This window comes from Anguilla anguilla, chromosome 3, assembly GCF_013347855.1.
Source record: "Anguilla anguilla isolate fAngAng1 chromosome 3, fAngAng1.pri, whole genome shotgun sequence".
NCBI classification, from domain to species: domain Eukaryota; kingdom Metazoa; phylum Chordata; class Actinopteri; order Anguilliformes; family Anguillidae; genus Anguilla; species Anguilla anguilla.
This window is the reverse complement of record NC_049203.1, coordinates 13,055,035-13,113,333: the sequence shown is the minus strand read 5'-3', so window position 1 is coordinate 13,113,333 and position 58,299 is coordinate 13,055,035. Positions and strand designations below refer to the sequence as shown.

At 40.9% G+C, this 58,299-nt stretch overlaps 7 protein-coding genes across 10 annotated transcripts; 2 read left to right on the top strand and 5 right to left on the bottom strand.

The window, feature by feature from the left end:
- Positions 1-2,670: 2,670 nt before the first annotated feature.
- LOC118222668 (gap junction alpha-3 protein-like) lies at positions 2,671-5,830 on the top strand. Its single transcript, XM_035408431.1, has 2 exons — positions 2,671-2,900; positions 4,280-5,830. Exon 2 carries the CDS (start codon positions 4,313-4,315, stop codon positions 5,432-5,434), a length of 1,122 nt encoding a protein of 373 aa, XP_035264322.1. The 5' UTR covers positions 2,671-2,900; positions 4,280-4,312; the 3' UTR covers positions 5,435-5,830.
- Positions 5,831-11,695: 5,865 nt separating this feature from the next.
- On the bottom strand, positions 11,696-17,645 carry LOC118223048 (voltage-dependent anion-selective channel protein 1-like). The gene is made up of 9 exons (XM_035409108.1): positions 17,502-17,645; positions 15,780-15,849; positions 15,245-15,294; positions 14,703-14,855; positions 14,519-14,571; positions 13,652-13,879; positions 13,141-13,291; positions 12,480-12,537; positions 11,696-12,350 (listed from the first exon to the last, which is right to left on the bottom strand). Exons 2-9 carry the CDS (start codon positions 15,844-15,846, stop codon positions 12,259-12,261), a joined length of 852 nt encoding a protein of 283 aa, XP_035264999.1. The 5' UTR covers positions 15,847-15,849; positions 17,502-17,645; the 3' UTR covers positions 11,696-12,258.
- Positions 17,646-18,777: 1,132 nt separating this feature from the next.
- On the bottom strand, positions 18,778-21,754 carry LOC118223049 (S-phase kinase-associated protein 1). Of its 2 annotated transcripts, none has more exons than XM_035409109.1 (6): positions 21,608-21,754; positions 20,953-21,065; positions 20,561-20,634; positions 19,921-20,064; positions 19,634-19,774; positions 18,778-19,497 (listed from the first exon to the last, which is right to left on the bottom strand). In XM_035409109.1, exons 2-6 carry the CDS (start codon positions 21,047-21,049, stop codon positions 19,462-19,464), a joined length of 492 nt encoding a protein of 163 aa, XP_035265000.1. In that variant the 5' UTR covers positions 21,050-21,065; positions 21,608-21,754; the 3' UTR covers positions 18,778-19,461. The 2 variants fall into 2 exon arrangements, with proteins under 2 accessions (XP_035265000.1, XP_035265001.1); XM_035409110.1 differs by having other exon boundaries at positions 21,640-21,719.
- A 1,172-nt stretch (positions 21,755-22,926) lies between these two features.
- LOC118223047 (serine/threonine-protein phosphatase 2A catalytic subunit alpha isoform-like) lies at positions 22,927-29,669 on the bottom strand. Its single transcript, XM_035409107.1, has 7 exons — positions 29,245-29,669; positions 26,984-27,193; positions 26,085-26,258; positions 25,845-25,934; positions 25,378-25,539; positions 24,794-24,912; positions 22,927-23,746 (listed from the first exon to the last, which is right to left on the bottom strand). Exons 1-7 carry the CDS (start codon positions 29,344-29,346, stop codon positions 23,674-23,676), a joined length of 930 nt encoding a protein of 309 aa, XP_035264998.1. The 5' UTR covers positions 29,347-29,669; the 3' UTR covers positions 22,927-23,673.
- An 834-nt stretch (positions 29,670-30,503) lies between these two features.
- LOC118223560 (ubiquitin-conjugating enzyme E2 B-like) lies at positions 30,504-36,413 on the top strand. Of its 2 annotated transcripts, none has more exons than XM_035410261.1 (6): positions 30,504-30,509; positions 33,255-33,335; positions 34,334-34,359; positions 34,649-34,738; positions 35,393-35,481; positions 35,928-36,413. In XM_035410261.1, exons 2-6 carry the CDS (start codon positions 33,310-33,312, stop codon positions 36,054-36,056), a joined length of 360 nt encoding a protein of 119 aa, XP_035266152.1. In that variant the 5' UTR covers positions 30,504-30,509; positions 33,255-33,309; the 3' UTR covers positions 36,057-36,413. The 2 variants fall into 2 exon arrangements, with proteins under 2 accessions (XP_035266152.1, XP_035266151.1); XM_035410260.1 differs by lacking the exon at positions 30,504-30,509 and adding an exon at positions 31,284-31,597.
- A 2,419-nt stretch (positions 36,414-38,832) lies between these two features.
- Positions 38,833-44,674, bottom strand: LOC118223559 (GTP-binding protein SAR1b-like). 2 transcript variants are annotated; one of them, XM_035410258.1, is made up of 7 exons: positions 44,496-44,674; positions 41,551-41,626; positions 41,201-41,320; positions 40,733-40,798; positions 40,524-40,627; positions 39,926-40,057; positions 38,833-39,503 (listed from the first exon to the last, which is right to left on the bottom strand). In XM_035410258.1, exons 2-7 carry the CDS (start codon positions 41,606-41,608, stop codon positions 39,387-39,389), a joined length of 597 nt encoding a protein of 198 aa, XP_035266149.1. In that variant the 5' UTR covers positions 41,609-41,626; positions 44,496-44,674; the 3' UTR covers positions 38,833-39,386. The 2 variants fall into 2 exon arrangements, with proteins under 2 accessions (XP_035266149.1, XP_035266150.1); XM_035410259.1 differs by lacking the exon at positions 44,496-44,674 and adding an exon at positions 44,304-44,374.
- Positions 44,675-47,484: 2,810 nt separating this feature from the next.
- si:dkey-171c9.3 lies at positions 47,485-54,384 on the bottom strand. The gene is made up of 4 exons (XM_035407894.1): positions 54,304-54,384; positions 50,920-51,015; positions 48,306-50,288; positions 47,485-48,037 (listed from the first exon to the last, which is right to left on the bottom strand). The coding sequence occupies exons 1-4, from the start codon at positions 54,304-54,306 to the stop codon at positions 47,861-47,863; spliced, it is 2,259 nt and encodes a 752-aa protein (XP_035263785.1). The 5' UTR covers positions 54,307-54,384; the 3' UTR covers positions 47,485-47,860.
- Positions 54,385-58,299: the final 3,915 nt, after the last annotated feature.

The window sequence follows — 58,299 nt, the reverse complement described above, 5'->3', positions numbered from 1 at the left end:
ATTGCACTGGGCTATCGTGAGCACAATGGTTTGTGATTGTGTGTATTTATGTTTCATTTGAGATTCATCCTTGTCCTCCTGATTGCTTTGCTACCCACACCCATGTGATCAAAGCCTGCACTGTGACTGCACTACTTGAGACATTGTCTTTTTTACGTGGCTGTTTTATGATTTTTTTAGTTATTTATTCTCATTATTATTTGTTTAGTTTTTGGATGAACTCTTTGATTTTAAACAGTGTTTACACAGTGTCCAGCACAGCCCAGACCCAGTTCATATGTTATCTCTGATATAAATTGAACCATTTACATTTACAATTAACTATATTATTATTATTATTATTATTATTATTATTAGTAGTAGTAGTAGTAGTAGTAGTACTAGTAGTAGCAGTAGCAGCAGTAGTAGCAGTTGTAGTAGTAGTAGTAGTAGTAGTAGTATTAGTAGCAGCAGTAATATTAGGCCTAGTAGTTCATTCATCAATAAGACCACAGTAACACATTTCACACGTGGACAGAAAACAGAAACAGTCATCAATCATTTATGAGCTTGTCAAGAAATGTTGATGAAATGTCAGATCACGTAAGTGATTGGGCCAAATGCATAATAAATGAAATCCAGAAACAGATAAGGCTCTCTTTGTCCACCTCTGCAGTAGATTCTCAGGCCCAGAGGAGTCTGGGCTACCCTGCTTCATGTGGAAGTCATGAGTCATGTGGAAGAATGTCGGGTTGCTTGCCCATCGCCGTGCGCTGGCTTGACAGCCTGGTGGCCACAATTTCCACCCCTGACCCCTGAGGGTCACGGGGTCGATGGCCGATCAAGTCCTGCCATAAATGTTTAAAACTGTAGCTGCCTACTGCCTCTCTGCTCATTGCATCGAAGGAGATTAATTGCGAGGGGCTGTTGGGTGGCTAGTTATATAAGTCAGTACAGTCACAGTGTTACCTTGGGCCTGCACGGTACAGCAGTTCACATATTATTAGTTGCTTATCTTTAGGAAGTGATCTCAGGCCTTGTGAGTTAATGGGTGGCTCCATTGTATTTTAACTGTATGTCTCTGTCTCCAGCCGACTGTTAAATTGTATGTCATTACACTGTACATCTCGCACCCTAGTGTATTATCAGGGTTTGTATTGGGGGTTGGCATATGTGTGGGAGGGTTGCATCAGTGACAAAGTCCCTCAGGCAATGTTCAAATGAAACCTACTGTACACCGTAGAGGTCTGCCATGAAAAATCCCGCTGTCGTCATGGTGCTGGCATTAACCGTTTGTTACTGGTTACTCCGGCTCCAAAATGCTGCCAGGACACCTGTGCGGTGCTGTCATCAGGGACCACAGGTGTGAAGTGGTGCCAGCTATCCTCCTCCACACTGCCCTGCATCAGAGACAGCCAGGTTATCAGCGAGCTGTCATTCGGACCCTTCGACCTCTTTTCACCCGAAATACTCATCAGTGAGTCAGCTGCACCCTGACCGGGCACCATGGGGGGCAAGGAGGGGACGGGAGGGGACTGGGGTCATTCACCTTTTTCAGACGGGGACAAGGTTCCCGTAGCCCATGTCACCAAGATGGACAAAAGGCATTCTGGGTAGTTAAATCAGTCACAGGACCATGAGATGCTACTTTAATTTTGGCAGTCTGGCATAAGGGGACTTGGATTTCATTTCATGCTGTTGAGTTTTGAATATCAGCATTGGGAATGGAGACGGACGGAGTGTAGCACAGTGGGTAAGGAACTGGGCTTGTAACCGAAAGGTCGCAGGTTTGATTCCCGGGTAAGGACACTGCCGTTGTACCCTTGAGCAAGGTACTTAACCGGAATTGCTTCAGTATATATCCAGCTGTATAAATGGATACAATGTAAAATGCTATGTAAAAGTTGTGTAAGTCGCTCTGGATAAGAGCGTCTGCTAAATGCCTGTAATGTAATGTAATGAATGGCAGCCCTAAGTGAATTGAGGTTGGCTTTCCCGGTAAATTAGTCGGGAACCCAGTCCCAATTAACCAATCGAACAAACAGCTCTTGCGAGAGGGAATCTCCGGTTATTTGCCGAATAATTTTAAATATATTTCTTATTTGTTTAACATGGACCCTTATCTGTTTTTTTAAAAATTTATTTTCATACAGCTGTATATTTGCTAAAGTTTATTGGGTGTTGTGCTTAATGGTACAATGACCGTGCCCTTCCATGGATTTGAATGGCCAGTGCCTGAGTCACAATCTCAGCTTCCCAACCTTTATAGCAGCTGTCATCTAGATTAATGATGTAGTTTAAACCATCTGTGTAAGGATGCAGTTTTGTGTCTTAGAGTAGACCTGGAGGCCACTAGTCCCAGTTCGTGGGCCCCACTGCCTGTAATCGACAGATTTTACAAGTTACATCCAAGCAGTACTACCACTTCCAGTCAGACATTCTCCATGTCACTAACCCCCCCCCCCCCCCCCCCCCCCAAACTCCAGCCATTCCTTTATGTGACAGTAGAAACCGTCCCCTCCATGAGCTTATATTTAGAACCTAACTCCCCCCTGCAAGACCAAGGGCCCCCATTGGACGAAACAGCTGCCACTCAGTCAGCCTGCAGCGGTCTTCATAGCTCACATTGGACGATGAGAGTGTGCGTCCGCAGCCAAATTTAACTCCCGCACTAGGAGGGGGAGAGGGGAAAGGGTAACAGGGCGAGACGGGTGTCAACACAAGTCTCCCCAACAAGTCTCTGCAGCCTCACTGGACCTTCAGGCTGTTTCTGGACAGACAGAAGGTTTTAAAAGAACAAACAAATCGGCAACTGAAAAGTTGAATTTGTTGCAGAGGAGAGAGGCTGTTTGGGGGAAATCTGAGGGTTCCAGGCCCTCTGTGAGTGGAGTCCTGGCACTGGAGATGAGATCAGCGATCAGGTGGGTCTCTCCCTTTCGTCATTAACCCCCCCTTTACTGAGTGCAGAGGGGACAGGAAGGTTGGGTGAGAACCAACTGCCTGTTTACTGATCTGAGTTTATATTATTATTATTATTATTATTATTATTAATTTAATTAATTCCAGGAATTGCAGACAAAATTTATTTAGCTAATAATAATAATAACAATAATAATAATAATAATGATAATAATAATAATAATTCATACTGTCACAGTCCATTTTCATGTGCAGGAGTCACAGGTGATGAAGTCTGCACACAAAAGGGTGTCAGGGAATTGAATAACCTACCAGGATTTCGTGTATTTTATGCCACACATTTCCAGTGTTTATTTTTATCACTCGATAAGAGCATTTACAAAGTGATTGAAACATAATGTAATGATTCCACTGACATTCACACCAGTGAAATGAAACACTGCACTTACATGCGGTAGTTATGTGGGTGCACAATACATAGTAGCAAAATACAATACAATTGCACGATCTTACAATATTGAACAACAGTCGCCTTGGGAAAGTGAATTGACCTATAAAAAAGTGCAGTATTAAGGAAAAGGGCCAAGGCACTCTGTCACCTAGTGAAAAAATGGATAAAAACAAATGGGCTAGAACAAGACAATGAAACAGACCAACGTGTATTGACACTAGGTCTTCATCAAGGCTATAAAAACAATAGATGGCACACAACATATATAAGCCACACCTAATACATTCCACAGGTGTATAATTGGTAAATGCACACAATATACAATAGAATACAATAGATGGAACTATATGAAGCCCAAAATATGTACATAAGAGGGGATATCACAGTCCAATAATCACACCAAAGATTAGAAATACACTAAACATGAATAGAAATACATGATAGAGTTCAGTGTCCCATTGTCAAATTATCATATATGCTATGCAGAGCGATGTCTCTTATAGACTACCAACATCCAGGCATCCTGCATCCTGTAATGTGTACTGTACTAGTGGTTATGAGAGAGAAAGAGAGGAAGAGAGAGAGAGAGACAGAGAGAGACAGAGAGAGAGAGAAAATACACACATGCCCTTCACCTGATGCACTCAGGCTCAAATCTGACCTGTGAGGTTAGCTCAGGTATGTACAGCTGACAGTCATAGTGGGTCAGTGGTAACGCCTCAGGCATATCTGACCTACATGTAAGATGGGTGGGTGACACTTAAGATATATATTTATGAATATCATTGAAACATGATTATATATATAAGTTTGGGGATATAAGTTTGTTACTTAATTTAACTTAAGATTGTTTTATGGAGCAAAAAGTCTGCCGTTGGTATTTTCATTGTTTATTTTCTGGGCTATTAAATGAACTGTGTCTCCCCATAGGGACGAACACAGAAACAGTGCTGAGCAGGAACGATGGCCGACTGGAACTTGCTGGCGAAGCTTCTGGAAAAGGCCCAGGAGCACTCGACAGTGGTGGGGAAGGTCTGGCTGACAGTCCTCTTCATTTTTCGCATCATGATTCTGGGCGCGGCTGCGGAGAAGGTGTGGGGCGACGAGATGTCTGGCTTCACCTGCGACACCAAGCAGCCCGGTTGCCAGAACGTGTGCTACGACAAGACCTTCCCCATCTCGCACATCCGCTTCTGGGTGCTGCAGATCATCTTCGTCTCCACGCCTACGCTGATCTACCTCGGCCACATCCTCCACCTCGTGCGCATGGAGGAGAAGGCGAAGCAGAAGGAGAAGGAGCAGGCTCAGCATGGGAACGGCCACGCCCACCCGCTGCTGCCCAACGGCAAGCCCAAGAAGCCGTCGGTCCGGGACGACCAGGGCCAGATCCGCCTGCAGGGGGTGCTGCTGCGCACCTACGTCTTCAACATCATCTTCAAGACCCTGTTCGAGGTGGCCTTCATCGTGGGCCAGTACTTCCTCTACGGCTTCCAGCTGAAGCCGCTCTACACCTGCGACCGCTGGCCTTGCCCCAACATGGTCAACTGCTACATCTCGCGGCCCACGGAGAAGACCATCTTCATCATCTTCATGCTGACGGTGGCCTGCGTCTCGCTGCTGCTCAACCTCATCGAGATGTACCACCTGGGCTTCAAGAGGTGCCAGCAGGGCATCCAGTACAGGCGCTCGAAGCTGGCCTACGAGGAGGGCTTCAAGCCGCCCAGCGAGGCCGCGGTGCCCTACGCGCCCGGCTACAACTTCTTCACCCAGCACCCCACCGGCCCGTTCCCGCACGACATGCCTGCCCTGGGGGAGTCCGAAGTCCCGATCAACCCGTACAGCACCAAGTCCGCGTACAAGCAGAACCGCGACAACTTTGCCGTGGAGCGGGGCGACAGGACCGAGGAGGTTTGCAACTCCAGGCCCGCCAGGGACTCGGGTTCGACCGGGGGCTCCGGCGAGGACTCTGCCGCTGGCTCCGCTCCTGGCTCCGTCCCCGGGTCTCCGGCGGAGAAGACGAGGAGGTACAGCCGATCCAGCAGGCGCAGCAACAACAGGAGTAGAGAGGACGACCTGCGGGTCTGAGGATGGACAGAATGGGAGATCTTTCCTTCATTCCTTTCTTCCTGCCTGCCACTCGTTGGCTTTTTTCTGTGACAGACCCATATCGTGTGCTCTGGGCAGAGGGCGCTGTATTGCTTATGGCAGTTGCGACGGTAGTGCAGTGTTGGCCGAGGTTCTTCATTACTGACGATGTGGTCAGAGAGCACTGGTAGGCAGGGAACTTAACAGGCGTTTGGTTTCCATGTGAACCTGTCAGTCTTTACTTTTGTGACGGGCTCTGTCTGACATGTCGCCCACAGTGTTGTGCGACAATGTGGTGGGCTTGTAGCTTGTGGAGGGTTGTACTTTTAGCGACACATGTAAGAGTTACCTAGCCCATGCTCTTGCGAGACAGAGCCACAGTAGAAACGTGTGAGATGCACAGACAGCTGCTGGCCTAGGAAGCTCCTCTCTGTGGTGTTCCACACCTAGCTGGTATTTTTACAGCCAGAGATTCTATGTCAGTCGTCACATGTCACTCAAATGATGTTTTACTTTGAAAATGCTGTTCTTGTCATCGTAAATACCTTAAATTACATCACCAAAATACCTTAAGGTGTATATATCTATTGTGTGCAATTGTATTGCGTTTATAAAATGTACTGTGCATTGTCTAATTATAGACAGAGCTGTGGAGGTCTGGGGCTTACTTTTACTTTTACTGTTTCACTTTTCACAATTAAACTATTTCTCACATACTTCTCAGCCATAAAGTACCATCCATTTAGTCATTATCATGAAAATACCTGCAATCAAAAATTATTTTGTCTTACACAGTCATTACTATCCCCAGTCCTATTCCTATTTGTATTAATACTATTGTTTACTATTTGCGTCATCTATCTGAAAAGTCTTAGTTTGTTTTTCTCTGAAATACTTCTAGTGTACCTTCCTTTTTAAATCAAATAATATAATGAAGTCACTATTTACTGGCTGTGATTAGTTCATTGTAATTATGCAAATCTTTAAAAAATGATCAATGATCATTAGCATTTAATGCCATAAATTATACATGCATCTCACAAAATATTATTATTATTATTATTATTATTATTATTATTATTATTATTATTAAAAGGTTCTGTGGTGCCACAGCATTATTCAAATGGAAAACACTATCGATGGGTTTATTTTGTCTGAACTGGCAACCTTAGAAACCATGAAGAATGAGAAACAGTTTTAAGGGAAGATCCCTTACGGCTCTGCCTTAAGCTTGTGAGTGCTCTGCCGCAAAGACACTGATCCCCCCCCCAGGACGAGGATCCATTCTGCCCCCCACGCTGTGTGGAGTCCTCACTCTCACCCACAGACTAGTGACCTAGCATGGAAGAAGCCTTCTAGTTCTCACGGTGATCCGCACATCGCCAACACTCTCAAAGTGCTGGGCAGGATTTCAGCAACAGATACCTCTGGAATGTATTTCTGGATTTAAACACTGAAATAGACAGCAAAGCTTCAAAGCAGACTGGCTCCAAGAGATGTACAAAACTGCCACCAAAAAGATGCAGCAGTTCACTGGCATGCAAGCCCCAAGTGCTGAATACATGTACGGCCCAGTTCGCTGTGCAATTTCCCAGACTGGAAATGGACTTTTCTGAATTCCGTTTTCTTAACTGTGCGTATGGCTCTGTTAAGCCTCTCTTAAGTGTGATGTCCTTGTACAGTATGAGGTTGACGCTGTGATGTACTTGAAGTAAATTAAAAAAAGATTGGTTTCCTTTTTTCTTATTCTTCTTCTTGTTCTTTGTCTTCTTCAGTGATGTCTTTTTAAAATGTGATCTGTGACATAATGAAAATGATTTGTTTATAAATAACTATGGTTATTTGATTTTTTTTATGTATAGTGCTAAAATACAGGAAGAGTAAAATACAGGAAGACAGAAAAAATATGAAACGGGCTTACAGGCTCAGTTTTCACCGAACACCAAGTATTTCAAATGCCGGCAACAATTTTTGAGCGACCATACTAGCTAATGACTGTTTTGCTGCCCCAACATACTTAATACTCTATCTATACTACTTGCCCTCATTTCTTAAGAACGGAGCTGGAGCCAGGTTTGTTAATTGAATAGATTTCAGTCAAATAGATTTTCTCTAATGATGGTGATTAAATAACTGATAACTTAAATAACTTTGACTAAATAACTGTAATTGATCCAACATCATTTAAATCCTCAGAAAAGCCACCATGGTGACAGTTAAATTTGGTTCCTGATTGGTTGCCCTATATATCTCCCTCCTCCCACTTGGCGTGTTTAGAACACCAGAACCTCCATACATTAAAGGCTATTTTTGCATGGCCCTTTGAGCGATAGTGCTGATGAACTAAAACAAAGTCTCAGAATAAAAATCAGCAACATCTGTTTATCTAAACACCATATTAATGATTTTGTTCATAACGCTTTCACTCTTGATTACAGTAAAGTGTACAATGTTTTGAAAATTGTAATTTAAATTGTTCAGATCAATGATATGGCTATTCTTAGAAAAAAGAGTTTTCTTGTTCTCCTATTTCATCTTATCACTCCTGCATTCAACATTACAGCACATTTACACCTGGCCCCCTGACCAAGCGGAGACAGGCACTGGTGCCTGAGAAACATGGCAGAAACCTCACCTAGAAATTAATGAATTTCCTCCTCCATGCAAGTTTTTATTCACTTGACATTTCATCAGCTGTTTAATGGCCTCTAATGACAGTAATCACTTGGATGTCTGAGGTGTTCTTCTAACAAATTGTGTGCAATGGATACTGCATTTGTCGCAGCTGCAAGTGAGAAAGCGTTCTGGGATATTGCGAAAGACTTGTCGGGAGCTTTGCTTACGGCTAAATGTTCAGTGACAAATTGAGTTCAGTAACTTCCATTTTGGACTTGTGAGGGCTCCTGTTACTGACTGGGAGAGCATATTTGCGATGATTTTAACATAAATGACTTGATTTGAAAGGGGACAAGGAGCTTTTGCAAAAATAGTTTTAAAACTTTATGGACGTGACATAATTTTTCCAGCTAGCTAGAAGATAGGGGTAAAATCCAAGGCGCTTGTTTATTTTGGGGTTGTGTGACCCCTGGTGTCTTGTTGCGAAGCTCTTTTTAGACAGTGTGCCCAAGCATACGCTTCGCTTAGAAGTCAGTCAGTGATCCAAAAGGGTTAAAATTAGACACCTCTACATCCATTCCTGAGTCACATACCACCGTACACCTCCAAAGCTGAGCCACACTTCAAAAATCCCCACTCTTGGATACAGATCTGCCCCAAAAAGCCTCACGTCTGTGTGAGCTAGTGGCGGAGGGAGTTGGGGTGGGCACGGGGTTTACTGGGAATATCGTTTTTTTTTTTCCTTCATCAAATCCACTTTCATATCAAAATGAGATCAAAAAGAGAAGACTGTTCACCTGTCTGCACAGTGGCAGGGACATGAGGAAGACGAGGGCCATTTGGGTTTAAAATAAGTGAGCTCTAGGGTCGGCTTTCAGAGTTGCCGCCAACACGTAAACATCCAGGCATGTTTCAGGAGTAAGTGTATATGTTCTAAATAAACACATGGCGCACTAAGATAATTCCAGGAAGGTTGTAAGGACATCGACAGTGATTAGTTTAACAGTTCTTCGGTGTCGCTCCAATTATGTCTGAGAAGCCAGAGAAATTTAAAGATAATAAATTATTTTCTCAAAATATATATCAAAATTTCTCAAAAATTGTTTCTCAAAATAATCAGAGAAATGTGAAGGATTCATTTTTATTTGCTGTTTGAAAAGGCACAGCAAACTGTTTTTGTTATACTCCCAGATATTAGCTTCATCAACTGTAAATTTAATCTATAACAGAATTGAAGTTTCTGATAATCATATTTGTCCTTATGTGGCAATCTTTAAACCTGGCAGACAAACAAATCTTTTCAGCTTTTGCTTACACATCACAAAAAAGGTAGAAATGTATTTACAACACACTGAAGCTACATCGCACATGGGACACAAATGGCTTTCATGCATGAGCCGTCACTTTGCAGTAAGTCACTCTGCGACACTTACCGTACAGGTGACTGTAATGCCAAAACATAGAATGATGTCAGTTCCTGAGCAACATGGCAGAAACCTCTTATGGAAATAAATGAACGCCCTGCTCCATTTAAGTCACTATTCACTTGACATTTCATCATTCGTTTTATGGCCTCTGATGACAGTAACCATTTAGATGTTTGCGTGTGTTTTCCTAACAAATGTGATGTAATACCTACCACTTACGCTGTGGCTGAAAGTGAGAAGGCATTCTGGGATATTGCGCCTGAGAGCTTTGCTTACGGTTAAATGCTCAGTGACAAATACAATTCAAGCAATTTCTATTTTGAATTTGTGAGGGCTTCTGGTACTAACGAAAAAAGTAGAAGCGCATTTCCGACAAACTGCAGATGCATGACGCATGGGACAGAACACAGTAAGTCACTATGCAATACTTACAGAACACGTGACTGTAATGCAAAAAAAAAAATAGAATGATGTCATCATCAAAGTGATGACCAATTAGATGCCTGATCCCTTTATTGAGTCATTGCATTTTTGTGCCCAACCCCTCTTGAAAATTAAGGTAAGGTTAACTGGAGAGAAATTGCCCCAAGATATGAATGTGTGAGTGAATGTGTGTGCCCTGCGATGGACTGGTGAACTGTCCAGGGTGTGCTCTCGTCTCTCGCCCTATGCATGCTGGGATAGGCTCCAGCATCTCCCGCGATCCAGAACAATAATAAGCAGGTATAGATAATGGACTGACGGATGGACATACTGCCAACCATCAAATACACACAGCAACAATCTGAAACACCTGTGAAGCCATTTGTCCTGAACATTATGGTGCCCTGAAATTTGAGGGGGGCTATGTATAAAAAGTGCTGTAATTTCTACACTGTAGCCACATGTGAATTATTTGATTAAGAATCTAAAAATGTGGAGTACAGAGCCAAATCAAGAAAAAAATGTCTTTGTCCCAAACATCATGGAGCTCACTGTACATGCATATGAAATATAATTTTTTGTTTGGAATATTAGTGCTAATATGTGTTTATTTTACATTTGTCAGTAATCTGTAGGGATTTTAATGATGTCTAAAGGGTTCAAGTATTTAAAATATTTGTTTAATTCAAGTCTGATAAGTATGAAAGAATATGTATGAAAGGGAAGGGATCACGTACAGGAACCTACTCTATAGATGCCCATCTATTGGCTCTCTCATAAGCACTCAGCACCACCTAGTGGACATATGCCCTTACAGCTTACACTCTAAATCTTAAACCTTTACACCCTTACCCTGAAAATCATTATGTCTCACACTATTTCCCCCTTATACCTTTAATCTAACCTCCTTACACCCTTATAATCCATTAATTCCCTTTAGCTTTACCGCTTATCCTTTACAGTCTAACACCCTGACTCCCTTATTCCATATTCATATTCCATAATAATAAAAAAGCAACGTCACATGACAAAACATCACACATCTCATCTGCAGTGTCTGTCTAAGTCCCTTCCAGTGCCCCTTTCCCCCACTACCCCTGCTCCTGCTCCAACCCTTCTGCCTAAACCCCTTCTCATACACCCACATGCCCATACAAAACCAAACCAAATGAACCCAAATTAACTAAACACACACAGCCCCATCATTTATTTCACTTCCCCAAGTAAAAGAACTAATCAGATACACCGTGTGTTTGTGTGTTCTGTATGGACAACAGTCTAAATATCCCACTGAATGTCCCCACTTTGCCCAATGCATAAGCTTGAAGAAGGCAGAAATGTGCGCAGAGCATAAAACTGAGCATTTTATTGCTGTTCCACAAACCTGACAGAGGTCTGGCCCCCATTCCTCATTGATAATGGGGGGGGGGGGGGTTGTTTGTGTGTAAGATATCTAGCCACATGTAATTGAAGACAAGACGCAAAACAATACACTCAAATGCCTTAATGAACCAAAAGAGGTTTAGTGTCTTTGAGAACAGCAGCTGCAGAAAGACCTGATCTAATACCCAACCACCTGAAGCCAGCCTGCAGGCACCTGTCGTTCACTCATAATGCCTTTAAGGCTCTTGTTAGTTTCCAACTGTCAAACGTTGTTGCCTGGTAATCCTAGCAACCAGCTAACAAACACTAATTGTTGTTAGTGTTAATTAACAAGCAAAGAAGGAACATAACAAAACAAAACTGACAGCCAGCAAATCACTTAAGTAACTTTTCAGCAATAGCAGTTTTACCCAAGTGACATCACCTCTAGAAAGTCAAGGCATGATGGAAGAATGACAGAAATGTCAGCAGTGTCTCTCTACCTCTGTGTATCAATCATGGGAAAGGAGCATTATTACAATTCAGGCCCAACATCCCTGGTGTGTTGTGCAGAAGAAACAGCTCCACCTACTGGACAGTGTGCAGTAAGTATTCACATGGGAGGAATACCTTTTGTCTAAGCCTCTTCATTACTTACAGTACAAAAATAAATAAAACGGTGTTCAAATTGGATAGGAATGACATTGGATTTTCACAATTTCAAAACACTTTCTACGAACTACGGTTACACTACTTTACATAAGTCTGATCATCACCTGCCAAGTACTTTTTCCTGTCTCCAAAAATGACTCATACTTAGGGCCAAATTCCCAGAGCAAATTAGTGTTCTTTTTTTCAGTTGTACACTGGCAGATCCTTTCACATACTTTTGACAAGACAACACCTGCATCCCCGGTGGTGAACATACAAGGGAAACATGAGGCTGCATGGTTACTGAATTAATTATTTAAGTCAGGATTGTGTTGCTCCATCTTCCTAAGCCTCAAACTCCAGCCCCAGCCCCAGCTTGTGGCCCCCAGAGGCAATGTTCCTCCCATCCAGAAGAGCAGAGAGACTCAGCTTGACTCCTGTGGGAAAACCAGGGGGTTGAGATTCCACTTCGCGTTCGACTCAGTACTATACATTGCTGTCAATGTGTTTGAATGCGTTTGTGGAAGCACGCGCTGGTTGAGGCATTGCACCTGCCCACCACTTACCAGGTTTCAGAGCTTGAGTGTAGCCCAGGCCCACCAGGCTAGAATTGTTGACTTTGGCCTGAAGAGATAAAGGACTGATTAGAACAGCAGGACTACAAAGCACAGTAACCGCACTGGCTGGTCACATTTAGGTGCACATGTGGTCTTTTGATAGGCTCAGCACATCTTCATTTTTACACTGAAATGGAAGCTATGATCCTGATCAGCTAAGGGAATATGCAGAAACAAGTGAATACAGAGCACTGAAACTGAATAAAACCCTTGTTCTGCTCCTGAGGTTGAAATTAACAGCCTTTGCTTACACAAAACATTTCAAAATAATTGAGGAACTCTCAATATCCCAAACTGACTGACTGGATTCCAGTGTGGTCAGGAGATGATGTTATTATGGGAATTGTCCTTACACAGGCTTAGAATGCCTATACTGTTCCAAACAAGTTATGTCACAGCCACAGAAAATTCCAAACATGCCACATAAAAAAAGTTACAATTAATTTTGTTGTAAATAACTAAATTTGAATAAAGTTCCTTCAACGATCCTTGTGACTTACAGAAATATAGTTGTATGTTTGGAATATCTATGCTAAAATTCCAGGAATATTCTGGAAAACCAAGAACCAATAAATGGACCAAAAGCTTTAATATCACCAACTGCACATACCGAGAAGGAGGCGTCAGCGTCAACGTGGTATTTGGCCGCGATGCCGAATCGCGTGTTGCTGTTCCCTGCTGTCCAGGCCAGGTTGACACCTGTCTCCAGCTTATCGTTCACTTTCTGGTAGATGGAGCCTCCAAACTCTGTACCATCGTTCCTGAAAGAAATCCCAACAGAGCATCATGGGATAGTACTTCAGAAGAGAGTGTTTGTGTGCATGCACGTTTATTTGAGAAAAAGAGATAAGGTTGAGAGAGAGAGCATGCGTGAGAGAAAGAGAAGAATATATCCACGTCAGTAAACCCAAAAACCACAAACAACTTTAGAACGAATGTGTAATATGCACTCAATTAAAAAGTACATCTGAAACATAAATATCTCATTCATATCAGGTTACTGCATTTGAAATGATCATATCTGAATAAACTTCACTGAAGCTTTCTTAAAACTGTGCACATAAAACACTCCTCACAAATTTGTAATTTTAGTTTAGATTGGATATGACAGCTGAACTTACACACTGGTGTGCAGCTGGAACTCATCTGTCCTGTAGCCCACAGCAAAGTTGCTCTGAGTGATTCTGTTTTTCCCGGCTTCGAAGGTCATCTGGTACCCGGCCAGCCACCCCTCGAACCCGACGACCGCCGCGCCGTGCACGGCGATGCCGTTGATGTCGTAGTGAACGTCGCAGCCGACGTTGAGCTGCTCTCGGCTGTAACCGGCCAGGATCTTGCCGCTCTTCTTGCTGGGAAAACAGTGATTTTGTTAGATCTGTCCACAGAGATTTATCTCGTCTCAGTGCACAAGAGCGTCTCCTCTGGTCGTTTAAGCGCCTGCAGCTGTAAGTTACATGTAGCAACGTGTGCAGTCCCTCCCAAGAAATAAGTGCACATGTCATCTGGTGGACTGCAGTGCAACCTACAGCTGGCTTCTTAGGACAGTGTTTGCGTGAATTCTGGTTGATTAAGGGAAGGGAAATGCAACAATGGTACAGGAAGTACATACGGGCACTCTGAATTGGGAAGAAATAAAATGGAGAACCTACAGCAGAGGTGGGCAACGAGGGCCAAATCTTTTTCTGGTTTTCATGCAAACTTCTGTACTTCATTACTTAACATTGGTGGCATCTGACATTTTAGCCACATTTCTCATTTCTTGATAAGCACATGAATGACATCTGAAGACTGTTCTTGTGTCTCTATATGAAACGTTTTGCTGTGATGTCATCTACGAGTTAACCAGTGTTAGTGTGTACAGCCAACTAGCTCATTTAGCTAGGGTAAATGGTGGAAACAAAAACCTTCATACACACCAGCCTACCAGGGCTGGAATTGCCCACCTCTGACCTACAGAGCGCAGCCTGCTAACACAGCTTGTAACTTACCCTGTGATTGGCGAGAAGGAAGAGTCAATGGTCAGTTTCAGTCCTTTAACCAGCTAAAAGGGCAAGCAGAGCATTTGTGAGTGCACTGAGACAGTGCACGTATGAGATTGCAGAGTGTACTTTGTGTGTGTGTGTGTGTGTGTGTGTGTATGCCTATGTGTGAGCGTGCAAAGTGTGATGTTACCTGATCTTCCAGCGTGATCTCTGTGCTCAGGGTATTGTCTGTGTTCCACTTCTCATTAAAGGTCAGTCCGTGCTCTGCCCACTTGTACTTTGTCTGCAGATCTCCTGTCACTTTGCTGGTCTCTGTGTTGGCTGATCCAGAGCTAGTGAACTCCTGAATTCAACATACAAACATAACTAAAATCACCTGCATGCCACTCCCAATATTACCTGTGTGTCATCCTATTGGCCCATGCAATGAGTCACACAATTAACCTTATGTCAGACGCTCCCAGCATAGACGAGACAAAACTACTGAATTCTTTAACTGTTGTCTTCTCATTTTTCCTTTCAAGATTATAAAAATTTATTTTAAACATGAATTTCCTTTTAATTGTGCCCTGTGGCAAAGCACTCTGACAACTGAAAGTTTAATGAAACATAAATAGTGTGAAGAGTAATTATTTAGTTGTGTGGACCCAACTGACAGGCTCCCACATTCTATTCATTTTTAAAGGAAATATTAATATATTCAAAACCTTACTCTGTCCGCACAAAACTCACCAGGCCATTCTCTGCCTTGGTTTTCAAATCCAGCTTGATAAGGCCAAACCCTGTGACACAACAAAAGGGAACATAATTAAAAAATAAGTAAAAGAAATAAACAGGCAACCTAAAGTGTTTAAAAACAGAAAACTGCACATTCTCATTTACATCTCAGGCGAGTCCGGCAGTGATAATTCGCAATTGTACAGACCTGCATTTAATCTAACTGACACTGCTTTGCTTAGCTCAGCCTTTCTAAAGAATTAATTATTTACCACGAAAGGCTCCTCGCACCAGACATACATTTTACGGTGTAATTTAGCCATTTAGTCTGACTGCAATTATGCAAAAATGCCTTTCTGTGTTTCACTGGCAACAAAAATAAACTGGTTTCTAAATGGACAAATAGCTTCTGCTAATGAGCAGGCCAGTATGAAGGACTGAGAGAGGTGGGAGAAAAATAGCCTCAACCTTACAAGTCTGGAAGCTATACTAGTCATTTCTAATACAGAAAATAAGCAAATAATAATCCTAAAAGGAATATAATTATTACCATAACCCTTGGTGAAGACATCTTTAGCTGGCTTGCCAAGGTCGGCATATACAGGCGGAACAGCCATCGTCTACAATGAAGAGAAACAGACTTTGGGTTTGTTACACAGGCCAACTATGCTCTTTACAGCCTTTCAGATACAACATTCAGATTTCCGTTCAGCTCCATATTCACACTTATGTGCAAATATTTACTAGGGTTACAAATGGACAAGCACTCAAATTATTTGGGTGTACCGTATATGTGAATACATACAAAACCATACCACACAAATCCTAATCTGTCTGCCAGCAGAATGCCAATATTATTGCCACACTGGCCCTGAATCATTTTATAAAACCATTTTTAACAAGCTATCAATTTTCACCAGTATTTATTTTTTCAAAGTTCTTATTTAGTATTATGGTATCATGTTTCCTGGATATGCAGGAGATTTCTGAAATTATATCAGGATCCAAAGGATCAAATACGTGGAACTAGGTCTGACTGTGCCTAATGCTAAAGCTAAGTAATTTGTAGGCATTCAGTCACTAGGTCTCTCCAGAGGTGCAGGATTACCAAACAAAATCGCTCACAAAGGCAGGAAGCGTAGCACTAATGCTTTTGCAAACAGGCCACAGGAATGTTACACAACACCCTCATCTACAGCCCTGCGTCCAGTTGTGGGGACCACTTTCTTAGGGCAAAGAAAAAAGAAAGATAAAGAAAAGGGTGAATCCAAATATCACGCTTAAAAGTTACCAAGAAAGACTTGAGTCATTCAATATCTTAACACTCAGAAAAAGATGAATTGGAGGGATACTCGATTGAGGATTTTAAAGATATGAATAAGTGGATTATGGAATTCATATCGCGTTGAGTTCTGTCAGTTGAACAAAGGAGGGCAATAGATTAGAGGGTTTCGACACACAACGATAATTCATGGAAACTAGTGACAGGGGTCATTTTCCACTTTCTAATGCAACTAGGAAAAGAAAATTCAACACCTAAATTTGAGATGTCATTGTTTCGACTCATTAATGGTTTTGCATTGCTTTTATTTATCTCGTCGGAACAGATTATCTACAATTAAATTTGAGCACAAAGAAATATGATCGCGTTTTTACTTTTGATTTTTTTGGCCGATATTTCCCATTGACTGGCACTGCACAGTCAATATTTCCTTTAACATATTTTGAGAAACAGACTATGGCTTATTTTTGGCTTATGTAAAAAAGCAAATATAAAGCATTTTAAAAACAGAATTATTTCATAAGAACATACCATGTCGCTCTATAAATTCCATGGGTGCATTTTAACGCATAACAGAAAGTGATGCTGCAATGAGAGCCCCCTTCCCACGAAGGTGCAGTGGGCGACGGATAGCGGACAGACTCACGGACGTGCATCCGTGCATGTGCGGTACCATAGCTAGACAGCTAAAGACCGCTTTCAGTGCCAGAAAATACGGTTGCTCGATAGATAAACACTTTGCTCCAAGCAGGAGTTTGTAAAATGCCGAGTACTGTTAGTACGTTATTGGTATTCCATCCATCCTGAACATGAGCCTAACCGCAAGGTACTCCTGTTAAACCGAGGCCTTGCACATCACACGCGACCCACCCACACCGTGCGTGTTTTCACGCACCCAAAGGTTTGTGTATTATTTAGAGTTCAATGTCACATAAATACAATACAAGCAACAATCGGCACACATCCTCTTTCAGCGAAAATTTCACAAACCTGTTTTGAGAGTCGCTCCGTGAAAAAACCCAGCCAGCTGAACAAAGGGCGGAGTCAGAAGAAGATTCGGCGCAGGACACAGGAAGTTACACTGACAGCTCGGACAAATCAGATTGATGATTTGAAAATGATGATTTGAAAATGTTAGCATGTAATCTATAGTGAATTTTTGAGATCACTTCATGCCAATATGATTCTTTTTTCTTGTTTTGAGAGATTGTGCATTGTACGCCTATTGTTTGTTTCATGTATCTGTTGTAAGTAGTCTGTGAATTTTCAGTAGAAAACATACACACGATGGTAACCCCGTTCTTTTCCAACAGGCTACCCAACATTTTGTCAAAATGCAACAAAAATGAAATCCTATTTGGCAAACGAATATAAATGTACGAGTCAATAAGACATTGCACTGACTAACCAATTTTACAATCAAGATTCAGTATGCTTTTGAATGTATTTATTTGGCTAGAAGAAAAATCTTCTTCGAAATCCAATTGCAGACAAGAAATGGGAATACTAAAACGGAACATCACTGATTAGGCAATAGCCAACCATTAGCAGAATACTTCACACATTCAAAATCTCTCTTAATGAAATTTAACCAAATAGCATCACAGGACCCTCTTAACCCATCTTCAATCCCCCATTTAGCCTATATAACAATTAATTTCATGCAAATACAAGGGCTGCCACTTGAGGGAGCTGTTTGGTGCGGTTTGGTTACAGGTCTAGCAGGCTTGCTTAAACGGAACTAGGAAGAGCTGCGAGCCTTCGATTCTACTGCGCGCAGTACCGAATGACTGAAGTACTAGTGCACTAGTTGAAAACCTCAATTTAAAAGTGGAATTCAGTTAGAATGGACAGATTCACAAACTTTGATTTGATCACGAGATGCAATGCCTCTTATAAATGAATAAACCCAGCAACAAGCCTGCAAGTAAGCTTGCAGTCTTTTGAGGCTGATTCACCTGGCATTCATTGCTCAAACGTACCTTTTATCCACACTGACAGTTATGTAGTATCCAAACTCACCTTCTAAATCCTCCTGTTGTCATGCTGGATCTAAAATGGCCCCATCCTGACTTTAATTTCAGTGAAAACCATCAAAAAACATTTGACACTGTGGACACAGGGTATACACATAATATGAAGACAAGTATCTAACTGTAACACAGTGTTTGTAGTTCACATGCAGACCCCACCCCCCTCCTGCACAGCACTTTGAGATCATGTTTAACTCATTAAAAAACATTTCTTAAATCCAGAAATACACCAATTTCTGCAATCACTCCACGTTTATTTTAGTCATTTAATAGTTCACTTTCACAGCTCAACACAACTGAAAGTTTTCTGCCGCTGAACATTAAACTCCAGCTTTGAGACCATATATTATCTTCTAAAAGGTAAAGTCCATACAAATCCATATGACACAAAACACATTTATGCCAGTTCTTCATGTTACATTTTCTTAATCATCAACATTTGCACAAATTCCTTCATTGCAAAAAGGTTGCATCAATTTTCAGATGTACTTATAAAACGTAGATTTAATCTGCAAAGTCAAATAAAATAAAAAAAGCTGAACGTATTTCAATAAAATACTAAGTCAAAAGAGCCTCTGGTACAATGGTACAAAAAAAGCAGCTTAGAACAGAAGGGTCCTCATGGCTCAGAGCAAAAGTACACATTTTTATTTTTAAACTGGAGAAAACTGAAACCTCTAAACTAGATAAACTATATGACAATTACTTGCAGCAAACAAGCAATGACAATGGCCATGCTGGGAGTGCAAAGCAGTGCCATTCGAGTTCTCCAAGTAATATTAACCAGTAGGGAGAGTGTAGTGCACTCAACATTTGGAACAAGGCTTACAGTGTCAGTGCTGAAGTGAGTCAGTGCTGCAGGGTGTCAGTGCCACAGCGTGCGAGTGCTGCAGTGTGTCAGTGCGGCTTTGCGGAACTCATTTCTCCTCACACCACTGGTTCTCCTTACGCACCTGGACAGGAGGAAAAACGAGATAATGCACATCATCCATGTTCACATCTGTCTGTTTTCAACGCATTGTCTGTGACCACAGCCATGCATTTTGGTCACCAATTAAAATAATAATAATAATAATAATAATAATTCACCTGGGCTTCCTCTTCCTCTGTGAAGTCATTTTTGATGTTGAATGTCTTCCTTATTTCCTCTGGGGTTTTTCCTTTAATCATATTCGCCACCGTCTTGCATGTCACATCCAACAATCCCTTAATGTCCAAGTAGTTTGCAGCCTGAAATTTAATTTAAATAAGAAAATAAGTGGTCATAAAATTCTTTCGAACTCTTTGAGGGTTCAGAAAAAAAATCTGCAGTTAAATCAAACTGAAAAGCTACAACGCGAGCCTGTTTCAACCACAGTGCAGCGGTCCAAACCCACCAGAATCAGCTCGAACAGGGTCCCCTGGTCCACTTTGAGAAACTCCTGGTCCCACACTGGAATGTCGTCTGTCCTCTTCTCTTTGTTCTCATCATCCTCCGGGGGCGGGGGATCGTCTTTGTGGTGAGTGCACCACTGTATCACCTACAGGAAGGGTTAGTAAATTAACCACTTTGATCATAGCAATAGTGACCCGCACTGGGGCAACCAGGGTTTAATCTACAGGGCTCAACCTGTGCCAGCACTGTCTGTGGTACCCAGCTGTTTGAAGCCAGGGTGACTGAGCCATTCAGGAGGAATGCCTGTCCTTGGGCTTTTTTGTTTGCTCCCAGTTTTCATTCATTCTCTGTACCTGCTCTATTCGTAGGTGACAGCGACTATCCCCTGTGGGACCACTGCTGACAGCTACAAGCCAAGCATCCACATTCATATCTACAGTGGGCAGAAGGGGATCTGGTAGTTTAAATTCAAGAACGTAGAAAAGCAAAATAAGCAAGAAAGAGTTTGGGTTCCATTCTAAATGCACCGGCACATTTAAAAGCATTACTGAATATTCACTGGTATGTCTGGGGATGGTATGTCTGTGTGCAGAAAAAACATATTACACTTTAAGGTAGCCTATGTTATCTGGACTGTTTACCTTTTTTAATATGGCTGCATTGACATTTGGAAGAGGAACAGGGTCATCATCCCCTTCATCATCCATCCCCAAATCTGTACCAAAATAGCAATTACATTCATGGAATACAACTGTCAGTGATAGCGTTCATTGCGAGTTCATGAGTCGGCCTTGTTTCCTACAAATACATTACGTTCAATATTCACACCCCATCAAAAAACTAAACACCTAAATATTCGGCCAATAGTGTTTATGACAAGACAGTGTTGTGTCAATTCAGTTTTTGTATATTGCAGGTTGATATCAGCGTAAGGTTTGAAGGAATGAGGATTAATTCACCATGCTTCATCTACGCGAGTTCTGTTTTAAAAGCCCAAAGCATAGCTGTGTGTTTTCACGTGCATTAAACTTACCTTCCAACATGGTCTTAATGGTCACCGATTGCTTTGCGATTTCAACATCCACTTCAAATATCTCTCCATCAGAGCTCTGCAGTTTAATGGTCGGCATCTAGCGAGAATTTTAGCTTAAGAGATAAAAGGGACATTTTATCAGCTACTTTACAACAAACCCAGGCTAGCCAGCTACCAATCAAACCGTGCTATACGAGTATATTTACATAGTTTGGAAAGCACATACAAGATCTCATAATAAAGAAAATGATACGACACACTGACGACAAGTTAACCAGAACATTCGGCTATTGTTCGCTAGTGTCAAAACGGCTACCTAGCTATGGCCTCGAGTACTTACTTCAGACGGTTAGATGCACAAAGAAGCGAGCTGTCTAGATCTAGATAAAATCACTGGCCTATATATGAAGTGGCTGAAACATACAGAGTATTTTCTCGGTTGACAGTACATAGTAGCCTAGTCTTGCCATTAATATGTCCTAGCAACCAGACTTAGGTAGCTAGTAGTAGCTATGTATGTTAGCCAGCCATGTTGCTAGCTTGCTAACATTACCCCAAATAAAAAGTGCACAGTTAAACTCAACAGATACATCTACAAGATATGGGAAAGTATAGCAAACCACAAACCGTCATCACACAATTACGATATACTTACAATTAATATATTATTGTTTAGAAAGTAATTACAAAGCTTTGTGAGACCAGTCGGTGTAAAAGGACGTGGAAATTCTTTCGTTGTTTTTGCCAAGTAACTGCTGTGACTCCTTGCATAGTAGGCCAATATAAATACCTATGGATACACGCCACATTGTTCATTATAAGCAGCTCATTATGATACTACTAATTTTATAGCGCTAATATTAAAATATTTTTATAATTGTCAAACGCTAGGGTACTAAACTTAGTAATCTAAACTTTATATATTTTATTTCAGGCAATAGTAAGGACACTCGTGAGCCATCCATTGGCATCCAAACAGGAGAGATCTAGGATATTCCACGACGAGATTTAATACGAAATACAAGACGATATTGATACACAAACGTTTCAGGGGTACGTTTCAGCCATCTGACATTTACTATTTTTAATTCTGTTGCGAGTAGGGATCATTGTTAAAGGCTCTTCGGAAATGTGTTCGTTTCCTACTTCTAATTTATAGGATAACGAAATTCAAGTTAACCAGGTAATGTCACAATTAACGTTACAATAATAGATCTGATTTACACAGCTTTACACCTACATCATGTTAAATCTTTCCAATAATTGTCTGTTTGTGTTAGGTAAATTAAACTTTCAAACAAGGTTAGAAATATTATTTTGTGAATTTAAAGAAGTCTAACACAATCAAATAGTATCTTGAGCCTGCAGGATTTCTGTGCTGTCCAGTTGAACCGTTTCCCAGCCAAAATAGAAGTCATTGCCTTCAACCTCAAACAGCCAGCTCTACATAGCCGTAGGTCAATCTTGAAAAACTCCCCTACATAGTAGCGCGAATATGAGTAGCTAGCTATGTTTCCGTCGTTCTTGCTGTTAATTTGTTTTTTAAATTTAATTAACAGACGTGTTATGCATACAAAGCAATCCATCTTGCAATACAAATTTTAAATTTTTAAAGTTTTACAATACATAATATTAAATTATAATTTAACCTTGGCCTAGTTAAACTTTACACTTGACTTTGTATCTCTGCTGATATTGCACTTGATATAAAATGTAGTACAGAATATTTCATGTTACTTCTATTTTACAAAATAGCGTTCTCCTCATTGTAAACAAAGTAACAACTCATTTTATTAAATATGTTAAAGTATTTATGGAATTAAGTTTCCAACAATTAAGGTTAGAGTGTACAACGTATATAAACAACGGAAATGACAATCGAGTACATTTTCATCATCTTCAGCATTGCATTAAGTTAAGCGTGCACACTGAGGTTAATGTGCTGTACAAATTGTGAATAAAAAGACAAAATTCTGAATGAGCAACGTCCATCTTTATTTAGCGAGTCTTCAGGAGACGTGTACCATTTACAATGTTACTGCTACCACTTCCACAATGCCAATTTATTGCGTGGCTTCTGCATGAATCTGAGTTGGATACATTCTACAGCACTTCACTGTGGAAAGAATTCAAAGTTACTTTCTACTGGTGTTATAAAAATGACTGGATATCTTGCTCCATAAACATAAAGGGTAAATGTGAACCATGTGATAAAATAAAAAAGCACAGACAGAAATGGAAGGAAATTCCCTGAAAATAAATATTGCAGTTTTTCCGAGGCCATTGTTTGTTTACTGCTACCTTCGATCTACTGTCATAGTGAGTAAAACCAGAGTTATGTGGAATTATTTTTAATCATTAGGTCCCAAGTGTCACTTTGAGTTTGTATCATTATCTCATAACTTTGATACAAAGTGTTTACTGAAAGAACCTGAAGACCTGCAGATTAAAAAAAAGAAAAAGAAAAAGAAAAGAAAAACACTGTAGGTCATGCATGGAGTCTTTTTGAACAAAGTATGTTTGTGATTCATTTTGAATATGGCACACCATTTGGTCCTTGTAAAGATCTTTTTTTTTTTTTTTTTGAAAGCTTAAATAATTGTTTGAATACACAAGTTTGTATGGTTGCCCATCCCTCTCTGTTTTTTAGATGACTTTATATTAATGGATGTATATTAATAAACTGCAGTGCTGTTCAAATGCGCAGGAGACCAGGGTTGTTTACAGGAAGTAGTCTGGGGTGCGTCGGGTCACGTGGGGTTCTCCTCTACGGGGTGCAGGATCAAATTGTAGGCTGGACAAAGAGAGCAGTTAATGGCATTGCATCCTTTCTCTGATACACACTGAAAACACAGTGCCAGCAGTGATTGCCTGGCTCTAGCCTTAGTTGTCAGGCCCATAACCTTGCAGTACTATGAGCCTGACCAGGTTGATGTACTCATGATGCAAGCCAGCTAAAATTGCAATGACTTGCTTTGCTGACAAATCAATGGTCAGTTCCTAATTTTGAAACTCCTTTGTGACAGTGTCACTGCAAAAACCACTATAGAAATAACTCTAAATTGAACAGAAGTGAATTGTAGATGGGGTTCCATTTGGAGCCCAGCAATTTATCCATCGACCTATAAGATGATACAAACCACAGCTTGATAGAACTAATTGTATTGCAGGAGACTAATCTCAAGAACTAACTCGAATAACTAGAGGTCATCTTGGGTCAAGTCTTTAATGGCTCTGATAAGTAATAAAGAAACAGCGCCGCCAGTATATAATAACTCCTCTGCTAAGAATTACAGCTGATTTTAGCTTGAATTTTCAGCTTTAAATCACCATGTTAGATAATGGGTGGAACATGGTGATTTAAAGCTGAAAATTCCAGCTAAAATCAGCTGGGATTCTAATATGGTATAAAATGGTTTAAGCTGTGAATAAGCTGTGCTTATTCCTGGCCATGGTCACGGGAGGCTGGATCCAGCCATGCATTGTGTGAGAGGCAGGAATACACCCTGGATAAGTCGCCAATCCATCACAGGGCACACACTCATACCTACGAGGAAGTTTCACTCTCCAGTTAGCCTAGCCTGCATGTATTTTGACTGTGGGAGGAAACTGGATTACCCACAGGAATCCCATGCTGCGCACACAGGGAGAATATGCAAACTCCACAAAAGCCCAGGCCAGGATTTAAACCGTTCTTGCTGTGAGGCACCAGTGCTATCCACTGCACTGTACCACCCTAAATCATGGCAGAACAGCTGAATGTTCCATTGTTAATATAACAAGAAAGGCACAACAATTTGGTCTGGAAAAGCTTAAAGTGAAGTGGGTTTGAAATACTTACAAGGAGTATTTAAGAGTGTCATCAAGTTCCATGATAGCTGCCTGGTTGCCACAGCGATAGCAGTAATTAGGTGCACTGAAAATCGTTACCACGTTGCGATCATGGCACCAGTTGTACCCCTGTAAACATAGATCTATGATCAGTCAAATTTAAGAGTAAACACTCTTAATCACTGATACCTTAAAAGAGCAGTAATAAATAGTCATTTTCTCTGAATATGAATTACATTGCCACATCCCACCAGAAACATAGCTAGCTAAAAATGGAAACAGGTATATCCCTATGTGAACTGCCATTTGCTGCCCAGTTTCAGAAAAACAAATACTTGAATTTTTGTCCATTTTTCCCCACTTATTATAAATCCATTCAAATCCAGGTCAGCAATTTTGATCTTTGATTGGTCATTATAAGGATATCCTTCCTATTCATATTCAGTTGGGACACGCCCAAACGTGTTTAATGCCCTGAAAACGTCAAGGACAGATATCCACAGGTAAGGACAGCTCTGCTGCACTGCCAAGACGGTACTGCACATCCACGGATGGCCTCCTCTGTCTAGGCAGCATTAGGCCCAAACTGTTCACCTCCATCACTAGTTGATGAGCTCTGGAGACCAGCGTCAAGCCGTTGGCATGATTGAAGGTTTCTGAGATATCCTGTCCAAAGGTGTAGCCGGCTCCTCTGGGGGAAATACCCCAGCCCCCGCGGTCATCTGGGTCTGACCACAGCAAGTCACACATCGGCCCCTGAAGCGAGATCAGTATTAGTGATTAGGTTTGATTGCATATTTGTAATGATTGCTTTACTAAGCCACATTCTCTCAACACATACAATACACTCAACAGTACAGCCTTCACAAATAATACAAGTTGCAGCAGCACAGATAATGGACGAGTAACACACTACATACACGGCATGCCACACACACTTTCAAAGATTGCACAAGGTGCCATTTGCTGTGAGTGCAACGTTTGACATCATGTGTGAAATGTAGCATGTTATGTGCCTGGGCAAGGCACACTTCTCATGAACGTGGTAGATGTGTGTGTACCTCATGTGGAACTTCTTGTAAGCGGTCAAGGGCTCGGATGTGATCCAAAGTGTCTATTGATGGGGACAAGCCTCCATGAAGACAAAATATCTGACAGAGGGCAGAGGAAAAAAAACAAATCTTGTTCATTCATGGTTTAAGACGGTAAAGTAATGTACGAAAGAGATTAGTACATAAACCAGATTATGATTACAACTACTCGTACAATAAATTCTGTACAAAGCAAATTTGATGCCATACCTGCCCATCTACCAGTGCAGTGAGGGGAAGATAATCAAAGAGGTCTGTGAAGTATTTCCAAACATTGGCGTTCCCGTATTTCCTCAAGCACTCGTCATAGAAACCATACACCTGTGTGATCTGCCTGCTTTCGTGGTTCCCTCGTAGAATTGTGATGCGTTCACGGTACCTAACCTGGAAGACAAGGGCTGCATCACACACACGCCAGTGCTTTACCAGGATAAGGTGTATCACTGTAGAAATGGAACATAATGAAAGAGCCTTGTATATCCATCAGTGAAAAACCCTGTCATCTCAGAAACTAGTCCCAAATCACATCATAAGACCACAAGGTGGTTGAATAAAATGCAAATGCATGACTTCATAAGATGTCATACTCATAGTTTGTTGTCACAAATTAACCAGAGTGTATTCTCTTTCGTATTGAACAAATATCTGGTGGAACAACATTGCAAACGCATACTGAAAAACATACATCTCAGGTATACATAAAGTCCAGAGTTGAATTGTGCAATTGGGTTTTTAGATATAGCTCATCTGATCAGTACTCTGAAGGAAAATTATATGATGTTTCCAATAGTGAATGTATGCCCTCTCTCTGGCTAAACAAATTATGGCCCTGTAACCTTTTTGGTATTTAGAAGTAAAATTCTTTTCACTTTGTGATGTGAAAGAAATCATAGTGTATCTTTAGCCTTTGGAGGCTTTAACTCAAGTTCCATGCGTGCAACATGAGTTCCTTTTTTATCAGCAACCAATTCAGACCAAGGAAACCAAGTGAGGGTTGTCAACTATAGCAAACTGCTTCAATTGATCCATAGAATTCTGAGTAACAACAAAAACAATGGACCCTGTTGCGCTCCAGGACCCGAATTGCTAACCCCTATTCTAAAGGTTACCTTAAGAGATACAAGCAGTGTGACTGTTTCCACTGAGTAGTAGCCCCTGTCCACGTAGTCGCCCATGAACAGGTAATTGGTGTCCGGGGATTTCCCGCCTATTCTGAAGAGCTCCATCAGGTCGTGAAACTGTCCATGGACATCGCCACACACTGTGACTGGACATCGCACGTCCTGCACGTTAGACTCCTTTGTTAAGATTTCCTTAGCCTGCAGGGTAAAGAGAATGAATGAGCATAACAGGAACTTTGGCTAATGTTACATGCACAAAGAATAACAAATTTGATTACTGCAAATCTTATTTTTTTCTATTGGAAGGGACTGTATGACCATGATGGTTAGCTCACAATAGGAGTATTCCTAACAAACAGAGTAGTCTACCTTCTCTTGATCAACTTTTTAGAGCAACTATTTTGCAGTAAATCACATATAGGCTAATCCATGAATTGCTTGGCTTTTGAAACCTCAGGAATCTGTTAAGAGGAATGCTATGCTCTTCAATATCTGTTTTTGCTTTCGTGCTTGCCCTAATCAGCAACTACCATGTTCTGAGATGCATAGAATCTGGTATATCTAGCTTCAGTTACATTATACAAGGCAAGTAACTCCGAAACAGCGAAAAATATCCTGTGCATCCTATTGAAACCTGTATGCATTGACCATATAGGGGCGACATAGCTCAGACGGTAAGAGCGGTTGTCTGGCAGTCGGAGGGTTGCCGGTTCGTTCCCCCGCCCTTGGCGTGTCGAAGTGTCCCTGAGCAAGACACCTAACCCCTAATTGCTCCCAACGAGCTGATTGGTACCTTGCATGGCAGTCTTTCACCGTTTGTGTGTGTGTGTGTGAATGGGTGAATGAGAGGCATCAACTGTAAAGCGCTTTGGATAAAAGCGCTATATGCATGCCGTCAATTTACCATTTACCATATAGCATTTGCGCAGAACCAAACGGTAATTTCCAATGATACCGTAAGACTTTGATCTATAACAGTCTAATCCTTAGTTTATATGCGGTAATGTTACTGTAATGTCTAATTACACAACACGAATGAATAATTATTTTCTTTAGCTACTGTTATTTTAGCCATCTTGCCAACGTTAGACTACGTGAAAAGCAGCGGTTGTTTACACATGGCTGTATGTATAGCTAACCGGCAAAAAAAACCGTGTCTAGCGCTAATTTATGCACATATTGATAACTCTTGACTAGTGAGGAAAACTCACGTGTCATTTGTACATTTACCTAGTTATTCATATCAATAACGCGTTAAGCCAAAACAGCCAAATGAAAGTTGGCAACCAAACAACGCGCAATTTATTACGCTTTTTTTTTTTTTTTACCTGGGTAGACCTAGCTATCTCTTGAAAAATTAATGAAAAGAAGAATGAAAAATGAAAGAAAATGAATAAGTTAACGCGACAGCTTTTCGTTTCAGCAAGAAAGTCCACAACCTTAACATTAACTTACTCCGAAATATTTAGTCAAATTAATGTTCATCTGGTTTGTTGTTGGTTCACCTATTTAACGGCGCCATTTTAGGAATTCATTGTTGATAATACCAACTAAAACTAAGTTAGCTAGGAGGAACATCTAAAGTTTAAATCTAAACTAATTGGCAAACACCAATCCTTACCACAGTTTAGCTAACATTACGAGGCAGCTAGATACAGTACTCGATAACTGGGTAGCTACCGAGTTAGTCGGCTATTTTACTAACCAAGTTAGTTAGCTAGCTAATGCCGGTTCGTTTAGATTAACATTGCCAGCTGCAATGGATAATTCAACACATGATGTCGGTAACATACTAACCAACGTTAGTTACTAGACAAACTTGTGAACGAGTTAATTAGCTTATTGCTAACTAGCTAACGTGGCCAGCTAACTACATAGATGTACAACTGCAACCCATGGCCCTTCAATAATATTTAAAACAAAACAAACTGCGAAATGTCTTTTAATTCAAATACAGACTGGCTGCTAGATAATGTGAGTTATAGTTTTTATTTTTTTTATTTTTTACTTTCAACAGAAAGATTATCGGAATCCATGTTCATCAAAACCAATGATTATTGTACGCATTCCGGCGGTAACCAATGGCAATTCAGTCCGCCATCTTCTGCTTAGCTGACGAGCTAGCTGGCTAACCGGTATGTTGCGTTAGCTTGCTAACAAATGAAGCCTATGAAACCACTTCCTGACTTTATTCATTTGGAATTAAGGGAGTAAATAGGTAACCCGTTTAAACGGACAGAGATCACTACCTTTTCACACAGCGTCTTGACTTGGTTCTCCGAAAGCTGCTTGCACTCGTTCAGTTGCTCGATCCACTGATCTAGTTCCTTCGTGAACGCCTTTTCGTCCATGTCTGATGTCTGTGTTAGCTACAAGCTTAGACTACTAATGGTAGGCAAAAAGATAACTAAACAGCCAGCTGCCGTAATTGCAAAACAAAAGAAATAAAATGACTCGGCTTGCTACCAGGTGAACTAATCCTGCCCAAATTCTCCAGCACCGCTATTATTTTTATTACTGTGAATTACGCATGCGGTGCAAGCGAGGATAGATCATTAATAGCAAATTGAACAAGGAGAAATCAGAGAAGACGTAGAGCGTCCCGAGTCACACCCCTGGTTCTCGGTCTGTTACCGGATGACGTCACACACTGCGTACAGAATGCGCAAAGCCAAAGCTTCTTCTTTGTCCACTGTACCTATTTGGTAATAAATATGTGAAGGTACTTTACCGCCATCGACTGTGTAGGAGTTTGGATACAGCCAGATGACACAAAAATTATATCAAATAATGGTAACAGTATCGACCGACAAGATACTTGCAGTAATTAGGCTACACAGTCTCAACATTTACTCTTCTATAATGTGAATTGATTGCTTAAAACCATTAGTTGCTCAATACCACAGCACTGCTAGTAGATGCAACTGTGTGCACATTGTAGGATAATTAATTACTAATCGTCATGACTGGTGTAAAAAGTTAAATTCATTTGTCTATTATAACTGTAAAATGTATTTTGCAAGTGTCATGATATTGTTCAGTTGGAAAGATGTTTTTCTCTAAAAATTGTTCACATACTTTACATCCCTGTATACATATTTCAAGTACAGATAAGATATAAGATGAGATATACTTTTGTGGAACTCTGTGGGGTAATTTGTCCTCTGCATTTGACCCATGCTAGTTACTTAGGAGCAGTGGGCAGCCACAGTGCAGCACCCGGGGACCAACTCCAGTTCTGACGCCAGTGCCTTGGTCTTTGAGTGTGGGAGGAAACCGGAGTACCCCAACACTGTGTTTTGGAGTTTCTGGTTGACTCATCCTGCTAAGACACTGTCCACTTTGTGGATGTGCCCCATATGCTGGTTTTGAACCCTGACCATGTCAGTCCATGTTAAAATCAGTACTCTGTTGTGGACTTTGCAGTTGAGCTAGAGTACACCCTAAAGGCCTTATAAACAAAATCAGATATTTCTGAATAAGAATGTTTTTCAGTGGTTATTTTTTTCAAAAGGTGAAAAATAATATGCATTTAATTGTTGTGTTTGTAAGTAATTGCTTTAAAAACTAGAAGACTGTTCTGGCGTGGTCCACATTCGACTATATGTGTGAATACATTTGAAGATTTAATTGTGTATTATTGTTGGTGGGGAATTAAATCTTTTTTAGTTGTGTTGAAATTTGCATACACTGTCCAGATTTGATACCAGACTATGACCTTTTGAATAATTTGTAATAGAGTCAGGGGAATTTTACACTGGGGCAAGATTCACTGAACAGCAGAGGGGGAAAAAAGGAAAAAGATTTAGAGCATGGACAAGGTTTTTGCTGTCATTCTCTGGGGCTAATTTATTAAGCTGGATAACTGCACAAAGTAAAACCCAGAACAGCTCTTTTTAATTCAGTCTATGTTCCAGATTTGGGAGGGTTACGGGTTTTACCCAGTGCAGTTATCAATTTTACTCAATAATCTTGTTTTATGAAACAGGGCCCAGATATCAGGATAAAAGCAGATGGTAAACAAATAAATAAGGTAAATGTCAACAGAAATCTTCAAAAGGGTACGGAAGAAGGTGGAGAAAACGTCATTCACACGCCCGTTTTTATATCGCCACACCCCCTTTATATTCCCACGCCCCTTGCTCCCTCTTCTCACAGAGTAGGGAGTGCTCGGGCGTGCTACTGCTGTCAAGACTATACCAACTGTGTAATGTAGAGAGGGGTGGCCGGTTGAAGTATATTCAGACACATTCAGAATTACTGCCTCAAAAATATGTATTCACGCACGTGATAGTGCTTGATAGTATACGTGATAGTCAAAAATCGGCGCCGTATAGTCATGTCACATTTATAATTTCAAAGTTTAACCTTACACGTTGTTCCGTATTTCAAAAGTGAATCGTTCCAATAGAATGTTCTGTTTCCTTTTTCTGGATCCCATGACGTCATCATAGTTGTTTGGTAGAAGAAAAGACCTAAGAAATAGAACCGTCAAAAATATACGGTGTCCGACGCAGTTTTATGGTTAAAATAACAAATTTCGCGTTCTGAAGTAGCAATGTCTACCCCAGCTAGAAGACGACTCATGAGAGATTTCAAAAGGTACATTCCTGAACGTTTTTATTGCTTTGTTTTCTCCCTGCTTGGCCTAGCTGACTATGCTTGCGGGTTGCTTGCTTGCTAGCAGGCAAAGCTAGCGATTCAAGTTTCAATAGCCCAGTCTTTCGGTAGTATCGCTTTCGTGGATTGTTCAGGCTGAAACTGTCAGTCAGGTCATATGTATTTTTAGTAAATCTGAATGTTTGACAAACGGGTTTGACATACACTTCCGTTGTATGTTTCAGAATACTTATGAAAACGATTTACGGACGGCATCTAGGAAGAACGAATGTAAACGTTATATAATGCAATTAATTCAATTTAAGTGCATATATTGTATCGCAAGTGTGTTCTCGTTGGTGGCTAGAAGCAGGAGTTTCGGCTAGTTAGGAACTTGAAACAGGTATCCTTGCTCAGGATGAGACTACAAGTCTACAAAAATTGAGCCGTATAATGCAGGAGTTGGATACATAGAAAGTATTGATGCTATGAAAAATGTAATATATATCGAGTAAGTTCTAGGAAAATTATTAGTGTTCCTAAAATGAGTCTTTGTTTAAGAAACTGCAGAGGAAAGAGATGCAGTTTAGACAGCCCTACGCAGTAACACATAGGTTTTATAAAACTAAAGCCGTCTTCATTTCCCCGTATTTTGTGTGTCACCAGTCATCTTTAGAGGATGGGAACAGTGTGGCTGAAATGATTATGTATTTTGCTAAGAGCCTTTATAAACTCAAAAGTCATTGGTCACTGCACAGAAAATATAAATAAAGAAAATGAAGACTACACGTTAACAAAAGTCAACTTTAAAAATCAGTAGATTAAAGAAGGGCGGTACAGGAGTAAAAGAAAAAAATTGAGACAGTAGGCCTTGCTGTAATTGGCTTCATGCTGCCAGATGTAGGGTGGGTTTAGGCCAGCCAGGGTTCCTTGAGTTACAGCTGTATTCATTGCCTCCCAGTAGTGTGCCAGATGCCCACAGGCCTTTGTTTTCTTATAAGCGATGTGCCTCTGGGCCCTCCTCTTCTGTAGTGTCGTGTTGCCAGTAGTGCAGAGCATCGTCACTGGTGTCATGATCAAGTCTATCAGAGGAGTGCAGTGCATGTCATGCACGTTGTGTGTGTGTGTGTGTGTGTGTGTGTGTGTGTGCGCGTGTGTGCATGCGTGCATGAGGGCCAGTTCTTCAGTGCAGTGGTTGCACTCCTCAGGTGATGAACATCCAAGTGCAGAGAAGCAGTATCTTCCAGTGGTGCATGAGCTAATATTGGGTCGGAACCATTCATATGAAACAGTGCAGCTACCATATGCACAGCACTTGTTACAGTACACAGGCAGTTATTTACATGTAACATGTTTTTTTTTTTTTTTAAAACCCTGAAATTCCATATTTGGTAATATGCCAGGTCACATTATAGTAAATGGGTCAGAAGTGTATTAGCCTGTAAGTGGGTTGAGGGCACAGAAAGTCTTGGCAACCACTGTGCTTGTCTTTACCAAGGAAGAAGTTTCAGCGATAGAGCTGGCTTTGCCATCACAGCTTGGCATTTAAAACGGAGAAATAATGGGGAGCATCGGATAGCATAGTGGTTACAGATAAAATGGAATACTTCCCATGTGACGTTTTTTGACGTTAATGGTTGGGTTATCTGTCAACTGCCAGACTTCAAGAGGACCCTCCTGCTGGTGTGAGTGGAGCTCCCTCGGAAAACAACATTATGCTGTGGAATGCAGTCATATTCGGGTAAGCTGCCTCATCTGACCGTTGTCCTGCAGATTCTACCTCTCAGAGACAAATGGAAAGAGGTTGAGAGAAAGGCAGATAGAAATGAAAGAGAAATTGTTGTCCTGAGTTGTCTTTGAAATTGGGGGAGGTCCAAATAAGCCTAGCAGAGCACAGCAAGGAGTTGAGGCTGCAGCTTCACAATGCAAATTGTGGTCTGCCCCCTGCTGGGAATTTATGCCAATTCAGTTCAAAACTGCTTCTGCCACGGAGAGAGGTTGCAGACACTTCAATCATTCACCCATGATGCCTTGTACCTAACTGATTTTTTTAAGTGATTTTGCATCAGTCAGAACTTGATGAGAATGTGAACTGCATAGCCATCATTGCAGCTTGTAAACTATTGGAAATTACTTAACTAGCAAGAGGGTTTACTTGCTAGCATAGCAAGACGCTAGCTTGTTTTTTGTCATTGCTATCAATATTTAGCCAAGGTTTGCAGGCATGGTTGCTTAGATATGAGTTTTTACGAATAAGCTAACTTGCAAGCAGACTGTTTAATATTGTCCAGATACTCTGTAATGGTAGCTTTGGTTATTTTGGCATCATCTGAGATCCCTCTTTTGGCTATGCTCTGAAGGCCCAAAGCATGTTGGGTGAACACCAGAAATAGCCTCTCCCAGTTTGATCATGCCCAAGCTGTTGCCATAGCAGCACTGTGCTGTTGATGTGCTAGGGTTTATGGGCCAGCTTGTTTCACTGCAGCTCTCTTCTCATCAGTGATGTATGGCTGTACAGGTGTGGTTCAGCAGAGGACACGTGACAATATTTCTGTTATTTTGGATAGAGCATATTTAGCGTATTCAGCAGTGCATATGGAATGTCATCCATTGTTCTACTGACTTATTTAGAACTCTCTTCTCAAAGGGTGAATATTGCATGTTAAAAATATAATATAAAAATGTACAGTATACAGATGCAAGCAGCTTCTTATTTATTATTTCTCTGATTACTTGCAGACCTGAGGGAACCCCATTTGAGGATGGTAAGCTGATGATTTTATCTCTTTGAAACAAAATAACACATGTCTGTAGTTCTATGTCTTATTCAACTTTGTGGTGTGGGCCCCAGGAATAGCAGCTAACTTGGCTGTGGATTGCAGTATTAATGAAAGCTGTGACCATTCTGTAGACTATAATATTGACAGTAGCTGTGACTTGTCTGTGGACCACTGTATTCATTGAATTGTTGACTTGTCTGTGGACTGCAGTATTAGTGGTGGATCTGCATTTTCAAGATGGTTATTATTTGTAACTATTTTCTTTTTTCTGTAGGAACTTTCAAGCTTGTGATTGAGTTTTCAGAAGAGTACCCAAACAAGCCTCCAACAGTGCGGTTCATCTCAAAAATGTTTCACCCAAATGGTAAGGTCCTTTCTCTGATCTTTGGCCTAATTAAAGCACAGGGATTTCATTAAAAGTCACAAGCAGGCCATGGAGTCACAAGCATGTATACTTCATGATATAAGACTATTCATGAATGCTCAAAACAGCATAAAGGGTTTTAAACTGGCCTGATTTCCTTTTGTGAATTATAGCACAGGCGTGATTATATTCAAGTTTAAAAACATTTTTCTCTGGAGCTGAATTGTGGCGTTACTCAATAGGTTACATGTAGGTCTCATCTGTCATGAAGACATCCACAGTTCCATAGTGATTAAAATCTTCAACAGAGACTTTCACTACATACACAAACCCAACTACTGTATGCACAAATAATACCTGTCCCAATTGGTCCTTCATTGCAATGCTATGGATATTTTCTAGATACTAAATTTTCATCATTAATATTCTTATGCTCTTTTAATTTTAGTATGGTAATGACCTACACATATTAGTCATCATAGGCCTATATTGCCTCATTAGTCTTCATAGGCCTATAATGCCTCATTAGTCTTAATTGGTCAGTAATACCCTCTCCCAATTATTCTTCATATTATTTCATTTGTGCCAAGTTCATAATTTCCTCTCAGTTCATTGGGATGAATGAACAGGAAGACATGTTTTTTACTCTTGCAGTTTATGCAGATGGGAGTATATGTTTAGACATCCTTCAGAATCGTTGGAGCCCAACATACGACGTCTCATCCATTTTAACATCCATCCAGGTGGGTAGAGGCGTCCCATGCCCCTTTCAGGATGGGCGCTGCCACAGCAGGGAAACCTAAATCAGAGCCTCAATTCATAAAGTCCATCACGGTAGAAGTGATGATCTATGTACAGGTTCCCCAAGTCCCCATCCGGACTTAAATCCATTATGTGCTGAAAGACTTAACTGATCATAGCAGCGCACCTACTCTGAGGATATAGGGCCTGGCCTTTTGAGTTTCTGTCGAGATTGTAGTGTCATTATCATGGAGTAAAGTCCAACCACAGGAGCAATAAAAAGTGGCACGTCACTTCTTTTTTCTTTTTTTTTTTTTGCTGTAGTGAATTCCATCTGATCCTTCCTTCCTGTTGCAATTATATAACTTGGTAGCACATGAGGTGGTGACAGTGTGTGTTTGAATCCCAAAGCCTCATTTTTGTTTGACCTTTTTCCTCACGCCCAAAGTCTCTCCTGGATGAGCCTAACCCCAACAGCCCGGCCAACAGCCAGGCGGCCCAGCTGTACCAGGAGAACAAGCGGGAGTACGAGAAGAGGGTGTCTGCCATCGTGGAGCAGAGCTGGAAAGACTCCTAACAGCGGAGCGGCCATCTTTTCCCGCCATGTTTAAATCCATTCTTTTCATTTACCTCATCCACAAACCAAGGCAACAGCAGAACAACTTTTAAGTGCCACAAGGAAAAAATAGGGACTTTTACTTGCCAACATGTTTAAAAAAAGAGAAAAGAAAAAAAGAAGCAGCCTTTTGAGGTTTGTGTTATTATTGTTCATTTTTTATTGCATGATGTGAAATAAGTTATTGCTAACAGAACTGTAATATATCTGTGTTGGGTTGATGGTGCTCTTCAGCTTCTACACAAAACTTATTTTTAAATGTTTTTTTTTCTTGGTTTGAACAGCATTGGTTGTTAAAGAGTGTTTGTGTCTCACTGATGCGGTGTCAGAAATCTTTTTTAAGGGTTGTGAGTCCGTGGAATTCTGCAATATCACTCTTTTAGGAAAAATGTATTTTTTGGCAGCCTTGAATCCATAGTTTGACTGGTATTACTCCTGATGGTAATTTTGGGAGAACTTTTCCATTATTAAAAGTAGTGTATGTAGAGCACATTAACTAAGACCCTGTGTGGAAACTGAGCCCATAGGTGGATAAGCTGAGCAGGGGAATGCAGTGTGTGCTGTGTGAAATCTAGCTTTATTTAAGCAGATAGTTCAACTGAGAACTTTGTTCTCTGACAGCCAATGGAATCGACAGATGGGGAATGCGAGAGATAGCATAGCCAATCGGATGTAGGGATAATGATTACGTGGCCAGATGTAGGGTCATGTGGAACATTTTGTTGACTACGACAGCATCCCCACTCTTGAAAAAAGCCATTGAAGCATATTCATCACACAGTGCCTCCCATCAGCTAAGCTAACAGCTGCAGGCACACAATCAACAGATGATATCCAAGAGACTTGCTAAATATGCACCGACTATATAAAGAACACAAGACTTACTGATGGTAAGAGGCACACTTGAGCTCACTGTTTGGTTATTATCTGGAAGTAATCACAGATGTAAGACTGACTATAAATCCTACAGCTGTCTGAATATTTTCTAAAGGCACTCAAAAGTCTGCCACTGAATAAAAGTCAGACAGTTCATGTTCATAACCACTGCAAGAAAATGATCATTCCTACCAGAATAACCAGACATTTTTATGAATATCGTTAAATCATAGCAACTGGTCCAGTACCTCATTTCTCTTACAGAGGATAAGGATATACTACTGTTGTGCCCTTGGGATTCAAACAGTGATTTATCTGTATTCTGTGGGATCTGGCACAGATATTAAAAAAGACTTAACTGCTGTAATGATTATCTGCTGAAGGTGTCAGTGGCCAAATGACAGTTTTTCTCTATATAGTTCTGCTTAACTTTAGAGCACAGTACTCAAAACAAGACTATTTGCACTCCTCCAGGTAAGCAGCTAGTAAAGCACATTATTGTAGCTTGGTCAAACTGTGGTATCGTAAATCTATTGTTGGATCCTGGATCCTTTCCCTGGTACCCATGTACAATGGTGAAGAAATTAGACAAACCTGGTAAGTACCTGAAGTTTTGACACAACCCAGGAATTCCCCAAAAAGGCCAGCATTAGTTACAAATATTAACTGCACATTATGTAATTTTGCAACTTGAATCCAAAACATATATGAGCTTCATCAAACACTCAAATGGAATAAATTGTCCTCCCCACCCAACAGTAAAGTCATCAACCAGAAGACACTTCATATTTGGTACACATACCAAATTCCTACAGGACGTCTAGAATTTAGGGATGCCCCGAACATAAAAAATGTACATTTAAAAATATTTCTTCTCATACAATGTTTTGTTATATAATGAATATATGTGTTTAGAATTAATTACATCTCACTGAGATTCTGCCAAAGCCTGTATCAGATTACCTTAGATGCTGGTTGCATTCAGCCAAGCTCCAGTGTGACTGGGTTATAAACATACTACTGGCACACAAGTTGCTCAGTCTGTCCTCAGATCTTTCTAGAAAGTGACAACATAGGGTTTGCCATCTTTTTCCAGTCATTTGCCATTTTTGGAACCATTCGCTCACGCCGATGGATGAAGGCCGTTATAAGACCCATCCAGATATAAGGTTGTGCTCACCATGACACATTCCATTACATCCTTTATCTTTATAATGTTCTTATGCAATAACATTATTCAGCACATTTATGCTCAATGCCATTAATGTGAATGATAAACATTTAGCTTGTCAGTTAATACAAATTTATATTTGTACAGAGGGTTCCTGTAGTATTCATAGTTCCAAATTTTAAGACCACAAGCACCTTGAATTTTCTACATTGAAAATAGAGCTCAAAAACCTGTGGGAACCCTATATGTAAAGTACTTTAAAACGGCTTGCTGTTGCAATTAAAATGCCCGATAATAAATTAGCGGTAGGACAGCTACCTTGGTGTACCTATTCTGTAAGTGAGTGGCCCGTTATGGAGGTTTGTAGTGGAAGAACCTTCCCAGATATTGTGCTAATGTGCCCATATATCCAGGCCAGCCACCTCAGTTCAGTCAAATTTACTCAAGCAACTTAACCCTTATTAAGCGCAAGTCCTGGGCATATAGATCATAGATTAGTGGTCTGGTGATTTATCTGGAGTTTGAAACTGCTAATTATACTGAATTCGACACAAGTGGTCTTTACTTTCGAGTCCCTCCCTTTATTTAAATTAATTCTTACACCCCCACCCCATCCCTTGATGGCAACTGATGTTTTTTTTTCCCCTTTGCTGTACACGCTTCAAAAAATGTCCATTAAAATGAACACACTTAGCATGGAAAGCAGTCTGTATTTAAAAAGCTTCACGCTCCGTTTGAACATACAGAACAATAAACTGTGACCCACCGTTTTAATGGCATCAAATGGGGAACAATTAATAAGAGTGCAGATATGGTGGAGGGATTAAGGCATCTTTCACAGTTACCAAACGTGTGGTCACATGTTCAAGTTTTATTGAAACCAAGTTATTAAAAAAGGAAAAAAAAGAAAACCAAGTAGGTGATTTTAAATACTATTTGCATGTGTGCATGTAGTCTCTGGTTTAAAAAAGTGCATTTGGATGGTCTTTAACGCTGCTCAAAGAGGCGCTAGGAAGCTAGTGCCGAGAGTCCTCCAGTTATGTACAGATTCTCACGCTTACAAATTTTTTGGTGGGATGGGAAAAGAACAAAATTTCAGAAGTTGTTGATTTTTTTTCTCATCAAGAGTAGATGCATTTTTCTAGGAAACGGAATGTGAAGATTATGTCCAGATGTTTAGCCGATGGAGTCTTGGGGTGAGAGGTCGAGGCTGTGGATGTTTTTGAGAGACGTGAGACTCAAGACTACTCGATGTACTGTGACAGCCAGCGGAAACCCTCTCCATAGCCCTGCTTCTTCAGCACGCTGCACATGAACACCTCCAGCGGCCTCGAGTTCAGCTCCTTCAGGGGCACGTTACCCTGGAAATAGAGGGATGCGATTGGACAGCTCTTATTTTACCCTGAAAATAAACAGATTTCACTAGATCTCTCACATTTCCCAGCAATTACAGGGATGTAACTGGATTTATAATGTCATGCTTGAGAGAGGAATACACCTGGATCTCACGTGTTACCCTGAAAATGAAGGGATGTAATTGGACAGCTCTCATATTACCCTTAAAATAGAGTGATGTGACTGGATATCTCTCAAGTATCCAATTATACAGCTGGATGTATACTGAAGCAATGCAGGTTAAGCACCTTGCTCAAGGGTACAACGGCAGTGTCCTACCGGGGAATCAAACCTGTGACCTTTAGGAACTCCTTACCCATTATACTACACTGCCGCCCCAGATCAGATGTTTTCTGCAGAGAAATGACAAAGTTTGAGGTTGTCTCACCTTTCCTGTGGTCTGACCATACAGTCCAAATATCTCCCTCAGTCGCTCTTCACTGACGGCTTCCTGTCTGTCAATCTTGTTACCGAGGATGAGGATAGGCACGTTTCCAATGGTGTCGTCTGTCATGAGTGCCTGTCAATCACAGTACAATTCATACCAACATCAAAATTAATTAAACAATATTTCAAAAGTTTTTGCTGAAGGAAATATGACAATAAGGGAAATCAATATTTTATCTGGTCACCTTAGTGGCAATTCACATTTCCATATGGGTAATTATAGAAATCTCAATACAATATTTTAAGCATCATTGATTTGTGAGGTATTATCTGAGAGGTTTATAATTATTTATGAATAAATATCTACAAATCTGTCTTGGGAATGTTCATTTCCATGACTAGAATGTGACTGACATTGTGATTATTTCAATCAACAATAAGATACTCGGGGACATTTTTTGTAGACTATTATATCATGAAAAAGACGTCTATGGTTAAATCAAAAACCAACATCAAAATGCAGGCTGCACCACACTACAGAATATCACACAGTTTGAGTTGGTTATACAGTTCTTCTCACTGAATCAGGAGACACTCACGTCCAGCTCCGCCTTGGACTCGAGCAGTCTGGTTGGGTCTGCGCAGTCCACCAGGAACACAATTGCATTAATAGCAGGGAGGTAGCTTTTCCAGACTCGACGAGCTAAACACAGAGGAGACTGGGGGTTAGGGCACGACTCAGAGCATGGCTACAGATGGCAGATGGTGGACCAAGGCAAATGGGGGGGGGGGGGGGGGGTGAGCATACCTTGTGCATGACCCCCCAGGTCAAAGGTTGTGAAGGTCATTCCAGCAATGGTCAACTCCTCAGAGGCTGAAACGGAGCATTTTGGATCATTTCTCTTAAGGAAATCTTGCCATACAATTCATTCTCTGAATGTGACATTATGCAGTTACAGGTTAAAATGGCCTTAAATGATGAAGCAGATATTCTAATCAGTCCAGCTCTTGGTGCTGCTGCCACACGCTTGGCCTTAGTATGTGCTGGTGTGTATGAGGGAGAGAGCACAAAATTAGGCATCAGAGTATAGCTGATGTGAAACAGCGCCAACCTTCTATGAGCTCGCCCATCACCAAACGAGCTGTTCCACTCTCATGCGGTTAGACAGGACAAACCTGCACTGTGACATATACTTATTACTGAATAGCATTAATGACCAAGTCATTCCATATCGCATTCCCATTGTATTATTTCAGAACACCTTCATTCACTTACTTGGGTGTAAAGTAGGCACATGCTGTCCCAGTCGATCATCTTTGAGCATGTGCAGAAGGGTAGTCTTGCCAGCATTGTCCAACCCAAGGAACACTAACTTGCCGGATTTCTTGTACAGTCCTGAGATACAGGAAAGGGATTCAGTACAAATCTCACCCAAACAAAGGCCACTGGTCAAAAATATTTAATTAAGAAAAATTACAACAGCATCAAACAGGTGGGGACACATTTAGGTGAGCCACCCCTCCTTTAGTGCAAAGCACTAGATTTAAGATTAGAAATGTGCTATGTAAATACAATCCATTAAGATACTACATATTCACCATTACATATGAAATCTAAGAACTTACCTAAAAACTGTAATACGCTACTGAAACCGCTGTAAATAAAGTCAAATATGAAGGACATATCCGGATATTGGCAAACCTGCAAGCAAAAATCAGATAAAGCAACAGTCAGAGGTCACTGAACAGACAGTAACTAAGCTTTCAGCTCTGAGGCCTACAAGTGATGCTTCTGGCGGTAAATATTTCTGTTAGCGACATCCAAGCAGGGAGAAACAGGAAATGAGCAGGATGAGAAGTAATCAAGTCTGCACAAACATAAAACCGGATTCATGACATGGGAATCCACTAATTAACAACAATCAGGAAAACAGTGCCCTCCTGCTTCTCCCTTCCACGTGAAGCCCTGAGAAACAGCTCAATTACAGTCAAAACAGCCCATGGCTGCGAAGATGCCTCATCTTCCAGTGACTTCAGGCTGAACCATATTCCTCTTCTTAAAGCATTTTGTATGAGGAGATGACTATTCCAGAGGGTCCATGAATTAACTAGTCCAGGACCCCAGAATGTCAGATCGCGATAGGTCTCAAGTCACAAGACTCAACTTTCTGTCTGCCATCTGCATGGTAGTAGACAGTGTTCAGATTCTCAGAGGGCAGTCTGCAGAAGAGCGACATATTTGACGTACCCCCACTCTTGCCATTCGACCACTTACTTTTGCTTCACAATTTAAATCAGTTGATACCAAGCAACATCATTACATTACATTTTTTATTTGCATTAAAAAATGTTACATTACATTTCAAAAATAAAACATTCCCCGCTGAGCTAGCATGTGCAGTAAGCTATGACTTTCGGTCAGCCAAAGATTCATTAGAGTCTTTATTTCCATGCAGGCGTGATGGACGCAGGGGCAACCCTGTTTGCACAAGAATCTGGATTTTCTGGTTTGAACTGCCGCCTCCGCTCTGCATGTGCGCCTTTACTGAGACGACGCGATTACTTTAGGCAAAAATGGGTCACATCCCCAAGATGACAGCCATTCATTCTGATGAATTTCAAAGCTTTCACAAGTCTTATAGCAGAAACAAACAGGAGGCTGGCATGTAAGACTAGGAATCAATAGACTGACACTGCCACAAGTGCTCACAGTGTCAGTCAGAGGTCTCTACTGTCTAAGACCGATGCCTTACATCCCTAGCACGGCCTACATTATCCTAGTTAACAAGGCAATGCTTTCATTGCATACATACATGGCTGAATGTAAAGACAACAAGTAAAGATTAAAATACGTACATAGCTTAGGCCTACTTAGGCTGATCGCAAACTGCAGATTACAAGCTACCATCCCTGAGGCTGCACGTGCACAAGGACTTGGACCTAACCTTATGTTTCTTATGAAAATCTGCCCCATATCTCGCTCTCAATTCTGCAATGTATGATAAGGGCAATGTCCGCTGGAAAAATTATCTTTCAAGTGAAGTTGAACTTTTTGCACAGAACATGAAGTTCAGAGCAATGTTCACTTGAGCAGAGAGGCACTACAGAAACTCAGATCTCACCCACGACATCGCCAACACTAATTCATTTGCCTGCCGGTATCATTCATGGTAAAAAAGGGAATTAGTTCATAAACCATGAAATGTATGCATGAACATTTATTCAGCCATTTCTCTTCTTCCAACATGCAAATAAGTGCTCACTAAGAGGGTCGGTACAAACTGAATATTCTGTAAGAAACAATGGTGATTAAACAGACTTTAAACAAAAACAAATGTTATAATTAATAATAATCTTATTATTATTCTTATCCTCTACCACTACAATCAATAATAATAATAACAATAATAATAATACTTTTCACACATTTATTATGTAAACGGCCTACGAGATAGAGATGAATCAACAGCTGTCTTGGATTAGCTGATGGTGACGCAATTCCCACAGCTGTACAGTCTTATCTTTACAGTCTCAACAATTGACAAATTGCCAATGCAAAACTGATTTTCCGATATTAAATCACTACAACCTTGAACTTTCCAGTATGACGCCTGGAAGTGTTCGCATTATCTTGGAACATGAAATGGAATTCACAATCTATTGTCAGCTTTATTAGGGGTCCATCATGTAGCCATAGGCACCGTGCTAATGGTAAATATCCAATATAGGTAAGCGTAACCACACATCAAGAAACAACATTTTAAACTCGCAAAGACAAGTAAAGTTATATTAGTTTCAAGTCTTGACACAGAAGTTATCGGTTCCGGGATAACGTACCAACAATCTTACTTATCGATATTAGCCTGCAGCTACCAGTTCCCATCCTAGTCACTTTTGACAGACTTGTACGTTACAGTGTCAGTAATCAGCAGGCCAAAAATCCCAATCAAGACCGAAAGAGCTAGCCAGCAAGCTCACCGCATAATCCATGTAACGTTAGCTAATTTAGCTAGCTACACAAAATGGAAAATCAACAGTAACTCATAAAACACGGGGCAAAATAAACTGCCGAGAGTTTTCAAAGACAATCTAGTACTATCCTACGCTATTAGGCTATTGCTAGTAGTTACCGAATGAATTTTTCATATATAGGGACGTTAAAGCGTTAAATGGCCTGCCGAATTGGAGAACCTAGCTAGATCTAGCTCAGCTGTTTGGCTAGCCATTTCATTAAAACATAAACGACCACAAAAATGCACGCAGTAGATAACTACCTAACGCTATCCAGCTAGTTCATTTACCGGACTGGATAGTAGATAGCTGGTTAGCAAGCCAGTTAGCTGACTGGTAAATCTCTAGTGCAAGATTATGCAATTTACCTTTTGCCTTTGCCCATCACACTAAATCTACGTGTCAGTCTGAATCTAGCGAACATACGGCGCCTGTAACAGTCACCGGACCGGATTTTTCCTTCAGTAATGACGTTAGCCTGTTAGCTAGCAACATACCCATTCCGTATTACCTGGGCAGTTAACAGCAGTTCTCGATGACATAATACACATAGAACTCACCTGTAATGTTGTGCTAGATACTAAATAAAGTGATGTTTAATCCTCACACAGCGCCAAGCAATTTCCTTTCCCGCCGTATGCCACCTCTAGCGTCTGTGTTTTGTAGCTAATTCTTGAACCCACGACACAGGGCTATGGCCGCCACCAGTTTCCACGTCCACATGACAGTTTCCTGTCTGTGTTTCACAATAACCAATCCGATTAAGAAACAATTTAAACCCACATGTATCACTGAAAACAGTGCGAAATCTTATCTCAGGAAAGATTTATCGGGTCAGTCAGAAAACAACAGGCACTAACCGTGACTTTTGTTCTAAAAAACGTATAAATAAATATGAATGTGCATGTCAATTATGCGCTTCTGCAAAACCACAAGCAAATCTGGTTAAAAACCAATCGTGAAATTAGTTTTTGTCAGTTTGTAACTAATATAAATTATTTGGCCATAGAAGCATAACATGGGGCTTCTATTCTAAGCAATTACTTTTGTTTAGTTTTCTATAATAATAATAATAATAATAATAAACTTTATTAAATAGCACCTTTCATACAGCAGTATGAAAGGTGAACAGTTCATATAGCAACTATAGCCGCGTTTCCACCAAAATTACCCGGAACTTTCAGTCCCAGGAACTACGTTACCAGGAACTAAAAGGTTCCTTCAGCCAATGGTTGTCTGCGTTTCCACCGGGGTCTAAAGTCCCGCGAAGATTAGGCAAATTAGCCCACTGACGTATGAAAAAGCGACGTTGTCGTCGGTCCATCTGTCATATGATTTCTTCTGTAACCCCATACCACCGAAGTAGCCTACATTATTTTCTAATAACCGGGACAGCCCGGAGGGGTTTATTCCACTTATATACAACGGGTTACCAACAATGACTATATATGGTTACTTTTGTATTTATTGATTTTTATCGATTTAATCACATGGAATTGAAATATTCTTCTGCAGCCGTTTGGGCATATTTTGCCGCTGTCAAGCAAAACTGTCGTTGGTAGTTGAACTTGGACCGTTATGCAACAAATAGGATATAACAGACCAATAGTCAGATTGTAACTGTTTTATATATCCTCTCAAACACATTCATTATGTTTTTATGCGAACATTCGCTTTCATGTCTTGACATCCGAAGCGACAGAATGCATTCACATTTCCAATATAGGCTAACTGGCAACAACAGCAGAAAACATGCACACGTTGTAAACAATTTGCTGTTTGATTACTTTCTCATCGTCAATTCCATATAGGCTAATCGCAAAATGACAAGAATAGAACGAAAACTCGGACTTGCGTGAAAATTTAAATTAGTAGTGGTACAGCCACCGTTTGTTTTCCTTCGAAGTTACTGCTAGCCGAGCAGCGAAGTGTGCCCTCCAGATGCGAACCATGCACCATAAATTAGTCCATAGTCTTCCTGGTCTTTTTGTGGAATTGAAGAATGGCAGAGTAAAATTACGGCAGTCTGAAAAAGCTAAAGGTACGATTACTAGAATTAACCTATTATTTTACCCTGACAAAAAGTGCGGAAGGTGATTTCCAGTTTGCTTTTACTGTATCACCAATGTGAATTACGCAGAACTACCGCATACCTCACATAACTGTATCAAACGTTTTGAGTCAATTACAACGGGCTAAGAAAATCCGGAAGAAAATATTCAGCAACCGAATTAATCCGTTTGAATGTTTTAGTACGTAATATGCTGTCCCAGCACGAATGCTTAGCATTTTATAAAACGAATACTAAAGCAAGAAAAGAACAGAAGAGCACACGTTATAATTCCAAGACGTTGGCAGGCTGTAACCAAAAGTAGGCTACTGCGCCGCATAACATACAAGTTTGATTTGAAGTTATTATGAAAATAAATTGGTTTGCCGCTGCATATTTTCAAACATGGCGGGTAATGGCGGAAAATAAATACCACACAAACTGCTGCGAGTACTCGACCAATCAGAAATGTTCAGCGCTGCAAGCTCCACCCAAAAGGTTCCTGTACTTTCGGAAAGTACTACCCCCCGAGCAGGAACGTTTTGGGGGGTAAAACAAAGCCCCCAGAACTAAATTTAGACCCTAGTTCCTGCGGTGGAAACGCACTGAGTTCCTCAAAAGGTTCCTAGTTCCGGGGTATAGTTCCTGCGGTGGAAACGCGGCTTAAGACTAGCTAGCTAGGCATCCAAACGTAGATGTATCTGAATGTTATACGAAGCTTGTGAGATTCACTGGCAACCGTGTGGCAACATTCGAACAATAGTCTTGACCTTTCTCGAATGGTGGGCAACTTTGTTGCTAATCTGAAATTATATCGCGTCACAATTAAGAGTTTCCACCAGCCTGGTTTTCACACGGACAAACGGGTATTTAGCCGATTTGTGCTGCGGTGGAAAATCGAGGTTCAGAAAGTAAAAGACATCCCCAGCAATTTTGTTCCAGTCACATGCCTTTGCTAATTACAACATTCAGCAAGAGGTAGAACTATTTCGCGAAATTAGCTGTGCTAATGGGTGGGGAAAAAACATAGCAGGACTTTCACTTTTTTTTTTGGTTGTTTTTTTGTTTTTGTTTAGGACTTTACTTTCTGATCCCTGGACTTTCCAGCTCTGAAATATAAAGGTCTACATTAAATTGTACACATGAGCAGGAACTTGCTAACAGTTACAAACAGTTGCCCATAAAACTTACTAACAGTTGGCAGTCATCTCATACATCTGGAATATGTGCGAAAACAAAAATCTGCACGTGTCATTAATCCTATATTGGTTTTTCTTAGGAACATTTTTAAAAACAAAAGTAAGAATAATTAAAGAAAAGTTTAGTGAATGAGGCCCATGCTTTTACATATGGAATTGGGCCAAATATTCGGACTTTTGGGTGTTTTGTTTGATCTCTGTATTAGAAAGGTTCATATGTAATTGATAGAATATTAGATTGCATATATCTAATATATTTGTTGCTTTTCATTTTATTAGTCCAAAAAAGAGAACACATGGTAGCATGTGGGTGGTATCACCCAATTACAGTACCTTTATTTAAAAAATAAATAAATAAAAGAAATTCCTTCTGTGTACATACAAAAAGGGAATTCATAATTATTGTGAGAAAATTAATCACATTATTCATTTTTGGTCATATTTTATTCCAATCGCGATGACTCAGAAAGATTAAACAGTATAAAAAATGACTTCTTACAGAATTACAATAGGCTACATGTACGCACATTTATTATATCGCTGCCTCCTCTATCAAAAACAAGTTAGAATGTAATCAAATAAAGCATGACCATCTCATGAAGGAAATGCTCTTTACAGCGTGTCCACGTGGTGTTTGGTTATGTCAGAGAGCAGAGTACGTTGTCTTAACTGTTCCTCAGCTGGTCATTTCCCCCACCAGTTTCTCCTGTAGGTACTTCAACAGGGAAGCATCATTCAGGCTGCGTCCACTGCTGGGAAAATTGTCTTCCAATTTACAATATTGCCATAGTGATGTCATCAGATCTCCCACTGTCCAGCCAACCTGCCAAGCTCTGTTGCCCAGCATGGAAAACTAGGCCAAAAAACAAGAAGTGTGAGGGTCATTGGTCATGTTAACATTCTTTGGCATTCAGTGACATTAGATGTTACCTAATGCTAATGTCATAAATCTCAAAAAAAATCTAGCAGTGTATGCTCTTTTTATAATTACTTTCTAACAGATCTGCTCTCAGCATTTCACACTTAAAGTGAGGTGCAATCCATTTCCATTTAAGCTGTTTTTTTAATTGCAAAGAAGATGTAGGAAACAAACGTCTATATAAAACGTCTTCATTACATACCTCGGTCTGAAGCTGTACATCTTGCACTGCAAGTTTCAAAGTGGGGCTCCCCAAATTGGAGGCCGTTGCCCACAGAAGAATCCCCTGCAGCTCCTGTACTCCCAGACATGCACAGTTGTCCAGAATAGCCCTGACCTCTGACTCCAAGGGGTTTCCAAGCCTCAGGTCTTGGCCTGCACTTGCTGCTGTGAGACCCATGTTCAGCCTCATGGCTTCCTGCACAGAGTGTCTGACTACGGCTTCCACTAAGGAGGTGGCATAAGCGTGTTCAATCATACCTGGTTGGGAAGATATGCTGGCCATTGCCCCTAATCTACCATTGTTAGGGTTACAGCTTTCCTCTGGGCTCCTCCACCTGACACTTTGCTGCTGTGCTGCTGTAATGACAGCCTCAGCCACAATGCCGCTGCATAGTTCCTCTGCCATCTCCTGAACCTGGCAGTACCCAAGATCGGGTGCTCCCAGCTCTGCCAGGGCCTGCACCAGGGTGTCAGCAGTCAACTGTCCAGCGAAAGAGCACAGGTCCTCTGTCCCAGAGACATGGGGTACCTGGTTCTTGCTCTGTGATTGAGACTTTAGGGCCAGGCTGGACTCAGGAGGAATGATGTCCTCAAGGCTATGTCCTACAGCTACATCTGACTGCATTGCTGAGTACAGTGAGTTTGCTGGCCATTTCTCTGCCATATTCTGGCCCTGCACCGGAGGTGTGCTCTCCACCCACCCTGTTTTCTCCTCTTTCATCAGCTCCAGGAGGGAGGCTCTCATGACCTCATTGGCCCATTGTTCAGCTGCAAACTGAAGCCATTTGCCAGGGTTTGTTCTTGTGATCTGGCCCACAATGTGTGCTGCACAGCTGGTGGTGGCCGAGCCGATGATATTTGCTGAGAGCTGGGTGGCATAGGCCAAAAGCCTGGGGATTTCCTGTGGACATCTTTCTGCACTGTGTGCTCCATCTGTCCATTCCTCCTCCACACCCAGCCCCCCTCTCTCTGAGCACTCCAGGGACAGTGAGCGCATCAGCCGGGCCACAAACTCTGCCCTGTCATCCCTGAGGCCCAAACTGTTCACCTCGGAGATGCAGGGCAGGTGTTTTGGGGTGGGAGGTGGGGGCGAGGGCAGGAACTCCTTTGCTAGGCTGCCCTTCAACTTCCTATTGAAGCTGCCATGGCTTCTGATCATCTCAGGCAGGAGGGGAGTGGTTGGGGGAGCATCAGGGTAGTCCAGGGAGCCCTTGCTGGGAAGGCCTGTTGGGGACAGTATGGAGCAGGAGGCCCCATAATTGGGAAAAGAACCCAGGAAGCACCTCTCCCCTGACCTGTCTTCCATCTTGGCTTCCTGGCCACCAGCACTGCTTGAGAACCAGCAGGCTGGGGACTCCTTGCTGGAAGACCTGGATTTAAAGTTAGACCGATGTGGCACACTTTCATCACACAGTTCCATGTCTGCATCCACCTCACTGTGATTTTCTAGGTGTGTGCAGCAGGAGAGGGACCCCTGCTCCAGCCTACAGCCTGCCCTCCATCCGCCAAAGACCTCCGCTGACCGCCCTGTTGGATCTGGCGCTGATTTGGACCTGTGCCGAGGTCTCTGTGATCCCCTCTGTCCCGCCACCTCCTCCAACACCGATTTTAGGATTGTACAGCTGAGCCCCTCTGGACCTCCTGAGGGCCCGCAGTTGAGGGCTTCCCTCTGGCCCATCTCTGCAGGGTCGGTTCCCCTAGAGACACGATCACACCCGTCATTCTGTTCTGTCCCCCACTGACCTCTGGCTGACTGCAGGATGTCTCCAGCCAAGGAGTGGGCAAACCTATGAATGGGTTCTATGGGCTGCTGGTTTATTCCCGCTTTCCTTTCCCCTGCGATACAGCCCCTCTGAGCCTGCCTGAGAGCCTGGGTGTACGCCTCCAGTGAGTTCAGAACAGATGATCTTTGGTAGGCAGGCAGGGGGAAGGAGGAGCTGTTGAAAACGGCATCCCTTAAATCCTGTAAAACATTAGAAGTGGATAAGTTAGTTCTGTTAATAATAATAATAATAATAATAATAATAATAATAATAATTAGGACCACTTTACACACTGGATGCTCAAAGCTATTTCCAAAAAAGAAAATGAAAGGGTACGCGAGAGAACATTAATTAGTAAATTCTACCTTAGAGTTGTATTTAAACCATATCTATAAACATACATGTCTTAAGTTTTACGCTACTGCATGCTATTCTACTAAATCATTTAATTGTGTGGTACTAACCAGAACAATGGCATGCATGAAGGCTCAAAGGCCTCCATTATGGATTATTATATTTTTTGGGACTGAACCCAATTATGGCATTCAGCTTTATTGTTCAGCCTCACCCTTTTCCAAAAAATAAAGCATATTAGTCAAGTGCAGGCCAAAAGGTTCCTGTCACAATTGTAGGGAGAAAAGCAAGTCTGCGTTTTCGCATTGCAGTCTCGTTGCTCTCTTGAACAGGCCCTGTCAATGTCACACTAATTTTAGGACATTTCCTCTGTCCTTAGTGACAGCTGTCACCACGACATTTGCTTCTTGCTCCTGCGATACTTTTTCACCCCCTTGAGTCAGCTTGGGGAAATGACGGGAGGTAACAGGTGCGTACCTTCTCCTCTTCAGGCTGCTCCACTGTGCCAGGCCTCAGTTCACACAGTCTCACACTGCTGTGTAGCCACTCGTTAGCAAGGACCATCTCATCACACTGAAAAACACGGTCCGTACATGCTCACTTTATATTTTTCCTCACAAATGTGAAAAAACATCTCTGTCTACCTGCTGCAACAAATGCAACTCATGCAGAGGGTGAGGCAGGAATCTGTTACAGAAAACCACAGCTTTTCAAAAAGCCACAGTCAATCACCAGATGGTCTCAGCAGTCGGTGTGTGGTTCAAGATACCATGTGACAAACAGGAAGGAAAGTTACTTTTGGTTTTATGGGGGTGAACTTCCTGTACAAGAAGGCATTGGTATCATTCTCAGTGATCAAGATGTCACAATGTTGTATGGTCATTCACAGAGTGCATTTCACAGCTTACAGGGAAAGAACAAACTATTGGAAGTGAGGATAATATATGTAATTGTATACATGAAATTGAGACAATTTATATATCTGACTTTGAAATGCCAAAACTGATTGGTTGCTGCATAACATTGTGCTTTGCATTTTAGGACACATGGCTGGTTCGAGGCCAGAATTCTGTGTTCTAGTATTAACACGCGTACAATTTCTTCTATATGTGTTCTCCTGCACATAATGTTGAATGTTCATTCCCTCCAATTTTTGAAAGTTTATTACTTGTAGAATATGTATGTGTATAGTACTCGCATAGGTGTGGTTTTGGTATGAACTCTGACAGTGTCCAACCATTGTGTGATGTTGTGCACTTTGCAATTTGTCATCAAACAATGAAACCGTGGACAAAATGTTTAGATGTGATGATAAAAGGCCCATGTAGCTGACAGAACCGGGTACGTACTTGCATACGTCAAACAATTGCTTCTCCAATAGTTTGGATGGTCTGTATCGTCCATAAAGATGCTTGAAACGGTTGTCAGTGTCAATTTAAGTGGCAATGCATAAGTCAATAAAACTAACACATACCTCTTGTATATTTTCTCCAATTGTACAGATTTCTTTGTTGAAAAGGTGAAGTGGCAAAGAGCATGAATGGTGGAGAGAAATCTAGCTGTGTGTTGCATATGAAGACTGCAATATGAGGCTGTGGACCGTTTATTTGAAAAGTACTTCTCAGTGTGGGTACTGGCAGCATGACAGGAAATGCATTCAGTTTACTTTCAGTGAGAATGTAACTGAAGCTCAAACTTGCCAGCTCCTGAAGAGGATCAATTCATATGCTTATAATACATATAATTTACAGTAACATAAACCTCAAAACCTCCTGTGCTATTTTGGACTTGTGGCAAAAGAGCATTTCTTTCATTTCCTTTCAGTTAATAATATTACTTGTTGGTTTGAGTAGCAGTTAGATTTTTCTTGATTTGCTTTTCATATCATTGGAAGCAATAGTCCCCTCTAGACACAGAACCATTGAGTTATTCTATCATCATTTGAATCAAGGAATAGGCCATAATGTCTTCTGACATTCTAGAAAATTGTAACTGGATTATGGTGTGACCAATGGTGATGCTTATCGTGTTTCATGTGGGGAGTTACATTTCTCTAGATATGGTTATCTGGAATTTATGTGAGACATTAATGTTCAATCTATTGAGACAAACATGGAGAGAAAGAATTCCCTATCTTATTTTTGTCATAAAGAAGACAAATAGCTTGCCTTCCTTGGCGGGTCAAATGGAACCTTATGATTCTGTTATCTATTGAGTCAATGCATACAAGTAACTTTATGGGGTCATATATTTGATGTGCTGGGGATACTGTCCATTATATTACGTGAAAATAATGACAAATGAACGGTTTCATATCTTTCAGCGTTCAAACTGGGTTGTTCATCCTCTCTGTGTTGCACATGTGCAGCCACAAGGACATGTCCCGCAAACAGAAAATGTGCAGGAACCTTCTGGAAACTGGTAATCGCATACTACCTACAAAATCTTCAATTGAATTTGTGTTAATTCACTGTTTGTACTTATTCACTGTTAGTTTAACTGCCATTTATTTATTTATTTATTTTTTTTGCTGAACATGTTTTGCTTTAGCAAGTAAACGTAATTAATTAAACAAACTGTTTATGTTGAAAAAAAAAATCATTATAAACTACATTTAACTGTGACTCAGATAAGGACAAATTCAATTTATCTTTCCCACTCTGTCAAAATGAGTGGAGTCAGGTGCACTGACACCGAATCCACCACAGCCACAGTATATACATTTGGAAACTGGAGGATAAATCCGAAGAGAGACATGGCTCCTTTAAATGTAGGTTTGATAATGCTGAATAAAAGGCCAGTAAGCCAACATTCATAAGAAACAAGAAAAAAAATGCATAGTTGGAGCCATATTTCATGTTTTGCTGGCATATTTCTCATTTTCTATCCATCTGGAATGAGTGGGCGAGTAGTGGCCGACATTTTCATTCATGCCCTTAGCAAATTTTAACTGGAGAAGATGTTATAGAGAATTCAAAGAATTGTGCTAAATGTATGAGATGAAACAATGTAATGTAAACGCACCACAGCAAAATTATGTATCTACACTTTTGCAGGTGCCAAATAGTTATGAGTACCTGCCAAGTTATAAATACCAAAATGAATAAATATTCCGATTAAAATGTAAGCAGGGTTTAGAAAAGCGAAACATTTGATGTGCAATAGAGGAGTGTGACAGACCATTAAGATGCTATAATGCACATTAGCCAAACGGAAAGTCACTGAACTGGAGGAAGGGAAGATCGCTATCTGAATGGCTTTGCATATCTGGTTCAGCTCTATAGAGTGTGTGTTGTGGGGGTGTTGGAAATTTCAACGTGCCATTTAATTCCTTCATAAACGATTTTCCTTTTAGGCCAAATGTGCGCCTCTGCATTTTAAATTTATGATTGGATTATTTCACTATGCATATTTGTTATATGTGTATCATACAGTAATTAAATCAGTAGTTTAAACTGATTATAATAGTTGAACTTCACATGTACGGTGTCAGTCGAACAGTATCACCTTAAGTTCATTTTATTATATTACACTTGTATAAGAGTCCTTCAATAGGATTAAATCAGCAACAGTAACTACAAGGTAGTTACATTCTTAGTATCAACATGCCAAAAAGTGCTCTACACCACCACCCACAGCAATGTTCAGCAGTTCATCCCAAAAGAACAAAACTGTTTATGTACAGAACATGTATGAGTCCTGATCTTTCGCCAATAAAGAGCAGAACAATTCCTTTTATCAGGCTGAAAAGTAAACGGCTACAGTTCGACTTTTCAGCCTGTATTGTTTGATCATTTTTACCCAAAGACAAAAAGGACACCGGAAGAAAATTAAAGAAAAAAAAACTGCGATGTTACTCACCATTTTTCTCTGGGTAGCGGGGAGGTACTGTAACTAGCAGAGGAAATGAGAGGCTGCTGCAGTTTCTACAAACTCAGAGCTGATGAGGAACTGCGAGTGACGGAACCACGGTAACCATGAGAGAATTCACTTCCTGTTTAAAGAGTCTTCACAAAGTGCATGTACACTTGATGATTTTCTAGATTGGTCTCTCATGTTGTGTTGAAGGTGGAGCTAAACTCACAGGATACTTGCATGAAAGAGCTTGAGTGGTCCCCTTTCTCAGATCAGAACAAAAATAGCCTATTGCTATGTTTGTGCTCATATACTCTCATGTACTGAATGGCTGGTTTAATAATCTTGAAACTTTCCGTACATGTAAAGGGACAACTAAACTATGAGCTTTAATTCAAATTAAAATATCCCTACTGACGGTAAGTACTTGTGTACACTACTTACAAAGTTATCTAACAGATGAGGAGGGGCCACGTGGTGAGAACGTACAGTACGATGGAAGAATTGAAGCATAAAATAGGTATTGCATGGCCCAACTATAATGATACAATGTGCTTGAGTATGCTTTATATTTTATTTCCAGCTTATTGGATATATGTTAATTTATTTGTTTATGTGCATTATTTTCATATATGGTTCTTAGGATCTTGGTTCAGCAATAAGCTAATTAGAGTCCTTGGAAAGTAGCAAACAGACAGATGCAGGCAAGGCAGAATATAATTAATGCAATACAAATATGCAGTATAATTATACTTTAAAACCGATTCTCTACACTTTCTTGCATATTACATGATGTGTGTTTGTGTGTTGTGCATGCTGTTTCTTTAAGGGGATAGTGAAGTATATAGTAATGTAAGGGTATTAATAAGGAGATCACATCGCTGAAACCAATCTAGAGAGTACAGTTGAGCGTAAGCGCTCCTCTGAAATGTGATCCTTCTTTTCACTCTGTAGTCCTTCTGCGGGTAATTGCATAATTATTGCGCTTTAAATATATACTATATGACCAAAAGTGTGTGTACACCTTACATCCAACATCTCATACAAAATTATGGTCATTAATATGGAGTTGGTACAGCCTTTGCTGCTATAGTAACCTCCACCTTTCTGGCTTTATGCTAGATGTTGGAGCATTGCTGCAGGAATTTGCTTCAATTCAGCCACAAGAGCATTAATAAGGTCAGGCACTGATTGGGCAATTAGGCCTGGCTCACAGTTGGCATTCAAATTGATCCCAAAGATGTTGGATGGGGTTGAGGTCAGGGCTCTGTGCAGGCCAGTCACACCATTCTCAACAGAACCATTTCTACATGGACCTTGCTGTGTGCCCGGGGCATTGCTATGCTGAAATATGCTGTTGGGGAAGCACAGAATCACCTAGAATGTGACTGTAAGCTGTAGCATGTGGCCTTCACTAGAACTAAGGGGGAAAGCCCGAACCATGAAAAACAGCCCCAGACCAAGGGATGTCCAGATACTTTGGGTCATATAGTGTAGCTTGTGCAAGCAGAATGCAGGTACCTGCTTGTCCAGAGGAGGTCACTATTGTGCTAAGAGTCGCAGCCATCCTACAGACTGGAATTGCTCCCTTCTTGGAGGACACTATGGCCAATCATGCGCTGCCCTAGCAGGGCTGCTGGCTACGGTCAGCACTGGCACAGTCTGGATTTGAAACCAGACTGTAGGCCGCTCCACGTATGGGAAGGCAGTGAGGCTTCCAGCAGCCATTTTGGCTCTCTTTTTTCAGAGCACATTGCTAGTTAATAATGGCTTGTAAATTTCCTCAGCCCTAATGCTGTTTAGATGTTTATTATAGAGTATCCATTTCTAAAATGCTGTGCAGAATATCAGTCCCACACTTTCATGAAATTTTTTTTTTCTTTTTTAACATTGTAGTAAGAATTCTTATGCCTATTGTTAACCGCTTTGCTTTTCACTTTTTCTAAGACAATTTAATGCAGCCTTTTCATGGTAGACTGAAAATGTACTGACATCCAAGTAATTGGCTTCACAGGCAAATGTGAGCCAATTGGATACTGCAATAGCTGTCACTGCAAGACAAAAATGTTTTTTTTTCCATCCCTTTTCTCAACTCAAATATTTTATGCTTTCATTTCATTTCATGGCCATTTTATTTTCACAAGATGAAATTACAACCAAATGGAGCCTGTAGTGGACTGCAGACCTGGATCATGTAATTATATCAAACACTTTATCCCATAAGACCCCGGTAGAATCTCTGCAGATTACTGAAGCTTTTAAAAGAAATATACATTTTTTTAACCAATAGTCAGAACAAAATTATCTCATGATTTAATGATTGCAATGTTAAACCCACATCTAGGAGAGTTCAAGATTTTTCAATGCATATATAACAGACCATCTGTTGGATTGTCCTCTTCCCCTCAGTCTCTCTCTGTCCCATATGTATATGCTTATCTGTGTGAGTGTATGTATATGTGATATGTCTATGTTTGTATGTGTATCTGTGTGAATGTGTGTGTGTGTGAATGTGGGTATACGTGTGTGTGTGTGTGTGTGTGTCTGTGTGTGTGACTGTGGGTACACGTATGTGTGTGTGCGTGTGTGTTTGTGTGTGTGCGTGTGTGTTTGTGTGTATGTGTGCGTGTGTGCACAGAGAGACTGGCACACTGACATGCTACAGGCATGAGCCTTCTGGAGCTCAGGCTGGTGCCCAGATGAGCCTCTTCCTTGCCTGCTTGCTTTTCCCAGCCCTGTTCATGAAGGAACTTGGGGGAATCAATGTATTAATCCATTAGACCATTTTATTTTTATATAGCAGTTTTCACACCAAGGTGTTCCAGCATGCAGAACAGATAAAAAACAAGGGGCAAAATACAAAACAAGTTGCAATTTAGTCAGCTAATATAAATAAATCAATAGGTAAATAAATAATAGTTTGCTATAGATAGACAAATGCACAATTGCAAAAAAATTAAAGTTTCAGCATTTCTGATCTTAGCTGGACGAGTTCCATCATTCTGAAGGCGTGATGTATTCAGACCTGTGGCTGTGAGTATCTTGACAGCTCCAAGGTTCAGCCTATTAAGTTTGCTCAGTAATTCAATAAACGGATAATTGCAGTAGCCTATGCAGAACATTATGAAGGAGTGGTTCCATCCTCCACCTTGTGCCCACGCCTTGTAGCCTCGATTCAATCATCGTTTGTCCTTATCTTTGACTAATACTTAATTGCAAGTGTCAGACTGAATTTATCAAATCGACCATTTTAATTGAACAAATTAATTGAACATTTGCATTTATCTTTTATTTTATGGTTAATAACGGTGTTGACTGAATCCAGGCCACAGGTTTCCATGACTGGCGTGGATTTGTAGTTGGGTGGAGGTGCTTGGTAACGTGTTGCGCTTGATTGGTGAGGAGCTCTGCGTTTTCACTCTCACCCCAGGGTCCATTGGTTAAGGAGCTTCGCTCTGTTAGCATCCGCCATTAGAGTACATAAAAGCTGAGGCTAGCGCTCGCCCGTTTCAAAGTAACGCTAAATTTAAAGCTTAATGCTGCCGCAGATGCATTTAGATGCATTTTGGCATCCCTACATTCGTTGGTTTATGACATTAGTGATGGGAATCAGCTTGTGGGAAGCAACCTCTTCCATAATTATGCTCTTAAGAGTCCAAAGTCCAGGATTACTAGGCCATGATTTAAAAATTCCTTCCGTAGGTTTCTGTTTTGCAATTATCTAGAAAAATTAATGACTTTCATTATTTTGTTTTTGCCTGTTTGTCCTTATTTGGACTGTTTGTGCAATGCATGGAGGCTGTCTATTTGCAATTTCCATGAACTTCATACAGATTAGAATTTATGAGGTGTTCTCTTTAATGAATTAATGTTTTAATTTGTTCAATCGATGCTTTGTATTTATTTAAAAGCTGATGCTTCTATTTATCAAGGGGCTGGTGACATTACATTTATCAGGAAATAATTAATTGACATATTGATTTCATATAACATAAACTGTTG

Bases quoted from the DNA above. Each gene is read 5' to 3' on its own strand.
- LOC118222668 (XM_035408431.1), top strand. From the start codon at position 4,313: ATGGCCGACTGGAACTTGCTGGCGAAGCTTCTGGAAAAGGCCCAGGAG.
- LOC118223048 (XM_035409108.1), bottom strand. From the start codon at position 15,846: ATGGCTGTTCCGCCTGTATATGCCGACCTTGGCAAGCCAGCTAAAGAT. The intron at 13,292-13,651 runs GTAAGTTCAGCT...GATTTCTTTCAG, and splicing joins TTCCAGCTGCACACCAGTGT to GAACGATGGTACAGAGTTTG. The intron at 12,538-13,140 runs GTATGTGCAGTT...TTATCTCTTCAG, and splicing joins ACGCTGACGCCTCCTTCTCG to GCCAAAGTCAACAATTCTAG.
- LOC118223049 (XM_035409109.1), bottom strand. From the start codon at position 21,049: ATGCCGACCATTAAACTGCAGAGCTCTGATGGAGAGATATTTGAAGTG. The intron at 20,065-20,560 runs GTAAACAGTCCA...CCCTTCCTGTAG, and splicing joins ATGCAGCCATATTAAAAAAG to GTGATACAGTGGTGCACTCA. The intron at 19,498-19,633 runs GTGAATTATTAT...CCTCCTGTCCAG, and splicing joins CAGAGGAAGAGGAAGCCCAG to GTGCGTAAGGAGAACCAGTG.
- LOC118223047 (XM_035409107.1), bottom strand. From the start codon at position 29,346: ATGGACGAAAAGGCGTTCACGAAGGAACTAGATCAGTGGATCGAGCAA. The intron at 24,913-25,377 runs GTGAACAGTTTG...CTATGTTTACAG, and splicing joins CTCATCAACTAGTGATGGAG to GGGTACAACTGGTGCCATGA. The intron at 23,747-24,793 runs GTAAGTATTTCA...CTCTTTGTCCAG, and splicing joins GACACTCTTAAATACTCCTT to CCTACAATTTGATCCTGCAC.
- LOC118223560 (XM_035410260.1), top strand. From the start codon at position 31,554: ATGTCTACCCCAGCTAGAAGACGACTCATGAGAGATTTCAAAAG. The intron at 33,336-34,333 runs GTAAGCTGCCTC...GATTACTTGCAG, and splicing joins TGGAATGCAGTCATATTCGG to ACCTGAGGGAACCCCATTTG. The intron at 34,739-35,392 runs GTAAGGTCCTTT...TTACTCTTGCAG, and splicing joins AAAAATGTTTCACCCAAATG to TTTATGCAGATGGGAGTATA.
- LOC118223559 (XM_035410258.1), bottom strand. From the start codon at position 41,608: ATGTCCTTCATATTTGACTTTATTTACAGCGGTTTCAGTAGCGTATTA. The intron at 40,799-41,200 runs GTAAGTGAATGA...GCTCCGTTTCAG, and splicing joins TGTGCCTACTTTACACCCAA to CCTCTGAGGAGTTGACCATT. The intron at 40,628-40,732 runs GTATGCTCACCC...CTCTGTGTTTAG, and splicing joins CCTGGGGGGTCATGCACAAG to CTCGTCGAGTCTGGAAAAGC.
- si:dkey-171c9.3 (XM_035407894.1), bottom strand. The intron at 50,289-50,919 runs GTACGCACCTGT...AATGTTTTACAG, and splicing joins AGCAGCCTGAAGAGGAGAAG to GATTTAAGGGATGCCGTTTT. The intron at 48,038-48,305 runs GTATGTAATGAA...TTTTTGGCCTAG, and splicing joins ATGTACAGCTTCAGACCGAG to TTTTCCATGCTGGGCAACAG.